This window comes from Mirounga leonina, unplaced genomic scaffold (assembly GCF_011800145.1).
Source record: "Mirounga leonina isolate KUSES-001 unplaced genomic scaffold, KU_Mleo_1.0 Mir_168, whole genome shotgun sequence".
NCBI lineage: Eukaryota > Metazoa > Chordata > Mammalia > Carnivora > Phocidae > Mirounga > Mirounga leonina.
In genome coordinates, this window is record NW_023270426.1 from 25305717 (window position 1) to 25376218 (window position 70502).

The following is a 70502-nucleotide window of genomic DNA, read 5'->3' on the forward strand; positions in this document are numbered from 1 at the left end:
CGGGTCAAGCTTGTGACTTTGTTCCTCTTGTCTCTCTTGTTTATCACAAAGTTTAGTATTCTGTAAATTAGATGAAATCTGGGGACATCTGATAAGGAAGAGGTTGGGAAGGTGCTGAGTGCATGTGATAAGCAGGGATTGGTTGAATGTTTTCATTTGTCTTTAAATATCTGTCTTGGAATGAGGTTTACATCATAAGAGCTGTTAGGAGGGACATCCGTGGCAACTGCATGCTGACTGTCAAGATAAACTCCACCTGACCATGCCTTCCTCTCCACGCCATGTGAACCCATGCAGACTGGGGGTCAGATGGACTTCCGTCATGACACAGATAGATAACATATATAGTGGTACAAAAGTTTTCACCCCACCTCAGATTGGCCCACATGGAGAATCAACTTTAGCTGTGTGTTCTCTCCAGTAAATTCTGTATCCTGCTTCACTGTTGCATGTAGGTTCAGTGATCCTAATGCACCAGTCCCCACCCCCAATACATATACCCTTGCTTTCCCATCAGATGTGGTCCTCATTCCTGCGGTTGTCTCTCTGCCTCTCTTTGTTTCTCTAAGCTGACTTAGAGTCTCTTGGATAAAAATCCAACTCAAAATGGCTTGAGCTTTTTTGCACACATAACTGAAAAGCCCAGAGGTAGACTTCAGGCATAGTTGGATCCAGGCACTTGGTCATTTGGCAATTGTCTCTCTCCAACTCTCAGGTCTGTTCTTTGTGTTAGATTTACACTCTGGTGGCTTTTCTCCCAGTGTTTTTGTTTTTGTTTTAAGATTTATTTATTTATTTTGAGAGAGAGAGAGAGCACATGCATGAACAAAGATAGGGGCAGAGGGAGAGGGAGAGAATCTCAAGCAGACTCCCCACTGAGCAAGGAGTCCAAGGTGGGGCTCGATCTCACCACCCAAAGATCATGACCTGAGCCAAAATGAAGACTCAGACGCTGAACCGACTGAGCCACCCAGGTGCCCCATCTATTTCCCAAGTGTTTTAAGCAGCTCCAGGCTTAAACCTACCAATGTGGCAAACCCCATAGAAAGCACACCTTTTCTAGTAATTTAGTGTTGATCCATCGTGGATCAACTTTTATTGAATCATGTGGCCCAGGGATTAAAGGCACAGATGGGCCAGCTCCCATCGTGTAGCCCACCCTGAGATTGTGGCTAGTCAGGTAAAGTCAGCCCTTCTTAAACCACATGGACTGAGATAGGAAAGGGGTGGTTCCCTAGGGAAAACGTGGGCAAGCTTAGCAGCAGAAGGAAGATGGGAGAGTGGGATGGCCAATCAACATGACACTGACTTAGAGGAAGGCTTCACTTCTCTCGTTCTTAGTTGTCTCTCTTGAAAAACTGGGTGTGGTGTCCAGATGGATTCTCTCCTCTTGGACATCTCGCAGCCTGGTTTCTTTTCGTGGCCTTGGACAGGTGATCTGGATTAAAGCAGCCCCCAGATCTTTCTATGTCATCACCATTCTCACCACTCCCTTCCCCATTTCTGCTGCCAGTGGAGACTCTGTGGTGCAGACAAGGCGGGGACAGAGGGAAGAGAAAGGAAGAGCAATAGAGACAGAGGAAGAGAGAGAGGCAGGAGCTCAGAGCAAACTCCCAAGGCTGTGCTGGTGCTGGGCACCTCAGCCCCCGTCCTCCTCCCTGCCCAGATCCCCCAGCCTGTGAGTGGTGTGTCATGGCTTAGCTGTGCCAGCATCCTGGCCAGGCTGGGCCCTAAGCCCCCACTGCTTTGCCAGGGTATCATTACCCCCATTCTGCAGCCCTTGTCACCGGGAGGTTCTTTCTTCTCCTGTGGCCCACACACCAAACCTGCACACTGGTGCCTCTGTGTTTGCCTCCTGCCTCGCTCCTCCGAATTGCCACTTTTTTTTTTAAAGATTTTATTTATTTATTTGAGAGAGAGAGACTGAGAGAGAGAGAGCACATGAGAGGGGGGAAGGGTTGGGAGGGTCAGAGGGAGAAGCAGACTCCCTGCCGAGCAGGGAGCCCGATGCGGGACTCGATCCCGGGACTCCAGGATCATGACCTGAGCCGAAGGCAGTCGCCTAACCAACTGAGCCACCCAGGCGCCCCGAATTGCCACTCTGGAGCCCTCTCCACTGCTGCCCAATCGGTGCGTTTGCCCCGATGGGTGCCACCCCTGCTCCAAGCCCACTTTCCGTCTTCTTGTCTCTTTCTGACTGGCTACTCTTTGACTAGAGAGAGAGAGAGCCAAGAGCCCTGCTCCACGGAGACTCCTTGTCCCCTGGGAGGGCAATGGTGGGGAAGCCAGAGGTCAGACGAGGCACAACCAGGCTTCTGGGCACATCCAGTCAACTGGTCACCCAGTGAGAAGTGAGCATTCACCCAGCAACTAGACCATGATATCCGCGGTCTTCCCCGCAGCTTCAGATTAGCTGCTCCCTTACTGGTTATCCGCTACGGAGGACCCACTTTCCCTGGGTCCCTTGTCTTCATCTAATTGTACAACTTTTGCCTGCGGTTTAGGAGACAGTGAGGGCCCTGAGTGAGATCTGCCTCCAATTCACTGCGGAAACCTTGGACAATTCTCTTGCCCTCTGGGCTCCTTGGCTGCTCCACAGTGAAGAGATTGTAAATTCTGGCACACATACCACCATTTCTAATCCAGCGCCCATGGCAGACATTGCTAATCGATAGTAGCACTCTCTTCTCAGGACACACTATAGGCAGCTGCTGCTCATCATTCAGCATTAACTCCTGACTTGAAACTTCTTTGCCATTCCGGCCTGGCTGATCTCTAAGGGCCCTTCCAACACTGACAGTCAAGGATGCTTTTGGCCTGGTTGAATCAATATCACTCCTCATTTCCCATTTCTCCCTCCAGCTCATTCTTTTGATCATCCCCATTCCCCTCTCTCTCTCCCTTCTTGCCTTATTTCTAAGTTCCTGCTGCTGAGTCCATGTAAACCCAAGATGATGTCTGGGTCTCCAAGGTTCTGTTTACTGTCACTCAATTTCAGGCGCCTTGAAAGTTACATTTTCCAAGCAGTCACACTTACACATGTTGGGCGGCTCCGTGGCATTGGCTGCGGGGAGGGAGGTAGTGATAGAGACACCAAAGACAGTCGGAGGAGGAGCGGGAGTGACGTGACCAGAGAAATATTAAGAAAGCGATAAAGGGTGGGCAGACAGAGGGGCTGGAGTTAAAGTTATGTATCAAGACCATACTGGTAGGAATGGGGAGGGGCAGTTTGAATGGAATTTATCCTGGACCCCAAAAGTCACAGTGGGAGGGAGGATCAGGTAGCATCTAAAAGAGAAGGTCAAGGGGAGCATAGAAATTAGTAGCTCAGCTGACAAACATTAAGTTGGGCCAAGGGATTCTCTGCTGGGGAGAAGCTATCAAGAACTGTGATAATGACATGGATTTTTGGTGGGTGCTTCCTGCACATAAAAGCATCCACTAGGTGTTGATCAGAAGAGTTTGGTACCAGGTGGTGAGTGCTGGCCAGCAGCCAATCAGCGGCTTAAAGCAAAGCCTCACCTAAGTGGCAGGACATGTCTGTTCCATCAGAACTGCTTAGAGCAGTTTTAGAATTTCAGGAAGTACTGCCAACTTTATCCAAAGAGCATATGAACATGCACAAGGCCAATCAGCCAGGAGCAGAGTGACCACAAGAAAACCATGTATCTGCAGGCCTGGGCTCAACTCGTTTACTCAGTAACTTGGACTTTGGCCTCAGTCTTCTCATCTATAAAATGATGGGGCTGGACTGTATATTTCCGGAGTTGCCTACTTGAATCCCAAGTAGCAAGCATCTAAGTCACAGGGTCATTGCGAATGTTAAATAAGAATGTGTGTCGGGACGCCTGGCTGGGCTCAGTTAGAGGAGCGAGCAGCTCTTGATCTCAGGGTCGTGAGTTCGAGCCCCATGTTGGGTGTAGATATTACATAATAAATAAACTTTTAAAAAAAAAAGAATGTATGTGAAGTGCCCAGCACAGCGTCGGGTTTGTAACTGATAATAAACAGTAGCTGGTAAGTTGGTGATGCTATAGCATCCTTATTATCTTGGGTGATGACACATCTAAGGGGTCCCATGAGTGACCCCCCCAATTCACTCATTCTATATATGCCGGGTGCTGGCCTGTTGACCTGTGTTACCCACTTTACTGGTGTGATTCCCCCCAGGCACACCATCTAATTCCCTTGTGACAGATAAATCTTGTCTGAACCAAAAAGCCTGCAATTCAAAATGCCTGCTTTTGGGTGGGGATCACAAATGGTGTCGGGAGAGCTGGACAGCTCCCCTGGGCCCAAGAGGAAGGGCTGATTCTTCCCAACATGGGAAAGCCTGGTGTGGGGAATTACAATGGGCTGGGTGGCAGGCAGGGAAGAGGCCCCAAGATGCTGACAAAGGATGTCTCCTTCACAGTCGTGCTGTGGGCGTCCCGGTCCAGGCTGCCAGCCTGCTCAGCACCCCAACCCTCACTAAAGGAAATGGGAAGGCAAGCAGGCGAGAGGCTGCCTCAGGAGTCAGCCTGGCTGGGGTGAGCAAGGGCCTGCCAGGCTGCAGGCCAGCAGTGGGGATGCTGGGCACCGAGACCCCAGGATGAAGCTGATGGGGCCATAACTCCCCAGATCCCCGAAGCTGGTCTCTGCCACTTTGCTGAGGCTTGACCTGAAGGTGGCAGGAATGGAATGAGCCAGGGATCATCTAATCCCCTGTGTTTGGCCCATGTCTCTGCCCCGTGCAGAAAGGATACCCAGGCTAGATGGGAAGAAAGCCCGGCCTCCCAGCAGGCCTCTACCTGCAGGATGTGAGTGGTGCCCACCTGAGCCCTGAGACCACAGTTACCTTGAAGATGCCCCTTCAGCAGGCACCATACCCTCAGGCCAAGACACAGAGGCAAAGAGGAAAAGCCGGGGAGTCACACAGCCATGAGTTCACGTCCCAGCTTTGCCATTAACTAGTGTGACCTAGGGCTAGGGCCATCTCTGTGAGCAACCTGTGTCTCAGTTTCCTCACCTACAAGTTATGGATGATAAAGATGGGCTCCTGACAGGATTAAGTGAGAATGATGCATGTGTGGTAGTTGGCCCAGGTCTGGCACTAGCAAGGGCTTGAAAAATGTTAGCTATTATTCTAATTGCTACCATTGTTCATGAGGTCCCAAGATGTACTGTTGTCGAGCAGTTACACAAATTCCAGCTGGGAAGTTCATAAGGCCCAGTGTGGGGATGGATCTTATCAAATCCAGTGTGATCTGGTTCTGGTCCTTCTGCCACCCTGAGGAAGTGGCTGGGGCCAGCCACAGAGGGGCTGGAAAATCCCTGCAGGACCCTGTGAAAATGCTTTTCCTCTGGCCACCTTATCACACAGCTGGGAAAGAGAAAGGGATCTCAGTGATGCCACTCCTGATCCCTTTGGCTTCTGTCCTGGCCAGGGTCCAGGAGGAGGCAGAGGGCTGAAGAACAGATGTCTCTGAACAGTGCTGTCCAGAGTGGCTGTCTGCCTGCTCCTGGGAAGCAGAGCAGGAAAGAGGGCCCCAAACCTGCTGGAATTTCCCTGGATTTCAGTCCTGACAGGACATCAGGGCTGGCCATGGTGGGAGCCAGCCCACCACTTCTCCAAGCAATGGCGGGGGAAATTAGGAGGGGAGCACTCGCTTATGATTTCAGACAGGGGAGGCCAGGAGGAGCCCCCACACCCTGTCTGTTAGGGCCCATCCTCCTCCTCTGTCATCTTTCTCTTCAGGAACAGACTGGGTTCCTGTGTTTACCTGAGGGGGTAGGGGGTGGCCGTGTCTGTATTTCTCTGTACACAGGTCCTTCCTTATCCCACAGGGGTGGAGGCCGGGGCTGGACTGTATATTTCCGGAGTTGCCTACTTGAATCCCAAGCTTTTATTTTTAGAAGATTTTGATTACACATGCAGGGGCTGGGAGGAGAGGCCTGGGGGCCCAGAGCCAGGGTGGGGGAAGAAGTTCAGGGGTCTGAATATAGTGACTGTGGGACCAAAGCGGAGTTAGGCACTAAGGGGAATGGGTGAGATGGTGGGGGAAATGAGGTGAGGCAGTAGGGGGATCCCACTGTCCCAACGCCCCGAGCAAGGAGCAGAGGCTTAACTGGCTGGGCTAGGGAGGGCCGTCGTGTGGAGGGGGATGGGTCAAGGGTCACCTCTATGGCATGTAGCTGGATCCCCAGGGAGGCTGAGGAGCCTGGGAAAGAGACTGAGAAAGTCGCTCCCCTCCCTCCCAGGCCTTTGGGACTGGGAGAGCAGCTTCCTGCACTGACAGCTCCTCAGGCCCCGGGGCTGGGGACTGGCTGCGGACAGCTTAACCCTTCTGGTGCTGCTATTCAGGAAGGCACACACATCTTCTTACACACATGGCCCAAATGCTGTGTCCGTGCTGTCCTGCTCAATACGCTCAGCTCCTCCCTGAGTCCTGACCCCAAAGCTCCAGACGGCCTGACCACGGCCAGAATCCAGCTGATTCTCTTCTCCCAGAGAGCACAGACAGAGGGAAAAGGGGGTGCCTCCCCTAGGGATGGTTGGCACAGCATCTTCTCCCTCACTAGTGGGTGGTGGGTGGATGCCAGACAGAACTCCGAGCTTACAGGGTTAGTAAGTCCCCATCCTGCAATGAATGGGAGGCCCCAGGGGTGAGAGGAATCGTCAAGTCAGATCTGCTGTGTCCGCCTGTTTCTGCGTGACCTTGGGTAGTCACTTAACTCCCTTGGGCTTCAGATGTGGCCCCTGAAAAACACGAGGAAATCAGACCAGAATGGTCTGAGTCCCCTGACCGAGGCAGCCCCAAGTCCCCAGACACCGGAAACTTCGGGGGCCTCCCTCTCCACCTGCTCTTTGAAGCCAGGAAGCCCTTTGCTTTCTCCAGCCCTGAATAAGCCTGCCCAGCATGGTGCCCTGCACAGACTCTCCCAACTAGCTGTGACAAGCAAGTAAATAGAGAAATGACCCACCCTTGACTTAGGGACTTTTTTCCACTGTCTCTTCTACAGCATTAGACTAGGAGTCAGAAAGACCTGGCCTGGCTTCTAGTTCTGACTCTTACTCACCAGCTGTGAGGCTTGGGGGTACAAGTCCTCCAAGCCTCAAGTTCATTGATCTGTAAAGTAGGGGCCAGAAGTAAAACATTTACCTTATGGACTTGTCAGGGTAAATCCAAAGAGCCTTTGTAAATGCTAAAGGGATACGTGAAAGCAAGAAGTACTGTTATCAGTCAGATTGTTGTTAACCCTAGACCTGGTTCAGAGGTACTATAAGGGTTGGTGGTTTTAAGTCAGAGCTATCTTGATAGTCAGGTAGGTTTCTTAACCTCTCTAAGCCTCAATTTTCCCATCTGCAAAATGGGGATTATAATAGCACCTACAGCAACGGGTTGTGCGTGTCCCTGAGAGAGTACACATAAATGGTTTGCAGTCTCCGGCACATGGCAAACTCCATAAATGGCAGCCACCACTGGGGCACCTGGCTGGCTCAGTAGAGTGTGCGACTCTTGATCTCGGGGTCGTGAGTTCGAGCCCCGCATTGGGTTTAGAGATTACTTAAAAATAAAATCTTTAAAACAAAACTAGTGGCTACTATTATTTTCACCTCCCTTCCCCATGGATTCTCCCAGCTGCCTCACCCCCAGCCTCCGGCCTGGAGGAAGTGGTCGTTTCACCCTTACCTTCCGTGCATGACTACGGAGAATGGATGGAAATATCTGGCAGAAGCTGCCTTCCTCATAGTCCTTAGAGGAGGCAGGGCAGGAGAGAGCGTTGCTGAGGAGAGGCCAGAGGATGAGGGCAGTGTGTGTGTGGAGGGGAGGAACGGGGAGGGGGGAGGGGGAGAGACTGGCCCAGCATCCCCCCCAGCACCCCAGGATTGAGGCCACTCCGCCTGCCAGGCTGGGCGGCAGTGATGTTGGGAGCTGCTTCTCAGGTTAGAGCGGAGCCGCTGTCTCTGGCTGTCTCTGCACATTACCCAACCTATCCGTCCTGCTCTCCTGCGCGCCCCGCCTGCCCCCAGCTCTGCCTGCGCTAACTAGTTAATTGGATCTTGGCTAACCTGGTTATGGGCCAAGTCAGCCCAGCTCCTCTGCCTCCAGAAGCACCAGTGGGGGCAGGGCAGAGTGGCTGTGCTTGTGTGTGTGTGTGTGTGTGTGTGTAAGCCTGTGGGCCTGTGGGTAGGAGCCTGTCCTGGAGCCTGTGTTCTAAGCCTCCCGGGATCCTCTGGGTCCCGGGAGGCTGGGTTTGGGTGCCTGAGGTAAGCCCAGGGTACCCCCACCTGCTGCGAGTGGTTGAGAGGCCGAGGGCGCGGGCACTGAGTTGCACCACCCTATTCCAAAGCCCAGCTCTGCCACTCACATAATCTGTATGGCTTTGAGGCGGCTGATATGCCTCAGCTTCCTCCTCCGTAAATTGTATTAGAAAATAATAAAACGTACCACCGAGGGGGGTTGTGAAGCTGAAGAGAAACAGAACATGCACTTCGGGTGCCCGATACTGAGCAGGCACCGTGTGAATGATGAATGATGACCGTGAGCACAGTCATCCTCATCGGATGGAGCGGGCTCCAGCCACTTCCCCCCTCCTGGTGGGAGGTGGGGGGGTGCACGGGATCTCACAGTGGGGGCGGGAGAAGCTTTCATTCACAGTTGCTTGCAGGTGTTTCCTCTGAGGCGAGACTCCAATCTCCTCAATTGTTCCTTATGCAAATGTTATGCTAATGACACATCAGAGCACCCCTGCGCCCAGCCTGGGGAAGGTGAAGGGTGGGTTGATTCCCCAGGTTTCACTTTGGCCCAGTCTGTCCTCTTCCTCCCCTAAAGAGGGGCAAATGCTGGGGCTCTGACAACACCAGTCCTCAGGGCAAAGAGAGGGGGAGAGGCAGACAGAAAGACCCTGATGGTAAGAGAAACAAAGAAAGGCCCCAATCTTGGTAGGAGACGGACAGCCTCATCATTGCCATAATCATCAACATCAAAAAGGCCTTTGGAAACGTCAGATTCTTCCCCGCCTTGTGCGGACTACTCTACAATTACTGAGGCCCAGCTTCGGGCCCTGGGGAGCTGGAGTGGGGGGTGGGGTGGTGAGCAGGAGTTAGAGGAGGGAGGGGAGAGCTAGGGTCTGCTAAGAGACAAGTGGCCATTCTCTTATTGTCCTTGAGGGCAGGGCCTCCCTCGGGCCTCCCCCAGTACCCCAGCTTCTGACAGGGAGACCGTAAGTAAGAAAGTGATCCTGAGGGGTGCCTTGGTGGCTCAGTTGGTTAAGCGACTGCCTTCGGCTCAGGTCATGATCCTGGAGTCCCGGGATCGAGTCCCGCATCAGGCTCCCTGCTCGGCAGGGAGTCTGCTTCTCGCTCTTACCCTCCCCACTCTCATGCTCTCTCTATCTCATTTTCTCTCTCAAATAAATAAATAAAATCTTTAAAAAAAAAAAAAAGAAAGAAAGAAAGAAAGTGATCCTGAGTCTGCCCCCACTGGTGGTTCTGGTCTTGTTCCGCTTTCACTTTCTTACCAGCTGTGTGGCTTCACCTCTTTGTCTGATTTCCCCAGCTCTAAGATGGCCATCCTGTTTCTCCAGGTTCTTGCAAGAACTAAATGAGATCCCATAGGCCTCAGTGACAGATGATCCTAACTGGCAAACAGAGTCATAGCCAAGGACAAGCCAGTGCCCATCCCTGCTCCGTGGCCCACATTTGGGTGGTCAAACGAAACTGGTCCCACCTTCCATCTGGCAACGGGATGTGTGATCAGTTTTCTGAACCAAGGTAAATAATAACATCAAATGATGTGTGCCCTCCCCACCTAGGTGGGTTTGAGATCGCAGTCGCCACTGAACATTTAACCTGCCCTCAGAGTTAATGTTGGACAAGACTTACAGTTGAACCCTAGTCTTCTGATGCTGTCCTCTGGATGGTATAAAAATAGAGATGCGAGGCCTTGTGCAAAGATGAAGCTGTACGCCCAGCTATGGCAGCAGGCGAGGGGTGCTGACGAAGCCAATGTGGAACCAGCCTCTTCCGGATGGGGAACGCCTGCGAACACTGCCCTTGTTTTGCTGAGATGTCCAAGCCTGGAGGCAGTTCCACCATGACCCTCCAGTCCCTGTAAAGAGGAACTCCGGCACTTGGAGTCCACTCAAGGGCAGACCCTGCCCTCAAGACATAATAGGTGCTCAATAAATACAAATTAGATGGATGGGGTGACAGCCACGAGAACGCTGCCAAATACATACCAAACTGTGCAAGCAGCAGGCCACTGTAATTAGCCCAAGGAGGATAGTTGGTTATTAATATCAGACACGTGGCGGGGTTAACAGCCACTGAGGGTGGCTATAATGAAGAGAGAGTCACCTCCTGTGCCCTCAGGGCCTTCCCTCCATGATGGCCTCCTGAAGACAGCTGACAAGGGCCATCAGCACCAAGCGCCCTCTCTGCCTCAGGATCTCCTGCTTTCATGGTGCTGGAGATGGTCTCTGTCTTGGTGCCCCCCAATGGGGGCCCCTGCCATTCCCATTCCTGCCTCCTTTCTGGAACCCCCCACAGCCCCTTATCTCTAGCTCCATTATGATGCCTATCTGTATGGAGGCCAATTAGAGTTTTTTATACCCAAGCCTTATCTCTTCTGCGGGATTCTAAACTCCCTGGGGACAGGATTTATCCTGTCCCCATTGCTGTGCCCCCAGTGGTGGAAGTCAGCACCCTCCCACCCCTCTTGTAACAAGGAGAAGGAGAAGGGGAATTAGAGAGGAGGGAGAGAAAGACACTAAGGGAGAGGGAGGACAGGCTAGCTCAAAGGGGGAGGGAAAGAGAAGCATGGACAAGGCGGCCATGTCTGCTCTCTGGATCAGGGGACACCAGCCTAGCCCGGCTTTTGGTGCGGATGGTCTTCTTGGAAAGATAAGGAGGCCAGACAAAGAGCCCCGCCCCTGGGGCGCCCGGGTGACTCAGTCAGTTAAGCCTCTACCTTCAGCTCAGGTCATGATCCCAGGGTCCTGGGATTGAGCCCCACATTGGGCTCCCTGCTCCTCGGGAAGCCTGCTTCTCCCTCTCCCACTCCCCCTGCTTGTGTTCCCTCTCTCGCTGTGTCTGTCAAATAAATAAAATCTTTAAAAGAAAAAAATAAAAGAGCCCTGTCCCCCGTCCTCCTGCCCTGTTGCTGCCAGCACCAGCTCCCACCTGGCCTGGACCTGCTCTCTCTGCCCTCTCAGTCCACATCCCCTCACTCCCCAGCTCCCCTTGGCAACCTGCCTCTGAGGAGGTGCTCCGGGGTGCCACCCAGTGGGTGGGGGCCTGGCAGGAACCATGCCAAGCCAGGGAGCACGGCCAGGAAGGAGTCCGCAAGGCAGATGCCTCCCCTCTCCTGCTGCCTTGATTAGAGAAATTGAGATGTTAATAATATTCCGAGATGCAAGGTGCTAATTAAAGTTAATTACTGTTTCCTTGTGAAGTAACCTCTCCTCGTGTTTACCAGGAGCAAGGCTGCCAGCCGCACCCCTGGCTCGTGCCGATCACTAAGCCCCCTGCTCGGTGTCCCCACGCCCTCGCAGGTGCCCTCAGCTGCCCCAGCCCAGGCCAGGCAGGCACCACGGTCTGGGGTCCCCAGGTCCTGCTTCTTGGCGTGGCACCAGAGCAGCCCTGCTGAGGAGCACGGGAACACGTGAGCAGGAGCGTCCCGTGGAGCCCAGGGACAGGACTAATGGCCTCCGTGGCTGGAGCCCTCGCCTCTGCTCCTCCCCTCCTGCAGAATCTTGCCCTCTTTCCGGCTCCTGGACCCGGAGCAATTTACTTAACCTCTTAGAATCTCAGTTTCCTTATCTGTAAATGGGGGCTGATAATTCCTACCTTGTAGAGTAGCTGTGAGGATCACATGAGACACTGCCTCGAAAAATGCTCACCACAGTCACATGGCTGGGAGTTAATAAGCTCTCAGTTAACTGTGCTTATTGTTTGTTTGTTTGTTTTTTTAAAAGATTTTATTTGGGCGCCTGGGTGGCTCAGTTGGTTAAACGACTGCCTTCGGCTCGGGTCATGATCCTGGAGTCCCGGGATCGAGTCCCGCATCGGGCTCCCTGCTCGGCAGGGAGTCTGCTTCTCCCTCTCCCACTCCCCGTTTGTGTTCCCTCTCTCGCTGTGTCTCTCTCTGTCAAATAAATAAATAAAAATCTTTAAAAAATAAAAAAAATAAAAGATTTTATTTATTTATTTGACAGAGAGACACAGCGAGAGAGGGAACACAAGCAGGGGGAGCGGGAGAGGGAGAAGCAGGGGGAGCGGGAGAGGGAGAAGCAGGGGGAGCGGGAGAGGGAGAAGCAGGGGGAGCGGGAGAGGGAGAAGCAGGCTTCCCGCTGAGCAGGGAGCCCGATGTGGGGCTCGATCCCAGGACCCTGAGATCATGACCCGAGCCGAAGGCAGACGCTTAACGACTGAGCCACCCAGGCGCCCCAACTGTGCTTATTGCTGTCTTTGTTAATAATCCTCTCCCTCCCAAATCCCTCTTCTGTGTGGTCTGGCTTCGGGACTGGGGGTGGGTCAGTTGAGTAGACGCATGTCCTCTGCACACGCTGGGACGGCAGCCCAGGGACACTGCACACACAACCCTACAGTACCCCACTCAGAGCCACACAGCCGTAACGGGGGGCCTCCCCCTGCCAGGCCCCTACACATCCCCTTCTCTTGGCTCCATCCCTGGTCTCAGCCTCACCCAGGGAAGCAGAGAGAAGAGAGAGAAGGCTGATAGGCCTCTCGGAAATAGAGTTCCGCAAAGCCCAGAGTGTGTGTGTGTGTATGTGTGTGTGTGTCTCCACTCTTGAGTTCCAGGCCGCACAGGGCTTTGGGGGAGAGGCCACCCTCTTGGGATCCAAGTCAGGTTGCCATGACAACCACTGCAGGTGTGCACCTCCGATCTCCTCCACTGCCCCCCCAACATACAGCCACTCTGGCCAATTCTGGGGGAGATGCTATCATTCTTTTTTTTTATTTTTATTTTTTAAAGATTTTATTTATTTATTTGAGAGAGAGAGAATGAGAGAGAGCAAGCACATGAGAGGGGGGAGGGTCAGAGGGAGAAGCAGACCCCCCGCCGAGCAGGGAGCCCGATGCGGGCCTCGATCCCGGGACTCCAGGATCATGACCTGAGCCGAAGGCAGTCGCCCAACCAACTGAGCCACCCAGGCGCCCCAACGCTATCATTCTGATGGGAGTCTCCCCATCCTCACCCCGGCTATGACCACTGTCCCCAGCCGGCATTCTCACGAAGCCCCTGAGCTGGGGGGAGGGCCAAGGGACCAGGTAGAGCCGTGCATCCCCAGCTTCCTGTGGGGGCTTAAAGCTCATGAGTGAATTTTGCTGTCACCTTTGGTTTGGGAGGATGGAGGCTTCTGAAGGGGCCTCCCTGGGTATAACGTGGGTAATCAAAGGGTTAAGACTTCTCTGCTGGCTCTGTGCACCCCGCCCCCACTCAGGAGTATCCCAGGCTGGTCTCTGAGGGCAGCACTGGCCAGCCCACCCTGGGGCATTTCCTGTTTATGGGCCTAGAAGAGTATGGGGAGGGGAAGTGAGGCTGGGCATCCGGGCCAGATTTGGGAGTGAGGGTGGGTCACAGGGACAGCGATGCCACCAGCAGGCCCTGGGAAACTGCCAGGCTCAGCTGTTCCTGGTGAGTTTCTGCACTCCACCCAATCCAGCCCCAGACCCAAATTCCAAGCACAGCCTTGCTGAGAGCACCCCCTGTCCTTGGCTCCCTATTCCAAGCTTGACCCCCTCCGGCCCCAAAGCCCCTGCCTCTAGCCCCTCTGGGAGTCTGGATGCCTTTCCCCAAATCCCATGCACCTTGGCTGTAGTTCCATCTCCCTCCATCCCAAGCTCCCTCCTCACACCCACCTCTTTCCCTCGGCCCCGCCCCTACCTCCCTCTCATCCCCCATCCCCCCTACTCCTTCCACCTTCCACACCTCCTTCCCCCCTCTGCTGCTCAGTCCTTGTGGCCCATATCCCTACTCACCTGTGGCCCACCCTCCCACCCTCGGGCTCCCTTTCCATGCTGTTGCTACAGGATCCCCAAGAAGATTTCCTCTCACTCATTCATTCATTTATTCAGCAAACATTTTGAGTGGTGATAAATAAGTTAAACAAGATGCTTGCCCCTGCAAGCTTTTATTCTAGTAGAAGAGACAAATTGAACACGTAAACAAATAAATGAAATGATGATAGACTGGGATAAGGTCAAGGAAAGGAACAAAGGGGGAGCTGTGACAGAGACTCCAAGGGCACCTTCTAATCCCCGACTTAGATATGGAGTCAGGAGAAGGGTCAGAGAGAGTGGGGAACAGGGGCCACCTGGAGGCAGAGATTTGGCGGAGGGAGAGTCTCCTAGCTCATCCGTAAGCAGTGAACACTGAAGCCAGGAGACCCTGCTGCTATCCACCCATTCCCACCTGCTCTAATAGATACCTTCTTCCTCCGTCAACCTCTTCAGACCTCCTCCCGGCCACTCCCAGTCGCCTCTGCCCCTGCTCCCACCCCACCAGCTTTTTCCAACTACTGGGTCTTCCTGATCATGCTGAGGAGATGAGGGGCAAGGGCACCCATCCTTGGGGGATCTAAAGGGGAAATTGAATGGGTGAGAAAAGCATGACCATGTCACAATACGGCCTCAAACTTGCACAAACTGTTAGAGCGGTAAGAAATAGAATGTGCATGTGCTGAGGGGGGTTTGGAGAGATCATGGCCAGGAAAGGGTTCATCGGGGGCAATTTTCTGTGGGTGCAGCACTTTGAGGGTTGGAGCACGTGCAGAGGGCGCTGGGCATGTGGAAGAGCTCCAAGCCACGTGGAGCTGCGAGCAGAGCACATTCACAAACACAGCTCGGGGACTTTGCCCTTCCCAGTGCTGCAGCCCCATGAAATATTTAGGTTTCTGGACATGGCTCATCCCTTATTGTCCCCCTCAGCAAGTACACTTCCCCTACATCATTTATGGCTGTCCCCTTTCCTCCTCTTGGAGTACTGCAGAGAAGGGAAGCCTGGACCCCAGACTGGAGGAGGGTCTGTCCTAACCCTGTGGCCAGGGGGCAGGATCCAAGCCTACCTTCTCACACCCCACCCCCCACCCTGTGTAGCCCTGGGAGCAGGCCAGGAGGGTGAGTCTAGGAACTGAGAGGTCATTTTCAGCCTGGAAGACTGGGGAAGCGGAGTAAGGAGGGAGTGTAGAAGATGCAGATGTGCTGGCTCCAGAAGGGAGAGGAAAGGAGTCTGGGAGCGATGAGAAAAGCTGCATTTATTGAGCACTTACAATTTATTGTGCTAAGTCGGTTACATGCACCATCGCCTTAAATCCACACTAAAATTTAGGATTTATTATCCCCGTTTCATAGCTAGAGAAGCTGATGCTCAGAGAGGTTAAGTAACTTGTCTAAGGCAGCCCAGACAGTCCAGCTCCAGAAGCCAAGCTCCTACATACTCCAAAAAGGTCTCACCTTAGTTAGGGGTGGGAAGACAGGGTGTGTGTTGTGTGTGTGTGTATGTGTGTGTGAGAGAGAGAGACAGAGAGAGAGAGAGACAGGAGAGGCATGTCAGGCAGTGTCTGTCCCATTCCCTCTTACTCCCAGAAGATGAAACTGCTCTCAATATAATTCCCTCCCCCAGCTCCCCCTTCCCCCTGATTCAGCCCCAGCCAGAATTCCTAAATACTTTACCTGTTTATTAGACAAATATTGTTGGCCAGAGATTGGGAGACCTTGAGGAAATGGGAAAAGGAAGGTGAGGAGATAGAGGGAGAGCCAGAGAGAGAGAGAGAGTGAGAGGTAGAGCAAGAGACTGACAGAGACATGGGGCGGAGCAGAAAGCAGGGGCATTTGAGAGAGTACTGGGTACAGAGGGCCCGGATGGACACTGACCCACAACCTGGACAGTCAGAGCACAGCCCATCCACTGGATGGTGAGGGAATGGATGGAAGGTCACAGAAGGAACTCCTACTCCCCTCCCCCCACCCCCCAGCTCTGTCTCCACCCACCCTTCCCCCTTCACACCCCAGCTTCTCCTTCCCCTCCCCCACTGTCTTCTCGAGAACAATTCTAATTAGACTAAGTGACTAAGAGGCGGTTTCAGCCTGAACAGCCAATTAGGCCGGGAGGAAGGGAAAGGAGCTCCCCCCAAGTCTCCCACCTCCATCCACCCCCCTCATTTTACCCAGACCCGGTATTCTGCGCCCAAGACTCCGGACTGTCACTCAAGTTTCCCTGATTCTGCTCCTCCCCCCATTGCCCACTTGTGTCCCCATTACCTGTGGCCAGACAGCCCGTGGCCCACTCTCTAGTCCCTACCTTGAGCCCCTCCATCCTCAGGCCCTGAGTCCATTCAAGCCTCCCTGGCAGGGGTTGCAAGGAAAGCATGGGGTCCTCCTTGGGAGGCTGTCTTTCTGAGTCTCTTTATTTCTGATGTTTCTCCTCTGTCTCTGCCTCTCTCTCTTCTCTTCCTCTGGCACTTATTTCTAACATCCATGGACCAGGCCTACTGGTTGCCATGGAGACGCAGTGTGCAGCTGGGTGGTGAGTGTGTGAGAGGAGCTGTGTGTGCTCTGCAGCACGGTGGGGGGGGGGGGGCTGTGCGTGAAACGTATCCATGTGCAAGAAATCTTTCTTCCAGGTCTCCCTGAAGGGAGACCCAGGCCAAGGGGGAGACTCCAAAAGGCCCCAATGATCCTAAAACACTGGGCCATATTCATCAGGGACATATCCTCTCCCTCAACCCCTGCAGGGGCAGATACTAAACTCTGTTCAGTCCAGGCTCTGGATTGGCAGATTCTGGAGGGGCCCCAACCTGCCCCTCCTGTCCAAGGAAAGGATCAGGGTGGGCAGAGAGGCCTTCCCCCCCCCCCCCCCCCCCCCGACAGAACAGCTGGAGGGCAGATTAAGCTATGCAGATGAACCTACTGATGAGGCCAGCAAGCCCCCAACACCACTCCAGGGCCTCGGAGCAGGGGAAGGTTGGCCCATCAAGCTGGATAATCCCCTCCATTTCTATTTACCTTACCCTGTATTTGTCCAGACGAGTGGGAGAAAGTAAGAGACCTAGGTTCCTGCCCTCAGGAAGCTTAACATCTTAGAGGAATCAGGCTAACTCCTTTCATGTCTCCCATCCCAGGGCTTTGGCAGCCCCACTTTCCTGAACCTGGAATGCTCTGTTCTGAGCTCTACATCTTCAGGTGTCGTCAGAGAAGCTTCCCAGGCCTCACTGAGTAAGGCAGCCCCTTCCTTTCCCCCACCTCCAGTCATCTTCCTTCATGTCCCACTGTTTGTTTCCTTCACAGCACTTTAACATAATCTATAATTATCTCATTTGTTTGTTTGTTTATTGTCTGTCTTCTCTACTGGAATGGAAGTTCCAAGAGACAGTAGGGATCATGCCTGTCTGATTCAGAGCCGCAAGGCCGGCACCTGGCACGGGGCCTACCACATTGTAGCTGTTAGGTATGTGTTCAATCAAAGAATGGACACGTTGTTTCGCTGAAGCCCCACAAGGATCTTCCGTGTCGGACAGCATTATTATCCCCATTTTATAGATGGAGAAACAAAGGCACAGTCACCTGGCCAAGGTACGGCCGACCACTAGGAAGCAGTCCAGCCAGACTTCTAAAGTAGGTCTCTGATGCCAGGTGTGAGGGAAGGAGGTGGGGACCATCTTTCCTAACCTGCAAGCAAGGGCTCCCCTTCCTGTTTGTCTGTGGGTGTGTCTCCACTCCCAACCTAGGCATCCCCAGAGAAACCTGTGCGGAGAAGCGGGGAGGACAGTTAAAACCTGAGAAGAATGTGAATGTGACCTCTTCTTTCAGAGGCTTAGAATCTCTCCGCTTGGATTCAATGGCTCCGCTTTCTTTCGCTCCTTAGGTTGCCTAGCAGGCCCTTCTAGTTCTGCACCCCCCTCCAATTTTACCCGCCCTCCTGAGCGACATCACTTTCTCCTCCTCTTACCCCAGGCCCTTGCACACACAACTGCCTTGGGCCAGATCTGTCCTTGGTAACTCAGCTCTGGCACCACCCCTTCCAGGAAGCCTTCCGGACTCTACTGGAGGAGGCACCTCCTTTAGCTCTCCAGCCTGAATTTACAGCTCAGGGCCGGGCTGAACACCTGATATGGTTATTATTTACCTGTCTGCCTTTCTCAGAGAGACAGTGTGTCATTCTTGGGGTGTCCCAGTACCCTGTGCTGGGCAGACACAAGGGAGAGGCTCAGGAATTGTTTACAGAAGGAGTGAACCAACCAGGGGCAGGATACCCACGTCTCTTGACCCCTGACATCTTTTTCAGGGCTAGGCCTTAACAGGAGCTCCTTACCCCCAGCTGTCTGGCCAAGTCAGGGGTGGGGATGAGGCGAGGTCCTATCAAGTGAGACCTCAAGGTTAGGGGCTGGTCACCCCCGTCAGGTGGGAGGGTTTGTGATTCTTTAACTGGAGGATTGGTTGGGGGCCCGTGGGTTGCTCACTGAACTGGAGAGCTGACCTGATTCAGAGGCTGCCAAAGGGGCCTCAGCCCTTCCTCGCCTCCCCGGGACCCCAGGCTCTGGAACACCAGATTCAAGACTGATCTTGGTGGCGTCTTCTTCTTACACCGCCCCCCACCCCACCCCCAGCCGTCCCTCACAGCAGATCCAACCACATGTCTCTGAATGTAGTAAGGGGACTTGGGGGGGGGGGGGTGCGGGGAGAAGGGGCGTCAGGCCCTGCGAAGCCCCGCGTATAGGAATGGATGCAGGGGCGCCTGCGACCTCCGCTGTACCCGCGGTCGATCCGGGTTTACACGGAGGCTCATCCAGGATTAGTCCCTGCGCTCGGCTAATCCCAGCCGCTGAACCGACCCCGGGGTCGAGGAGCCGGGCCTACTCGGTGCGGGCGGGGGTAGGGGGAACGCGGGCCGAGCGAAAGCACGCGGAGGGAGGAGGGGGGTGGGGGGAGGGGCGCCCCGGGAGGCGGGGCCGGGAAAACCGGCCGGTCCGGTCTCTGTTCTTCGACCTCTCCCCAGCCGGTGTTTACCCGGGAGCCGGACGGAGGTGGCCGGGGCCGCTCGGACCCGGAAGCAGGGGGAGGGGAGCGCAGTCGGAGACGAGGGTGAGACCTTTTCAGGTCCCCTAAATCGACCTCCAACCCTGGTTCCTGAGCGTGGGAGAGAGCGACCGACAGATGACTCCCGCCCCTTCTCCCTTCAGTTCCGCAGTTCATACTTGTTGCCAAACGAAAGGGGAACAGGAAAGGATACCGGCCCCCTGGGAGAAGGCAGCCGCGCAGCGTACCCTTCCCCAGCGCCCCTCATCGCCCCCCCATCCCTAGCCCGCACCTCCGCTCCGGGTGGGGCCCTGCAGGGCGGGCACAGCGCAGCGGCTGGGGGAGGGAGGCACTTTGCCATGCACGGAGTAGGTGTCTGCCCTCGCTCTGCGTCCTTTGCCCCCCCATTCCGGAGTGGCACCGATTAATCTCAATGGGCCTCGTCCCTCCTCTCTCGGCCGCGTCCCCTGGCCCCCTCCAGGGCCTCTACCCCAGACTTAGCCCCCCATCTCCCCGGGACGCAGGCCTGAGGGCCCGGAAGAAGTGAGGTGGGGTCCGGTTTTCACACTTTTATTGTAAAGCTCGGGAATAATTACACGGGTCTTCCATTGACAGCTCAGCAAACAAACCGGAAACGAACCGAACCGGAGGGGGTAGGGCGGTGCCTGCGCATGCTCGCGGCGGGGGAGGGGGCGGTCAGAGAAAGAGAAAGACAGAAAGAGACAGAAATCGTTACAAATCAACGGGATTGTGCTCGCAGCGCCGGGGGTGGGGCGGGGTGGGGGAGAGTGGCGGCGGGGCGGGGGCCCTTCCCGGGAGGAGCGAGGCGGTGGGAAGTGGCACGAACCAAGAGAAACACGACCCCAGTGTGGGCGCCCGACGAGCCCAAAACCCCCCTCCCCGAACCCCACCCCCCAACACACGAGAGAGACGCGGCCCCCCTCCCCACTCAGATAACCCGAGGAGACACAGTCTCCCTCTCCCCACGGGCAGAGACACCCGCCCGGGAACCCCATGGGCGAGACACAGTCCCCCCCTCCCAGAGAAGTCCCGCGTGGAGACGCCCCCTAAGAGACTTTCTCATGGCCAACATAAGCCTTCCCAACACCAGGAGATAGCCCACACCCAGGGAGGAAATGGCTCCAGAGGCCGGATCCCCGGGAGAGAGGTTTCCCAGAGCCTCCAGGAGAAAAGACAACTCAGAGCTGCCCAGTCTCATCCCAAAGTGCTGCAGGTCAGAGACACCCCCAGAGGAGAGATGCAGGGAGGGCCAGAAACATCCCTTCCCAGACATGCTTCAGAGATAGCCCCCTTCCCTGGGAAGAGAGATGGCCCAAGACTGACATGCCTTAAGTACTCCCAGGAACCCTGGGAGGAAAACAGGCTCCCCAGAGAGCCTGGATAGGGGGGAGACATGCTCCCATGGTCCCCAGAGGGAATACATGTCCCTCCAGAGACTCCCAAAGGGAGAGAAAGGGCCTAGGGAGCCCCCGGAGGTGAGAGATGCCCCAGAGACCCTCCCCCAGGGATGTGAGACACGCTTCAGGGACCCCAGGAGAGAAATGTCCCCATGTACCCTCCCCCTACCAAGAGACATGCTCTGAAGTAGGGAGTTGGGGACCAACTAGGTCCCCTCTAGGAAGACACTGACTGGGTCAGGCTGGGTTTGAGGGGGGGGGTCTCCTCTGGCCAAATGTCGCCTATTTGTACATAAAACTGTACGCGACACAAGGCATTGGGGAAGGGCTTCACAGACCTAGGACCAATGGGGTGGTCCCCAGTGCTGTCACCCGTCCCCTGCCCACCTTTGGTTTCACCTCTCGAGTGCCCAGGTGGTGACAGACTCAGTGCCCTGACCCCAACCAGGGGGCTGGGACGCTGCCTTCGCCTGTAGGAAGGGCTCCTCCTCTGTGCTTCTCAGCCCTCCCAGCCATCTGGGCTACCCCCTTCCTTCTGGCTTCTCCATTGTGCAAAATGCTCCTCTGCCCTTCCACTCAGTGCTCAGGGGTCTCCAAGACCAGGGCAGGGTGCCCAGGCCACCAGGGGCTTCCAGGGGAGCCCACTGACTCCAGGAATGCCTCCTTTCTGGACCACCCTCTCCACCAAGCAAATGGGCCTCATACAATCTTCTTGCCAGAACCCTGACCTCCAGGACCCAGGACAGCCCTTGAGGCCATTGCCCCACCAGCTGGGCACATCATGTTACCAACTCTACCGCTATTGCACCTGCCCTGTTTGTGCGGGGGGAAGGGGGCTCTCTCTTTATCAAGCCCCCAGCCCACTTGTGGGCCTCCCCCAGGGAAAGGAGCCTTTGGCCAACCCCCAGACCTGGTTGCTGCCACCCCAGCCCACTCTACCCTCTGCCCTCAGTAGAAGGGCTGTGTATGCTGAGGCTACCAGCCTAACAATGCTCTCCTTCCCAGCACTGTTACCCCAACCCAAGTTAGGGGCAAGGAGCAGAGAATAGGGTGATTCTTCAGGCCCCTGGCTTTCCCGAGGTGGAGTGGGGTCTCTGGGGTTACAGGAGTCCAAGACCCCAGCAGCACAGCTCCCAAAGGCACCAGACGACCCAGCAGCCTGTACCCACCCCTCCCACCCTTGGGCCGCCCCCCAAGCTTAGACTAAGTCAAGCAAGGGCCATACCCTGAGTCTCCAGCCTCCCAGCCTGGGCCCCTTGGGGAGCTGGAGAGGTATGGGCCAAGGCAGTGGGGGTTTCTGGAAGGAAGAGGGACTGAGGCTTTGAGATGGCCACAGTGGGAGATGAGGGCTCTACAGGATGCCCCTCACACCCTGGCCCCCTGAGGTGCAGAAAGGAATCCCACCTCATCATGGCTGACTGGGCTTCTCTGCCCCCCAATCTGCCCACCCCCTCCCCCAGGGGACCCCTGACCCTGGCAAAGGGAAGCCCAACTGGAAGAAGGGGGCCTGGAGCCCAGGGTGCCCTGAGGCAGCCCTTCCCACCCCCTGAGATCAAGGCAATGGTGGTTTTACAGGCTGACGGGTCAGTCATGGCAGGGGCTGGGGGGTGGGGGGCAGGGAGGGGGCAGGGTGCAGGTTCCCCCTATTAGAGGCAGCAACCAGCCACCCCTTGAGCAAACCTTCCTGCTCCCAACTCACCCAACCAGGCCAGAGGCACAGTCATCCCACCCCTGTCCAGCTGCCCCCCACAGCCTCAGGGCCCCTCTGTGATGCTCATCTGCATGTGGGGGGACCAGCCTGAGTGGGGATTTCCCCCCCCAGGGCACAGCGCAACAGTTCCAAAAAAATAGAGATTTGTATTTTTAAAAAAAATTAAATAAAAGCCCAGCTCTGCTGATAGGCGAATGTTACCCCCATCCCCACCCCCACCCACCCATTGTTTCCCTGGCCTGCACCCCCATCCCACTACGGCCCCAGGGGTATTTACAACATGGAACAGTAGAGGCCTGGGGTGGGGGGCACTGCGGCAGGGAGGAGGGGGCACAGGGCAGCCTCCCCCCCCAGAGGGGTCCCCCAAGACAACACAACATCAACAAGAAAAGTTGCAAATCAGGCAGAAATGGGGACATCATTCCAAGGTCCTTATATACAGACACTGCATGACCAGCAGGGAAGGGGGCTGCCCAGATGGGATCAGGCATGGGCATGTGGCAGGCAGGTGGGCCAGCCCAGGAGCAGTATAGGAAGACAAGGCCTCCGCCCCACTCCCACCCCCATCCCCACCCCACCTTTGGTAACAAAAGCCCTTCAGGGAGCCCCTGGTGGTCAAGAGTTTCCTCTGGAAGTTCCCAGGGAGAGGGGCTCCCCAGTTCAGCCCTGAAGCAGGGCTGGAATGGGGACATCCTGTCTCCGCCCTGGTCGGCCATGTGGGAAACAATGAGTTAAAAGTGTGTTGCCCACCCTTGACTCCACCATCTGCCCAAAGTGAGGGGGTTCTCCCTGGAAGTCGAGGGAAGGGAGCCTAGTCATTGTAGAGGAGCCCTCTTGGGCACCAGCTGGGGGGAGCCCCATAAAGGGGAAGAAAGTCTCCCAGGGGCTGGGGGATGAAGTGAGGAGAGAGGACCTGGACCCTGCTTGGGGGAATGGCCTGCGTGGTCATGAGGCCAGTACTCACCCCCACTTGGGGCCCTGGCCGGGAAGTCCACGCTGAAGGGGTCAGGAGCAGGACCCTGGAATGGGCCCAACTGGGACCCGGCCGGTGGCTGGGGAGGGGGCATGGCCACCGGCCAGAAGGGGGCTCACAGGTAGATCTCGCGCTTGGCTGTCTGGGCAGATGCCGGTGTGGCTGCAGGTGGGAAGTCCGAGGTCTGGGTCAGGGGGATTTCCTCCAAGGTGGCCGAGTCCTTGCAGGAATCATGGCTACTGTGGGAGAAGGCACTGTAGGAGGGCAGGAGGCGCACGGGGGCCGTTTTGGTGTTCCGGTCTTCCGGGGGGCTGGGGCTGCCGGCGCCCACAGGCTCCTGCCCTCCTCGGTCCTGGTAAGGCACGAAGGTGGAGAGTTTGAGGGCGCTGCTCTTGGTCCGGCGGCTGGGAGACGACTGGCCAGGCATCCAGCACGTGTCGGAGTGGCCAAACTCGCTGCACTCCTGGGTACATGTGCCCGTCATGGCCACATCAGGCAAAGGGCGCAGGTCTGCACGAGAGAATGGGGAGGACGGTCTTCAGCTCCACCCCAGGGCTTCCCCCAGGCACCTACGCCCTGCCTCAGAACAGGGGTGCACGCCCCTTTTGCCCACTGAGTTTGCGGGCATACACACCCGCAAATAGACACTCAGCCTCCTGCCATCCACCACAGGCTCTTCTCTCTCAGACAGTCTATCCTTAAATAGATGCGTTCCTCCATCCTCAGCCACCCTCCAGCTCTCCTATCAACACACCCACCAAATCTACCCTCAGACAGGTGCACAAACACACAATCCATCTACGCACTCCCTCATCTATCTCCAGACAGCCTTAAAGAAGCAAACCTATCCTTAGGGGGTGAGGAAACCCCCATCCTCACTTAAGGGCACAATATCTCTGTCAGCCACACGCGCGCGCATGCGCGCACACACACATACACACACACACACGCCTATCCTCAGATAGGCATGGACACACAAATCTACACTGGGCTTCTCCATCCTCAGATGAAGGCGGGCCAATACCTTCCTTCTGAACCCCCTCAAGCCTCACCATGCTCGCAGCTATCTTGGAACCCCACCCTACCCCAGCACAGTGACCCCCTGCTTTTAAAGCCAGGGAGAGGGGATGAGCTTCTGCGTGGGCAGTTCACATAGAAGCACACACCCACACAGTCACAAGCACACTCATGCAACCCCTCCCCACCTCACTCCAGCCCCCTATGCCAACCACCACCCCTGGCCTAGCTCTGGCTCCCTGCCCAGAACCCCCATGGGAATAGGAGTTGGCCGCCTGACATCAGTAGCTGGTGTGGTTGCTGGGCAGCGGGGGTCTCCATGGGAACGGCTGGGCCATGAGCACTTCCTGTCATAGTTGCCCCTGTCCCCCCCTTGCTTAGGGACAGTACCAGGCGGTGACCCTCCCTCAGTGACATGACTGAGCAGCACTGCCTGGGGCAGGGGCTCCCCTGATACCACCCACCCTGGCCTGGCCTCCTGCCAGTGCAAGGTGAGGAGGGGACAGCTCTGTCGTTAACCCTCAAAGCACCAAGGCTCTTCAGCTCAGGGTTGGGGGACCCAAGGTGGCATAGAGCAGAGCAGGGGCACTGGGTGGGCGGGGCTGGGTGCTGGGCCAAGTCCCACAGACCCCAGACCCCAGAGCAGCTCCCACATACCTGGCACTCCGCCTCAGGGCCTGCTCCGGCCAGCCGGCTCTGCGCGGGCACAAAAAGGACGAGACGGGCATGAGATAGAGCATGGAGGGGCAGGGTGGGGTGGAGGGCACTCTGAGACCTAGGGCCTGGGATGTTAGACAAGGGCCCTGTGCCTGAGTGGGGAGTGGAACTTTTCATCTGCTTTGCGGGGGGCGGGGGGCAGTTTGGACTGAGGGAGGGGGCAAGACCCGAGGACAGCTCCAAGCAGGAGTCTTTCAGTCCCAAGGGGAAGCTTAGTCATTCTCCCCCTCCAGAGGCTACCATGGATGCCTTCTCACACACACACACACACACACACACACGCACTACACCACACAAACATTTTGAAAGCATTCCCACACTGACCTCTGCTCTGGCCCAGACCTTCCTTCTGCCAGCACCCCTCAAACCGCCCAGACAAGCCTTTCCCCTCCCTTTCCTCAGCCAGACCCTCTCTGGCTCCCCGCCTCAGGGGATCATCAGACCCTTTTCTGAGCTCCTCATAGCTTCCAGGGTCCCCTCCCTTTTCTCAAGGCCCTCTGACCCCATTAAGGGACCCTCATGACCTCAAAGGTCCCTCGAGTTTCCCTCACCACTGCCTGAGCCCTCTGGCCACGGTTCTCCCGGTCCCTGTTCCCAGGAAGGTGGTATAATGTGGTGCTGAATGCAAGGTCTTTGGAGTGAGAGGAGCCTGGGTTTGAACCCCTCCCAGCTCTGTCACTTCCTGCGTATTACCTTGGGTAAGTGACTCAACCTCCAAGCCTCACATTCCTGCACTGTAAAGAGAACAGTCAAGTTCTCAGATCAGAGAGTAGTTGTGAGAATTAAATGAATACATAGCTGAGAGCACTCAGCACAGTGACCGCCGCTGAACACGCAAGAGCGCAATCAATGGAGGATGTTGTTGAAGTCACATCACCATTCTCAGCTTCTACCCGTGCCCGGGCTGCCCTGACCATGCTGCAGCTCCTCACCGTTCTCGGGGTGCTCCATCTCTCCTATGCTGCCATCGGGGGTGGTGCGCTCATAGTGATCCTCAGGCAGAGCCAGGGGACCGAGTCGGGGTCCCGAGGATGACTTGCTGGATGGCGTCTCAGACTCCTCCAGGCCACTGTCATAGTAACTGTGCTGGGACGGGTCCTGCAGCTCTTGGGCCTGACTGGTGGCGGAGAAGGTGACGCGGCGGTGAGGTAACTGCAGGGAGAAGGAGTGTCATCGCTGGAAGGCCAGCCTGCCCCGGGTTGGGGGGTGGGGGCCCACCACCAGAGCCACCCCCAGCCCCAGCCAGGCCCGCCCCAGAGCTCCCAGGCCCCCAGGCCTCAGCAGCAACGGAGAAGAGGTCCAGCCCCGTAGCACAGCAGAGCCCGCAAGAAAGCGCAGACCCCCGTGGAGGACTGCCCCTTAATTCTGGGACAGCTCCCCGGAGAGCCAAGGCCACACACTGCAAGTCCCACCACAGCACGGCCCCAGGTTTATTATAGCCCCCAGGCCACCACAATAAGCCTAATCCAGTACAACCACTCGTCATAGCACAGCTTCCCAGTATTGGCACAGCCTTTAATTCCAGAACAGCCCACACCAGAATAGCACAATACCAGCCAACTTCCCTAATTCCAGCATAGCCTCAATCACGAGCGAGCGTCCGATTTCTAGAACAGCTTCCTTAAAGCAGTATGAACTCCTCATTCCAAAACAGCTCACCAATACCAGTACAGTTCCCTAATTTCCAAATAGCACCCCTGAACTTCAGCTGCTCACCTGTCTCATTGCTCTTTAACTTCCCATTGCCTCCATCCAAATGAGATCCCCATGTCTTTCTGATCCTCTGTTCCTACCCCTGCTGCGTGATGCTGTAGGCAGCCTCAGGACTCCCTGCTGCGTCCCCTCCCACTCGAGCCCCTTTGTCCCCACTTCATCCCCCTCCGGAGAGGCCTGGGAGTGGAAAAAGGTGGGAGGGAAGAAGGAAAGGGAGCCCTATAACAAGGATAACAAGATAACAAACCGGGGCCCCTTGGGGGTGGGGAAGCAGAACAATGGAAACTCCCCCATCCTCCAGATCAGGAAACAGAGTATTAACTGTAGAGGGCAGGGCCCAGGAGGACCTGGGCATAGGGGGAGGGGCCTGGCATCCATCAGCAATTGGGAAGGCTGGCCTCAAAGGGAGACTCCTTCTAGGAAATAGGAAGGAGTTTCTGGGAGGCGCTGCAGCTTGGTGGAGCCAGGACTTAGAACTTGGACTGGGGGTTGGGTAGGGGCAGTAGAACTGGGACAAGCTGCTCCCAGCCAGCAGCCCTGTGTGCCTGCCACGGGTTAACGATCCTCCCAGAAACCTGGCAGCCTCAGCTTGCACTTGGCACAACCAACAGTCACCCAAACACCCACCTGGGACCGCCACTGATTTTCCTGCCATCCACAAATTAGGAGTTGCGGAGGGTGTAGACCCAGGGCCCCTGGAAGCCTGGGGTGGGGGCAGCTCAGGCCCAGGCCCTATTGCTGCTGAGTCTCCAGGCTCCCTCCAATCCTCTAAGACTTCACTGGTGCTTTGTCTTTACTCTAAAACCCTCAGTAGGACCTTATCAAGAAGGCCAGAAGAGGGGATCCTGGGTTTGCAGACCCATCCTCCTGATACCTTCCGATCCATCACAATCTTCATTCCATTCAAGGCAGCTGGGGTGGAGGAGGTTGTCAGGACGAGGAGCTCTTAAGCTGTTGGGAAGGCAGCTCAGAACTGCCTTCCCATCTTGGCTCCCACCTCATCTTCACGAATAGGCAACCCTTCTTGGGATCCATGTTGTGATCCAAAACACCAAAGGGTCTGGGTGATGACAGACGAGGTCCCTAAAACTGACCTGGGGCTGGGATGTGGTAAAGGAGCATCGTCCCCCTGGTCGAAGTGAACAGTCTCCAGTAGGGGTTTGTGAGGCACCGGGCAGTCTGTTGCTTCTCTTGCCAGTTTTCTCCAAGATGGTAGCCAGCAGCGCTCCCTCCCCCAAAAACCTACACCTGGTCATCTAAAGCTTCAGTCCTGCCTACTAAGCACGTCACTTGGGCCCTTTTTCCTGTGTTGTGTTTTTTTTTTTTTTTCCCCTGTAAAATGGAGGGTTGGGGCATACTCAACCCTAAACATTCCCTATAATTCTATCACTATCAGATCTTAAAATGCCTAGATCCAAAATCTCTCTGATGTCTCCTTCTCCTTCTCTGACTTCTGAACTTTTCCTGAAGTTCTAGACCTTTGCTGGTTATTTCCTATTGGCTGTCCCTACTGGCCCTTCAGATTCAACAAGTCTGAAACCAAATTCTTCTTTTTCTTCAATCAGCTTCTGCATGGGCAATGATATCGTCACTATGCCATCACCCAGACACAGAAGGATGTCTACCTGGGAATCCTCCTGCCCAACTCCTGCTCATCACGAAGAGCTGGCTCAAGTTTGACATTTTCCTTCCAGGAGCCCACTCCCATGTCCTATGCATGTTTTCCCCACACTGCATTCCTCATAGAAAGGGAGGGGGCACTATGGTCAAATAAATTTGGAAAACCCGGAGTTATACAAAGTTTAACAGGTCTCCCCCCTTTCTTGCAGGCTTCGCAGAGCCTTTAAGAGGCTAATGTGATGGTGCACCTCTTACTCCCCAAACTGACTTAATCAGGCGACCCCTCTTATAAAGCATTATAGATAACAGCAGACTCTGGAAATCACATTTCCTGATGCTTTGTGTTTGAATTCTGACTCCACCACTAACCAGTTTTCACTTCTGGAAAATGAGCATTATAATGACTTATGTCACAAAGAGTTATGAGCATCGAATGAGCTAATTCACATAAAGTGCTGAGTATGGTCCATTGCACCTTGTGTAAGGAGTAGAAAAAAAAAAAAAGAAGCACCTAGTAGCAGAAGGAATAGTGGAACCAGCTGGGAAAAGCTTCACTATGGCACTTCCCACGCCACGTTTAAGATGCTCAATTGCCTCATCTTTTCACTCGCGTACCTCGTAGGAATATGACCATTTCCCCTCAGGGTCTAGTACCCTGCTGATCACACAGTAGGAACTTGGCCTATGTGTTTTGATGATGACAATGGTGTTGTGGTTTGGTTGTGTCTGAATGTTGGGAGGAGGTGTTCAATGTGGCTCCATGGATGTGTTGGGTTGCAGCTGAGTAAGGGATAATCCCTCAGACCCTGGGAAAGAAAAAGAGATGAAGAGGCTAAAGGGATAGAAGAGCAACGTGGCGGCAGCAAGGATGGGAACAAAGGAGAAAGAATGGTTGGTCAGGAGTTGCTGGCGGTCCCCCTAGAGATGCTTATTTGTCCAGGAGAAATGAGAAGCAACTAGATTTCACTTGCCCACGCCCCACTCCTCCAAAGCCCCCAGGAGTGTTTACTTTGGGGGTACCCCCAGGGCACTGGGGAGTTTGTGGATGGAATCAGAGTAGAGAGCTGGCGCCTTGGACCTCCCGGGAGTGTCTCAAGCCTCTTCAGTCGCCATGGAGACATGCTGCCTCTGGCCTCAGAGACTCCCCTATGACCTGAGGCCCCTCACCCAGGCTTTAGGCCCAGTGCCCCTCAGGCACAGCCAGAGACAGGGCAGACCCAGGAGAGCAAGAAGTGAGAGACGGAGAGAGAGAGAGTGAATGAGAGCCAGCAGCCCAGGACGGCCAGTGCAAGGAGCTGAAGGAGGGAAGGGAGGAGGGGCAGGACTAGGGTCCCTCAGCCTCAGTCAGAAGGGAGCACCCTAAGTGTAGGGATCCAGAGCAGGCCAATCCAAAGAACTTGAGGATTCCCTCCCCCTCCCTGGGCCCTCCCTCCCAGTAGCCCAGGCTGGTGATCATGGTGGGGACACGCAGGGCAGGGCCCAGTAATTGCTGGGCATTGAGGGTTGTTGGGATGAAGGAGCTGGGAAAGGGACTTGGGAAGATCTTGCCCCAAGGGAAGGTGGCTGGTACAATCCAGGGCTTCTCTGCCTTCACCTGAGGTGGGCGGGCTGCATTTCACCCTCACCAGGTGCTCTGGCCCAAGCTCTGTCAGGGGCTGCTCAATGTGAACAGATTGGAAGGGTCAAGTCCCAGCCAGTGGACAAAGGGCAGGACCTGGGTGCCTCTCACTTGAGTGCACCTGCCCTTTCTTGGTGAAGGATGTCATTCCTAGGGAGAAGGCCTCACAAACACAGAGTGAGAGGACGTGTTGCCAGATGTGGGGGCAGATGGGATGATGGTAAATGAAGATAGGGTTGGGGTATAGGGCAGGTCTAGGAAGTAGGAAGGGGCAAAGAGAAGGGATGGGGAAATTGGGTAGGGACCGAAGGACAAAGGGCCGTTTCCAGTCTCTCTCACTCCTTCTCTCAGTTCCGGGAAAATAAGAAACCAAAACTCCAAAAATAGAGAACTTTATTGTCAGGGTAAGTGCTTGGGACTGGGGAAGGGGAGCCAGAGCCCAGCCCCGGGAGCCTGGGGTGGGGAAGAGGCTAACACAGCACACACAGAAGGCACGCATAGGGAGGCCCCCCTCCCTGACAGAGTCCCCACCCGGTTACCCAATAGGACCCTAGGTCTCCCTGTTTCCCTTCTAGGGAAGCACCAGCGGGTGGTCTCAGCTAGAGAGCCAGGTTTGGAGTAGACTTCTTCTTCCCTTCCCTTCCCCCTTTCTGCCTCCACCCCTTCTGCTCACCTGCCCACCAGCCCCCACCGGCAAGACCCAGCAGCTGGTCTGGTGTCTCGGGAACTGACCGTCCCAGGCCTCTCCCAGTGGGGAGGGGGCAGGGAGGAGGATGCCACAGAGCACACCCTCCCTCAGTTTTCACTCAGCCTAACCCTCTGTGCCTGGGCAAGGCAGAAGGGTCATCACCCAGGCCCCGGCCTCCCCAGATCTTTGGTCCCACCTCCCACCCCTGGCTTGGGTTGGCCCCTATGGGCTGGTGAGCCCACAGGTCTGATGCAACTGCTCTGTCACTCCCATACCTCGGTCCAGATGGCCCCACGGTAGGGGTGGGGTAGGGGCCGGGGTGTGCTGAGCCGCAAGGGCTGGCCTACCTGCTTGCTGGGGTATTTGGGGGGGTTGGTGCGGTAGCTGTAGTCGGAGTACTGCTCAGAGCCCGTGGACGTGGTGTCACCAGTGCCCACAAATGTGTTTGCGGGTGGCAGGTCCTGCACCACCTGGTGCTTCTTGGAGGCCGAGGGTGACTGGGGCTGCAGCTGGATGGAAGGCAGTGGGGAGTTGGAGCGGTAGTGGCGGCCCAGGTCGGGGCTGCCCGGGGGGTAGTTGAGCGGCAGGTGGATGCGGGGGCTGTCTCCGGGCGCGTCGCTCATCAGGTTGAACTTGAGGGATTTCTGCAGCCCGGCCTCGTCCTCGTCTTCCACTGGCTTCACAGGCTTCGGGGACTTGCTCTTCTTGCCCTTGCCCTTGTTTCCCTTGGAGGCTTTGCCGCTGGGCTTGGGGGCGTACAGGTCCTTGGTCTCCTTCTTACCGGCCTGGTAGCCACTCTTGGCCTCCCGCTGCCGGCAGTAGCGCACAAGCACCGCCAGGGCAATGAGCAAGGCCACGGCCACCACCCCGGCCACCACCCCAAAGAGGATGTTGCCCCGCTGCTTGGAGCGCTCGTACTCCGGATCCCCAGCGATGTCGATGTCCAGTGGTGTGTCCAGGCTGTGGCCCAGCAGGGTCTCCAGAAGCGTGCGGTTGGCCAGGGTCTCATTGACATAAAGGTGGACCAAGGCCGTGCCATAGCGCGGGGGCTTGCCCCGGTCACTGACTTTCACCACCAGGCGGTGCAGCCCGTGGTGGCGCCGCTCAATCTCCTTCTCAAGTGTGATGGCTCCTGAGTGCGACCCAATCTGGAAGAGTCCGTAAGGGTTGCCACCAGCGATGCTGTAGGTCAACTCAGCATTGACACCGGAGTCGATGTCCTCAGCTGTCACCTGGCTGACCGTCTCACCAAGACGTGTCTGGGGGGTCAACAGCTGGTGGGAGGTGTTGGAAGGGGCGGTGATAAAGGGCGCGTTGTCATTCTCATCCAGCACATTGATGGTGACGCCGACGTAAGCTGAGCGAGGCGGGACGCCACCGTCCACCGCCTTCAGCTGGAAGGTATAGGTGCTTTGATGCTCCCGATCAAAGCTCAGGCTGGAGAGGATGGTGCCCGTACCATTTTGGATAACAAAGTCACCATTGTCCTGCTCCACTGTGAGCTGCACCCGGGCATTGTCCCCTTTGTCCCCATCAATGACAGTCACCATGCCCACTGGACTCAGTGCCGGCATGTTCTCCATCACTGAGAAGTTGTAGCCACTCAGCATAAACTTGGGGTCATTGTCATTGCAGTCCAGCACATTGACAAGGACGGTGGCTGTGCCCTGCAGGCTGGGGCTGCCCCGGTCAGCTGCCACCACCTTTAACTCATAGCTGTCCCGTTGTTCCCGATCAAGGGATGTCTTCACCCGGATCTCTCCAGTGTCAGGCGAGATGCTGAAGAGGCCCTTGGCGGCTGGCTCAGGATCCAGAGAGTAAACCAGCTCCGCATTAGAGCCCGAGTCGGCATCGCTGGCGGTGACTTCGGCGACCACTTCACCCGGCTTGTTGTTCTCTGGGAAGGCGACCTCAGTGATGCTCTGGGTGAAGACAGGGGCGTTGTCATTGACGTCCACCACCTGAACCTTGAGCGAGTTGGTGCTGGAGAGCGGGGGGTTGCCAGAGTCCACAGCCACAATCTCTATGGTGTAGTCTTTGACCTTCTCGTAGTCGAGTGGAGTGGTGGTCTGCAGGAAGTATTTCTTTTTGCTGTCACTTCCCGTCTCACTGGCCTGGCGTAGCTGGAAGGGCACGTCATTTGCCACCACACAGGTGACAGCTGCATTCTCTCCCTCATCTCGGTCAGATACCTGCACCAGGGCCACGGCTGTCTCCTCTGCCACGTCCTCCGAGATATTAGCCATCCCGTCTTGATGGGTCACCAACCCTATGCCCCGGATCTCTATGGTGGGGGCATTGTCGTTCATGTCCTTCACGGTCACCACCACTTGGGCACGGGCACTCTTGGGGTTGATGCCTCGGTCCTTGGCGAGCACCGAGAAGCGCAGGGTACTTAGGTCCTCACGATCCACAGGGCCCTGCACAGTGATAAGTCCAGTGTTCCTGTCCAGTCGCAGAAGACGCCTCACCACCTCGGGCGCCTGGTGGAATGTGTAGTCGATCTCCGCGTTGGCACCTTGGTCCGAGTCATTGGCCTTCACCTACCAGGCAGGGGAGGAAAACAAGGAAAACAGGGATGGGTTAGTCCCGGGATAGCACATCAGGGGACACGTGAGCTGCCTTTGCCACGAGCACGGCAGACAGAACTCATCTCATGCGGCACCCTTTCCAGAAGCAGCACAGAGACCGCCCTTTTCCCAACCCCAACAAGCGGCAGATAGTACTGATCTCTCCCCGAGCAGCACAGACGCAGCCTGCAGATCCTCCCCTGTGTTACAAGCAACTAGTAGAGGTGGGACGGGGCACAGTTTGACTCTGCTTACCATTCCCGTACTACTGCCCAAACACGGGGATGAGGATCCAACTAGCAACGGAGGCAGCCTTTCCGCCCAGTTAAAGTGGCCTTCAGCCCTTCCGAAGGGCTGCAAAGGTGTGAGGAGTAGAAGTGGCATGTCTGCATGACATGTGTGCGTTATAATATGCATGCGTGCATATACATGTGTTCTGAGACTGGGAGTATGTGTAAATGCGTGAGAAGGTAGGTGTTTGTGCACGTGTGTGTTTGTGCAGGAGTGGAGACCCACAGGCCCACCTGGAGGCCACAGGTGGGGGGATTTCTTTTGAAAGCAGCCAGGTAGGGGGCACCTGGGTGGCTCAGTTGGTTAAGCAACTGCCTTCGGCTCAGGTCATGATCCTGGAGTCCCGGAATCGAGTCCCGCATCGGGCTCCCTGCTCGGCAGGGAGCCTGCTTCTCCCTCTGACCCTCCCCCCTCTCATGTGCTCTCTCTCTCATTCTCTCTCTCTCAAATAAATAAATAAAATCTTTGGAAAAAAAAAAAAAGAAAGCAGCCAGGTAGGGATAGGGGTCAGAAGGAGCCTACCGGGCCACTGCTTCCTCAAACCGGGGAAACCTGTTTCAGCAGCTTCTTCTCTCCTGGCTGGCGCTGGCTAGGCACCAACTTGAGGAATCTGGGCGGCTGAGCCTGCGGCCGAGAGGGAGGGGCTGGTGCAGGCCACAGAGCCTGCTCGCAGCGGGCTGGGATCCCAGCACCAAACAATGAACTGTCTGTCCCTTTGCAGTGGGCACGCCCTCCCACGCCAACGCCGACGCACACTCAGCCCAAGTCTACACAAACATGGGTGGTGATGGGGCAGCAGGAACCTGGTGGGAATGGCCACGAGGTACCGCTGGTCAGGGAGAAACAGAGGGTTGGAATTCTGTCACAGTCAGGCAGAATGTGCCGGCAGTAGGGGTGGGTGTATGGGGGGAAACGGGGAGCACAGGACAGCTATAACTTGGCAGAATCTCTGAGGAGCACCGCAGAAGAGTCCTGGGTTCAAATCCCAGCTCTACCACTTCCCAACTATGTGACCTTAGGCCAATTACTCAATCACCCCAAGCCTCAGTCTACAAATGTATAAAATGGGATAATAATAGAACCTATTTCACAGGGCTGTGGTGAGAATTAAATAATACTTGTAAAAATGCCTAACACTGCCTGGTACGTGGCAGGTGCTCCCTAAATAGCATTTATACCTCTTTGCATCTGCCCATCCACCTGTCCATCTCAGCGCGAAATCAGTGCTAACACAGTGCTGGGCACTGCATCTAGTGGTGTCTCAAACCACTGCTAGTCTTCTCCCCTTCCTGTCGGGCACCAGGACCTTTTCGACAGCGGAGACACCTGGGCAGGGCATCCCAGCTATCCCCGGCCCTGTTCACCCCTGTGAGAGCCAAACTCTGTTTCTTCTCATCACTCGCCCTGCCCCCAATCTATCTCTCTGTCACCTACCTTTTTGTTAGGATTCCCACTTCTCCCTGTCTCTAGACTGGTCACCCGGCTTCTTATCTACCTCTCCTGCCCTCTTACCTCCCTTTGTCTCTGTGACTCTTCACTTCTGTCCCTGTTGCCCTCCCAGCCTTGCTCAGCAATTTCTGCCCCTTTCCCATCCTCTCTTTTCTGCCCCTTCTCGAGCCCCGTCTCTGCCCCACTCTCCTGCTTCGGCCCACTGGAAGGGGTATGGCTATTACATACACAGGCTTTGAAGCCAGACTGGTGGACATAGCCAGAGTGGGATGTGAACACATCAGCTGCGTGACATCAGGCAGGTTTCCAAATCTCTGTGGGCTCAGTTTCCCATCAGTGAAATGGGGATAATGCTTACCTTGTACTGTGAGGATTCCATGACATAATATACATAATGTGTTCAGAACAGTGCCTGGCACCCAGGCTGTTATTATTCACCATCTCCGACTGTCTGTCTCCCTTTTCTTCCTCAGACCCTCTTCTACACGTTCAAGTCCACCAGCCTCTAAAAAAAAAGGCTAAAACTCCTCCCCATGCCCCGCTTCAGTTTAAGGACACAGAAGGAAGGGTTTCCCAGGACCATAACGGTGTGCAGGGCAGGCCGAGCCCTCCTCAGCTCCCTCACTTCAAAGACAGACAGCTCCAGCCCAGGGGGAAGGAGAAAGGAGCTGGGGCTGGCAGGAGGCCAGGGCTGAGATGACAGCGGGAGATACGCCCACCTGTCTGCGGGGACGCTTTCTTTGCTCCCTCCCTGGCCCTGGCCCCACCAAGCTGCCCAGCCCCTGGGGCGGTTCCCATGGAGTGGGGTGCTGAGAACTTCAGCAGAGGCAACCGACCCCACACTGTGCCAAGCACCCCATACTCATGAGCACCCTGTGCCTAGGGAAGGAAGCTGGTGTGCAGACAGACATCTGAATGCAGTTTTCTAGAACTCTGCGGACTCACTTGGTGAAAATAATCTCATCTGACTGTGAGGGAGAGGCAAAGAAAGGCTCTGTCCTCTAGCTTCGGGAAAATCTCATCTGGCTAAATAAAGGGCGCTGGTTGGGAAGATATTCTCATCTCTGGAGAGACTGCTCTTGCTCCAACTTGGCTCGCCTGGCTAGGGAGGAGGGTATCACTTGACTTGGGAGGGGGTTTCACTTCTCCGAAGTTTCTCCAACTTGAGTGTGATTCGGGGAGGGGGGACTGCTGTTCCTGTGCTATGTCACTCCTACGAAGTAGCCTTTTTTCTTTTTTTTAAGATTTTATTTATTTATTTGAAAGTGAGCGAGAGAGAGCGTATGAGCACGGGTGGGGAGGGTGGGCAGAGGGAGAGGGAGAAGCAGGCTCCCCGCCGAGCAGGGAGCCCGACGCGGGGCTCGGTCCCAGGACCCTGGGATCACGACCTGAGCCGAAGGCAGCTGCTTAACCCGCTGAGCCACCCGGGCGCCCCTGCACTAAGCAGCTTGATAGAGGAAAGTAATATCACCTGCTGGGATAGGAAGGTCTCGCCGGTTGGGGGCTGGGGAGAAGAGCTCTTGCCACAGTATCCTGGCAGTTAACCCCTAAGTGAAGGGCACTCTCACCAGGTGGGGCTGAGCGCCCGTTTCTAAAGGTGGGAACCCTGACAGTTAGATGGAGGGACCTCTCACCTGGATGACCGAGTGGCCGATGGGGCTATTCTCGGACAGTTCAGCCTCGTAGGAGGGCCGCTCGAACTTGGGGGCGTTGTCATTGGTGTCAAGGACAGTGACTCGCAGCAGGGCACTGCTGGCACGTGGGGGGCTGCCACCGTCCTGCACCTTGATGGTGAGGTCATAGGAATCCCAGCGCTCCCGGTCCAGGTTGCCCATCACGATGAGCTGTGGCTGCTTCCCCTCCTGGTCCTCCGCCACCTGAAGCCCAAACAGCTCCTGGGCCTCGGGCCCGGCCTGCAGCTCATAGGATGCCACACCGTTGGGGCCAGCGTCGCGGTCAGAAGCCACCGGGATGGGGAAGAGTGAGCCGATGTTGGTGTTCTCGGGGATGGGTAGCGTGATGACGGGCGAGGCGAAGTTGGGCGTGTTGTCATTGATGTCCTGTACCTCTATCTGGCCCTCTAACAGCCGGGGACTGCCGTTCTGCACCAGGTCTGTAATAGACACCTCAAACTCCAGGATGCAAGGCTCACCAGGGAGCTGGTTCTGGCATTCACGGAGCCCCTCGCGGTCAATAGACGTCTCAGTGGTGAAGATGTCTCCCGTCTTGCCGTCCACCCGCAGGTAGGGGGCGCCTACCTCTAGTTTGTACAGGTGGCCCACATCTGGAAAGCCATAGTCAGCTGCGAGGCTCCCAATGAGGGTGTTGGGTGGCTGTTCCTCCAGCACCTTGTACACCACCCGAGTGGCATGGCCTGGGGATGCCGCCAGCAGAAGCAGCACTGCCAGCAGCAAGGGGGGCAGCAGCACCCGCTGCCCCCCGGGGCCTGGGCTGGGCCTCAGGGGCCCCATCCTGGCAGGCTCTCGAATCAGGAGGGCTGCAAGGAGAAGAGGCAAAACAGGAGGTCAGCTGGGAAAAGGAACCTGGCCCTGAGGGTTGCCCAAGCCAGGCCCTGACTCTCCCCCTGCCATCTATACGCTATCCCATGAAGAGAGCTCAGCCCCAGCCCAGAACCCCGATGCCAGACCCCAGAACCCTGAGTTTCACCCACAGCTGGGAGGAGCAGCAGTGTCTGCCCCAGCTGGAGGAGCCGGTAAGGGCCTGGAACAGGTCTAGAGCAGCTCCCGCCCATGGAACGCCCTAACCCTCCTAACAGTCCCTCCTCCCTGCTCTCTCTTCTGTGCTTTGCCCAACACCTCCTTCTCACCAGCACCCTGCCTTAGTCACCCATGGTGATTACCTCGATACTGAGATACGGAGAGACAGCAAGTGGAAGGGTAAGCCCTGAAGCAGCCCCCACATACATGGTAGGAAGGAGACACAGGCACCCCTTATGTTCCCTGGACCCCAAACTGAGGGCCACTGGCCACTCAGGATGGCTGGAGGGAGCGGGAAGACGTCTCGTTTCTCTTCCTTCTGAGATGCCAGTCAGCGTATGCGTATGAGATACGACACGTCAAGTCCCTCTTTTCTGACAGTAATCACCCAGAGTGCCCAATGCCCCCATCCCCATGAAGGGCCAGCTTAAACGAGGCACCCATCAAGGCTTGAAAACAGCTAGAGCTGAAGAGTAGGAGTTAGCCACCCACCTCCCCCCAGACACATACTGCCCCCGGCTCGGTTCCCAGGCCTCCTCCTCCCTTCCTCCCGATGTTTCCACTGGGAGGAGGGGAGACACTGACAGGTGTGTGGCAGAAGAGTGTAGAGGTCAAGATTGGGGTCAGGACTGTGGTCAGGGCTGACTAGCCCTGGAATTGGCATTGGGAGCTGCCCTGGCCTGTCCTTAGCAACTGCGAGCCCAGCAGGTCTAACTGGGACAGAGCTGCCAATGCCACCATCAGCCTGTTCCTGACCACTCCCCTCCAAGCTCGGCTCCCAGTCTCTCAGTAAACATCCGGCTCCTATTTGACCCCTCTCCCCACAAACGTCTGGCCCCTATTTCATACCTGGCCCCTCCCCCTTTGACGGGTCCAGTCCCATCTCTGACCTGCTTCTCCGTGCCCACCCCCAAATCCTTCCAATTGGAGTGCTGTATGCCATAGCCAACTACAAGCTGCACACTCATCACCCCAATAACCCACTTCCACCCATCTCCCCCTCACCAGCTTTGAGGCTATGCATTTGCAGACCCCAGCCAGACCTGCTACTGTCCCAGTCTTGACCCCTTCCTTCTCTCCAACAAAACCATGGCCAGCCCCTCTATTCAAATCCAAAGTCAGGCCCTGCATTTTCAGCAGAGGGCTCAGGCTCACTCTCCTTTCCCCATCTCCTCACTTGCATCTGAAATACCTGCCCCCCCCCAACCTGGAAATCCTACCCATCCTTGTCATAGACCACACCTACCCCACTGAAGGCAGGCTCTGGTCCCCCAGGAAGCCTTCCCAGGCCTCTCCAGCCCACGGTGACCTCTCCTTTCTCCAACTCACAGCCACTATTGTCTGCCCCAATCCCAAGGCAATGAATCACTGAGCTGCCCGGACCCCGCCCACCTGCCTGTGTCGTTCAGCCCCAGTACTGCGCATCTATTCCTGTGTTCTCTGGCTCCCCGGCCAAATGCCAGACTTCCTCAAGGTAGGGCCAGACTCCCTACACTCGTTCCCCTGCCCCGACCCACGCATGTTCACAGAGCTGGGCACCACGCATTCAACAACTGTTTACTGTGCATTTACAACGTGCGAGGCTCTATCCTGGGCACTGGGACACAGCAGCATATAAGATAGACTCAATCTGCTATCGTGGAGCTCACAACAGCTCAAACTCAATGACCGTTTGTCATTTTTGTTTGGTTGTAATCATTTGGCACATGTAAGGAATCAGGGTGGAGAAGACATCAGACAGTCTGAGGAGAACCCCAACTATCCATTTCCTGGGTGCTGAGCAGGAGAAAAATGGTTTAGGGCCTCAGTTTCCTTATCTGTAAAATGGGAATAACACCACCTATTTCCTAGGGAGTTTGAGATCATGTGGGCTAAATGCCTAGCACACACATGAAGTACTCAACAAATGCTCCCTTACAGCACTTACAATTGTAGTTATGTGGCTGTTATATGAGAAATCATTTGTCAATTGTCTTTCCTACAAGACTGAGCAGAGAAGAGAGCCTCTGCTTTGTTTGCTCCTACATCCTCAGGACCCTGCCCTGGACTTGGCACAGTAGGCACTCAGTAAGAGCTCCTGAAGGACTACTTTAGCTCCCAGGTTTAGCCTATCCTGGCACTTTCTGGGTGGTCACTGCTTATTTTCTTGCCTAATTCCCTTACTCCATCAAGAACCTATTGGTGTCAAATTTAATCCTTCTCTGTTTAGGTCCATAGTAGACTCTCGGCAAATGCTCAGCGAATGTAGATTCCTTACACAAGTCAAACACTTCACTTCCTTCACGTAGCACTCCCAAACCGCAACTCCTCCCTGGTCACTCCTTGGCAGTAAAGTGCTCAACGTATATGAGGTTATTATCAGATTAGTGTGTGTGCTTGTTCCTAGTTGCAATCTTAATCTCTTTAAAGGAAGGAGGAATTTATCTAATGCTCCGTATGGATCCACCCTCTAGCCACTTCCCATCTACCTGCATGGACCTGGCACAAGGCTCATCTTACTTTCAAGCTCCAACCCAAACACCCCCAGAGGACTGTCTCCAGAGAACCTCATTCCCTTCTAGGTACCTTAGCCTGCCTTCCCCCCATGGCACACACACAGTGGATCATTCTGCACACCAATTCCACGCATAAGTCTTGACAGGGTGGGGGTTGTATGGGAATTACCCTAAACCTGACACAGAGGAGAAATAAGACAGTGACTGCTTGCCTCACTCACTCTCCAGAACAGGGATTCCTAACCTTTTTAGATCACAGCCCCCTTCATGAATTTTATGAAACTATGGGGCAGATTTTTCCAAGAAAAATGAATGCTCACAAATTTTGGCTATAAATTCAGAGGTCTGTGGTCTGACAGAGTCAGGGTGACTTTGATTTGTAGCAGCTCGAAGAGCTACAGATTAAGCCCGTCCTTCCCCCTCTCAGGGTCAAAACCCAGGGCTCTGACCCCTCAGGCCTCCCAGGCAGCATAGACACTGGAAGCCCCCCCCCATACATATTCTTTTTCTGTCTCACTCATTCACCCTGTCACCCTTAGAAGATCCCTGACCTCCAGCCAGCAGAGAAATCAGGAAAGGTATTATGGTATACAACCTCAGAGTTGGAAAGGGAACCACAGAGAAATATCCAAGGCCAGGAAGGTATGGGGAAAAGGGTGTTTCTGGGAGGTAGGAATTTAGGGGAACATGGGTTTGGAGGGGTGGCTACCCAGAGTGAAGGCAAGAGTTGAAGATGGTTTAAGGCCCATGAAGCACCTGGAACATTCCTTTAAAATGAGTATCATCTGCCCCCCCCCACCCGGAATTCTGATTCTGGGGGAGGGACCTGGAGAAACCCCCAGGCAGTAGGGTGGAGGAAACAGGATGCACTATGAGGGAAAGACTACCTCGGAGACGTACTAGGTCCCTGGAGTTGAGAAAGAAGTGCAAATTCTGTCACCTTTGCCATCATCCATCATTATCACTGCAGTCGTCGTCATCATCCCAGCTAACACTCCCTGAGGTCTTACTGCGTTTACATACATTATCCCATCTAATCCTCCCCACCCTCCCAGACGGGTACTTTATTATCCCACTGCCTCCCATCGTACAGATGATCAAACTGAGGCTAAGAAAGAACCACGAACTGTCTCAGGTCATAGAAGTAGTAAGCAGAGTCAAGATTTGAGAAATAAGAATGCCTCTTCACATCCCAGAGTCTGGGGAAAAGGCTGGATGGGGGGCGGGGTGGGGGAGGAAAATCCACAGAAGTCTCAGAGGCTAGAATATGTTGGCTGAGTAGCCCCCCCCAACCCCACCCCATCCCTGGGCTGCCAAACTTGCCTGGCAAGGAAAGAAAGAGAGAGGGCTTAGGGTTCAAGGCCTGAACGACCCCAAGCCTCCCAGCCTGAAGCTGTCCCCTCCCCTCACCCAGAGGCCCTGGGGATGCAGGGACAGAGTCAGAGGGGCCAGGAGCAGCAGTGAGGCAGCCCTTCCTCACCCCTGCCCCCACCATCCCTGAACTTTGCCCAGCTATGGTTGGTTATGGAGAGTCATTAGTCCCAGGTGGCATCCTGAAGCCATTAGCTCCTTATCTGCCCTTGCTGCCTTCCTGGCAAGGGTGTCCCCACCTCTGCCCAGTGACATAGACACCCAGGACCCTGAGAAGCAGAGCTGCAGGGCGAACCGTGACTCATTCTTCTCAGGCCTGAGGAGAGCAGTGAGGTATGAGGGGGCAGAGTCCAGGGAAGCCCAAGGAAACCGCCATCTGTGTCAACACGTTGGGGGGGGGGCGGGGAGGATAGCAGTGAGGGTTCACCTGGATCCTTCATTCCCAGCCCACCTCAGGGACCAGGGTCCACTTTCTGCTGAATGCTAAAACACCCGGAGGCAGCCATCCGTGTCCCATTGACCAAGTCAGCTCTGACCCCCCAGCCTTACCCCGGCACTCTTATGCGGCAGCCACTGCCACCGTGGGCACAAAAACCAAGGGACAAAGCCAACCTCTGGGAGAGGAGGGTAGGCCTTAGCAGGGCTGTGTGGGGTGGAGCTGTTCAGAGGCTTCCCACAGTGAGCAAGTGCACAGCCCTTGGCTCCTCTCCCCTCTCCCCTCTCTCTCACAACCCTCTATTAGCCTCGGCAGGGCTTCCAGGCACCTGCATTCTGGAGTCAGAATGTTGGGGTTCAAACCCTTGCTCCACCACTTCCTTGCCATGTGGCCTTGGCCGGGTGACTTCACCTCTCTGAACCTATTTCCATATCGTGAAATGGAAATAACCAATTCTGGCTCTTGGAAGTTATTTGGGAGATGAGATCCGTGGCATTCAGACCTATTATATTGTGAAGGACCAGTATACGTATAAAATAACTGAACAGAGCATTTTATTTCCAGCACCAGGCACACAGTAGGTGCTCCTCGGTTCAGTAAACAAACTAACCCATCCCCTGCTAGTTGGGAAGACCTAGGAAGACAAGGTTGGCGTGGATCTCACCACTATACTGCATCCTCACCACCCACTACGGGCCCTGGCAGATACAGCTAGCAGGTGCTCAATACATTGTGGAAAGAATCTCACTCTGCAGCACCAGCTATCCTTGCTCATGGTCGGGGAGGGGGTGGGGGGCTACCATATCAGAAGGGCCTCCTCCATCTCCTACCCCCACCCCTAGGCCCTCTCCCATGCTTCCACCCCTCTCCTCCCATCTCTCTCTAGCCCAGATCCCCTGACCAAGTAGCCCCAGCAGCAGCCCCTCGGCCAGGAAGATGCCAGACCAGCAAGACACCCTCTTTCAGCTGAAGTCCTTCTGGGAAGTGGCTTGGGGCAGAGAGGGGAAACTAAAAGCTGCCAGAACTGAAACCAGATCTGCTCCCCTACTACATTACCCCTGCCTGTCTCTGGAGGCCCCTCTCACTCCTCTTCCCTGATTCCGTTCCACGCCCCGGTCTAGTTGTAATTACAGATTTCAATCCTCCCAGACCTCCCCATCAAGCAAGTAGCCCCCACCTCTAGGCTGTCACAAACACCTTCTGAGCGCCCTCTTTCCTGGCAGCTACCGAAGGTTGGCTCAGAGCGGGTAATGGAAGGCTCCCTCCGTCTTCCGGCACGATGTCCTGGACTCCGTCGCCGCCCCGGCAGTCCCCTGTCTGCACCGCTGTGGTCAGCGGGTGCTCCCCGCACACACCCAGAGCGCGGGCGTCTCCTCCCAGAGGACGTGTGTGTGGCGGCGGGGACGGCTGTTCCTCCACCATCCTCGGACTCGGGCGCCCCCACCCCCACCCCAGCGACACAGGGCCTCCGGGAGCTCAAGGCGAGGCGGGGGCGCGGTGAGAACGTGCCTCGGCCAGTGGGCCCCTTGCGCCCCCTGCTCCAAGGGCCGCCACGGGGAATCCCTCCTCCTCTGCATCTCGGCCCTCTGCCTCGGGTCCCCAGCAAGCGGGCGTCGGCGGGAGCCGAGCAGCGGGCGCCGGGAGGGGGCGGGGAGGGAGCCGGAGCCGGAATCACAAAGCGTGGCGAGCCAGGCCGGGTGGGGACATTCTCCTGAAACGGACCCTCTCACGGCTAGCGGAAAGGGGTCTTTGCCCCGCGCTCAATCCTCAAAGACCTCAACGCTACACCGAATATTTCCAGCTAGAAGAAACAGTCGCCAATCACTGCTGGGGAAACTGAGGCCAGAAGTCTGGGCTCCCGAGGGTAGCTGAGTCCATCTCGCCTACCAGTTCTGCTCCTGCGCGTGCCGCGATCTCCCCTCGGGCCCCAGGGCCTTGCCCGCGCACCCGACTCTGGCCTGCAGCCGGCACCCGGCGGACAGGGCGTCCAGGTGTGAGAGGGACACAGGTGTGAGGGACCCAGGTGTGCTGGGGACCCAGGTGGCTCGCAGAACGCAGCTAAATGGCCCGAAGGGGGTCGCAAACACCGCCCCAGGCTTGCACCCTCTGCAAAGGGACCTAGGGCCTTGAAGCCCAGGCCTGCCAGTCCAGCCTGTTCCGGGAATACCCGGCCGGCCCGGCCTCGGAGTGGGGGTGGGGGAGACGCAGGCGGGGAAGCCGGTCCGGCCAGCCCCGAGGGTTCCCGCGGTGCTGAGAGTCACAATAACAATGTCGTGATTAAGAGGAAGGGACGCTAGGGGCTCGCCCGACCGCCCCTCGGCTTCCCCGGACGGAATCTGGCCTCCGAGGGAGAGAGACTGAGTGTGCGTGTTTGTGTGTATAGGCTGCAGGTGTAACGTGACACTGTTGGTGCAAGGTGTGCGTGACACCCCGTGTTAAGATGTGTGAAGCAGTGGATTCTGTGTTTGCGCCCGTGAGGCGCCGCTGTAGGTTCTACTTCTGTGTTAGGGTGTGTGCAGTCAAGGCGTGTGCTGAGACACTGGGGTTGTGTTTGTGTGGGTGCAGTCGAGGGGGGCAAGCGAGACCTGTGCCGTGCATCTGTGCTCTGGCCAAGGAGTGGGTAACACAATTTATGTTAGGGTGTGTTCCTTAAAGGAATATGTACGGGCGAGGTTAGGTTTGGAGTGTTCATTTGCGAACCGCGGCCGCGACACTCGTCCATGAGGGCACGGGATTGTGTTTGTGTGCTCATGTCGCCGAATGTCACACCCGGTTGTGTTCTGTTGCTGTTATGGCCACGGGTTGTGTGTCGGTGCTGCTGAGCGTGCAGACGCTGAAGCGGATTGTGAGCTAGTGACGGTACCCCAGTGGGCGCTGGTGTGCGGGTGGTATGTGTGTGTGCACATATGTACGGATGTATGTATGCGTGTACATATGTCCGTGGTCTGGCCCTCCGGGGGCCCGCGGGGAGCTGGAAGCGCCTGAGTGATCCGAGCTGGTCGCCCAACAAGTGTGTGTGTGTACATTGTGTGTGAGGGTCCTTGGCTGCTTCGTCCTCGGGGAGCCCCCCACCCCAAACTGGGGGCTGCGCGCTTCCCCCGACCACCTCCATTCGGCGCGCTCCTAGAGTCCCCTTATTCCCCGCGGCTGCAAACACGCAGGGGTGCGGGACGCCGAGGCAGAGACCCGGTTCAGCACCCCCTCTCCTCGCTCCGCTTCTCGCCGCGGACTTTGGAGGCCGGGATGCCTCGACCTCAACCCCCGGTCCGAGCTCCCAGCCACCCCCACCTCCGCCCCGGCGCGCTGAGCACCGCCTGGGCCCCCGTGGCCTCGCTCGGCTGAGCGCCCCCCCCTCAGCTCCGCCGGCTATGGCCGCTCCCGACCGGGAGCCGCCGCCGCTGCCTCCACCGCCACCGGATCCTTACCCGCCTCGGGGCAGCGCCGGCCGCCGGCCCTGCTGTCCATGAGCCGCCACCGGCCCCGGCCCGGGCTGCGGCTCGGCACGGCTCGGGCTGGCGCTGCGGTTCAGGCTCCGGCTCCGGCTGGCTCTGCGCACAGCAGCCCCGGCGGCTTCGCGTCCGCGCCGCGCTCCCGCTCCCCGAGTGTGTGAGGCGGCGGCGGCGGCAGCGGCGGCGGCGGCGGCGGCGGAGCCAGCAGCGAGCGGAGCGCACAGCCCGGCCCGCCCCCTCCCTCCCCCCTCCCTCCTGGCCCGCCTGCCCTCCTCCCTCCCGCCTTCCCGCCCTCCCCCCACCCTCGCGGCCGGGAGGTGGAGCTCGGGACCGCTCTGGTCCCTCTGGGAGGGTCCCCGAGCACCGCTCCCCGAAGCCACGACCCCCCTTCGCTATCTCCTCACTCCCCGGGACCCGGATACCCGGGCCGTCCCCCTCCCTGGGTCTTCACCTTGCACTTATCCCCCCCGAGCCTCCATCTGGGACCCTCCTGAATGCCGTTCCTAACCTCACTCAAACACCTGTCCTCTACCCTGCCTCTTGGGAAGTCGGGCAGGGGAAATGTCTTCCCCTGTGCCTTCTTCCCTGGAGGGCATCTGCTTCTCCGCATCCACCTTCTTCCCGCGCGGACCTCCAGATCACCCCGTGTGGCCCTCCCTTCCCACTGCGCTCCGGGGAGGTCCCCCCCTCCCCCTCCGGCCGAAGCCGCAGAGCGGTCAGCCTCGGTGGCCGCAGCAAGCCGTGGGGGTGGGGCTGTGGAGGGGACCTTGGGAGCAGGAGGGTAATGGGACTCGGGGGCTCCTCTAGAATGAGGATGGGGGAAATCTACAAGAGTGAGAATGAGGTGACACGCCAGAGCTCGGGCTTTTCGAGGGTCCCCCTGTCACCTGCCCTCAGGGCGGGATGGAGCTGCGGCCCCACATATTTACCAGTGACATACACACATTCACAGACTCATACGGGTCCCTGCCCCACGAGGCCGCGCAGTGTCACGGCCTGTGTCACACGCCCTCACAGTGCCACACGCTCCCTGTCACACTCACACTCACCGAGTCACACACGGTGTCACACGCAGTGTCTTACACACTCCGATTCTCAGTTTCTCCAGCTCAGCTCTGGCTCTCTGGCGCCATCTGGAGGCCTCTGAGCAGCTTGGGAACTCCCTTTCCTGCGCTCAGGGTTTGGTGCCCCAGGCTCCAAAGTGCCCCACTTCCATATGACCCCCTGCTTTTTACCACATATAGGCCTAGCCAGGGTGTTCTAGGACGGAAGAATGAGGAAGGCTATCCCTGGCAAGGCCTGGCACTGGGTTTGGAAAGGCCTATTACGGGATGACTGGTTGCCGGGCCTCTATTTGTCATAGCCTCTGTCTCTTTCCTGTCCTCCCCCATTTTCCCATCCCTACCACTCTTTCATTCCCTCTTTCCTTTTTCTCCCCTACCCCCCACCTCTCTCTGGAACACTCTTCAGGGTAAGGTGGGATCTCTGGCCAGCTACGGGGGCAAGCAAGCACTGCCCAAGATCTCTTACGGAGCAGCCCCCCTCAGCCAGCCTCCCTTTCTGACCTGGGCCTTGTTCTAGTCGCTACTCCCAGCCCTCAACCCCAGGAGCCCAGGTGGGAGGCTCTGGATGGGAGATGGGGTGCGCTAGTGAAAGGAGGATCCGTCTTGTAAGCGGCTTCTCGATCTCTGTCCCCTGCAAAACTCACACTCTCCCCATCACTGAGCACAGCTCCAAGGAAGAAATCAGTGGCCCAGAGAGAAGAAATCTTCCACAGAGGAGCGGCCCCATCCTCCCTGCCCCCAGCATGTGCCCACTGCCCACTGCAGCAAACCCTCCCCAGTCGGCTTGCTTGGAGCCATTCAAAGGCTCCTCTGTTCTCATTCCTTGCTCAGGGCTGAACAAGATAGGCAGCCGCAGAGCTGGGCAGGAAATGCTAATTTCCCAGATGTTCTCCTCCATCCTCCCTGCTCCACCACCATCAAACCCAAATCCTGCACCAAGTGGTAGGAGCAGAACTGGGCCAGAGCAACACAGGGTGTGTCTACTCTTCTCCCTGCTCCCCATCTCCTCCTACCCCAGCTGCCAGGCTGGGCTCTGGGTGGGGGGTGGGCCTGAGCCTGGGGCAATGAAGATATGGGAATGGTACCGGCTCCCCCAGAAAGGAGGGCAGGCAAAGGGCAGGGACTAAGAGGAGGCATCTGAAGAGGAGAGAAGCCAGGCTCCTGGCCTCATACCAAACTGGGACCTGGTTGGCAAGTAGAGCACTGAGCACTGGGGGGCTCCCGAAACTGATGGTGCCTGAGATTCCAGCTGAGACTGTTGCCGGGGATTGGAGCCTGGGGGATGCTACGTGTGGAAGTGGTTGATATTCTTGTGGCTTTAGGTTCTTGCTGTGATATGTGTGTACCTGGGATGGGCTACGGCTAAGAGGACTGGGGTGCTGTAGGGCCGGGCGCTGTAACAGAAAGGGGGTTGTTTCTGATGGCAGCTCACAGACTGTGGCAATGCTACGAACCTGGTGTGCATAGGCTATAGTCAGAACAACCACCAGATTACTGAAGAGTCTGTCGCCGGGCCATGTGTGTGTGTACATGTGTGTGTTCACGTGTGCATTTTGAGGGGAGAGCTGTAACTGGAATGCCACTGGGTCTGGAGCTCTAGGTGTAAGGCTGGCACCCCGAGAATGGCCATAGCAAAGAAGCAGTTCTCCGAAAATATGACGTAGGTAGAGCTGTAGCTGGAGCCATTGCCTGGGTCCTAGGAGATGAGAGGCTGTTGCTAGGAGCCTGTACCTGGGAGGAAGTCCGTTACCTGGGATCAGAGCAAAGCCACTGTTGTGTATACGATTGTAGCCGGGACGCTATTGGTCCCGGAGCTATAGCTGTGATGACAGCGTACCAGGGATTGGCTATAGCTAAGATGCTGTTGCCCAGAAGGGTGGCTGTGCTGTTACTGTGTGCAGGAGTCTAGCTGGGAGGCTGTTACGCCCGCAGCCATAGCTCTGAAGCTCAAGTGTAGCCGGGAGGCCATTTCCTAGTAATATAGCTGGACCACTGTTGTGTGGGGGCTGTAGCCCAGACTCTGTTGCCTAGGAGATGAGAAGCTGTTCCCTGGGATGCTGTTCTGGGAGGCAGCATGCAACCTGAGATGGGACTGATCTGCTGTTGGAGCTGATCTACTGTTGTGCTTGGGATGGTTCTGAGTGTCTGTTGCTGCGCTGGCGGATGGCTGGGTAGGGGAAGGCAAGCGAGTTCTGCCTTGAGGTCTGGGAGATGCCAGGAGCCCGAGGCTGGGCGGGGGCTGCCGCTCTGGGGAGGCTTCAGCAGCTGCTCTGCTGTGGAGCTGGGAAGCCTGTTTGCATTACTGTTTTAACTCTTTTTTTAACCTTGTTTTTCTCTCGGCTGCACTTTCGCTCACTCATTAATTTTGGTATTTTTCTCACGGTGCCTCAGCCCCTGTCACGGCTGCCATGGCAACAGGAGGCAGTGTGCAGAGCGCCAAAATATCTGATCAAAAAATAACCAAAATAAGCAAACACCAAACCGGCTGTGCTAGGGGCTATGGCCAAGAGAGAGCCCGTGGCGCAGGTCCAGGAAACTCGAGGCTCCCAAGGGACCCCTTTCACTCCCCCCCTCTTCTCCAGGGAAGCTTTGCTGAAACTCCTGATAACCTGGGAGGCCCCTTCCCAAGAGACCCCCAACAACATGTTCTCCCAGGACTCTGAGACTTCCAGTGGTCTCTCCCCAATAGGCAGCTTTGCCTGAGGTGGGAGCATGGGGAGAGGGTGAAGGCTGGGGCTCTCTTCCCAGGAGCTGACAGTCAAGCCCCTAAGAAGTTCCCTGCTTGCCCTGGCCACACACATGTACACCCACTGACCCACCCTTCTCCTGGCCCCTCCTGCCTTAGGCTTCATCCACCTCTCTGCACCCAACCCCTACTCGGCCACCTCTACTTTCTTCTCTTCATACCCCAGCATCCTGACTGGATGGATGGAGGGAGGGAGCTGCAGCTTTCAGGCCTGCTGCCCAACACCTCAGTGGAGGTGCTAGGGAGGGATTCCACAAAAGTATCTGACACTCCTAGGCCTCTGGCCACCTCTAGGTCCAGCTGCCTAAAGGTGATTCCTGAGCAGCCCTGAACACCCACACCAGTTCCATTTCTACTCCTCTCTCCTGCCTTCTGGTTTCCTGGGGGCCTACTTCTCTCAAGTGAACATGTCCCCAGAGAGAGGTAAAATGATAGGGCCTCATGTGAAATAGGAGGGGGCAGAGGTCTTGGTATTACCCGTCTCCCTTCCTTCTTCACCCACTCATTTCCTCTCTGAGGGGGCCTTCTAGATGTCAGCAGCACTGAGAACCGGAGGACCAAGGAGCTCCTCGACTCTGCCTCAATCACATCGTGCAGTTATATCTCTGGCTGCTCTTCTTGATGTCCTCTCCCCCAACAGTGAAAGTTTGGTTTTTCAACAGGTCTGTGTCCCCACCTGGGAATAGCTAGAACTCACCTCTTGCTCCTTACTTTCAATTCCTACTCCCTTCCACCCCCTCCTCCTCCACTCCCAGCAGTACTGGCCTTGCCCTCCCAGCAGAGCCATCCTGGGCCTGTCTCCATAGAAACTGGGTAGTCTGTGCAGTGTGGGAAGGGGAGGGGAGACCGAAGCAGGGAGGAGGGACCAGACCCAGGGCCAGCCCTGTCCAAAGGGAGAGTGGGACCCTGATTTGGGAAAGAGAGAACGGAGGTAGCAAAAGCTTGGTAGGTTCTGTCCCCAACACAGCTTGCTCTGCTGCCTCCTGAAAAGGGGACACCCAACTGTGTTCTCCCCTGGCAAGGGAAGGGAGATTCCTCTCTCCCCAATCCCCTAGAATCCTTCTTTAATGGGAACTGCCTGATCCAGGATGCAACTCTTTCCCAGAGCCACCACTCTGTAAGACAGGGACCATAGGATACCTTCCCTCCTTTAAGAGCTCCACACTAGCTCAAGCTTAGTGGCTCCAACCTCTGGAGGCTGGGCAGCCCCGGGACCCGTGGCCGCTGCTGACCCCATGGCGTGCAGCTCTCAAAGGCCCCATTCATCTCTGGGGGCTGAAGGCGCCATTGTCTGGGGCTGGGGGGGGGAGTGGGGCAGTGGGGGGTCTCGACTCAGAAGGAAGGAATGTGTCTGGAGAAGTTGCCCCCAGGGCTCCAGTCTCCAGATCGCCACCAGATCTCCAACGGGACCCCTTCACGACCCCGAGCCCTTTCCCCCATTAGCTCCCAGCAGCCTTCACGCTTTTCCTCAGAGCGGGGGAACTGCCCCACCCCTCCTGCTCGCTTCCAGAGAACCTTTTCTGGGGCTGGGAGCTGTCCAGCACCTCGGGTCCTGACAGACTGCAGACTCGCCTTGATGGGACAGGAGGGTGCTCAGGACTCTGGGGGCTTGGGAGCTCTCCTCCACCCAGGCCAAGACCACAAACCACACCTGGCCTGGGTGGGCTTGGGTGAAGCTCTGGACATGGGGATCCATCAGTGCTGAGAACTGACCTGAGGAGCAGCTTGACCCCTGCCCTATCTTAGCAGAATTGAAGGGTTAAGTGCCACCAGGCGACTTCCCTGGAATTCTGTCTCCAACCCCGGCAGAAGAAACAACCATGAGAGGTCAGGCCCTGCCTCTCCCTGCCCCCAGTCTCTCCCCATGCCTCTGTTTCGGTTTTCCTCCCGCTCTCTCCCTCCTCCTCTCTTTCCCTCCCTGCTGGGTTGGGGGCTGCTGAATTATCATTTCTCAGCTCTGCTAATGAGCTCCCTGCTGCGGGGAGGGATCATAATTCTGGGAGATGATTAAGTTTCAAATTGTTTTTCTTTGTGTTGTGTAGATGAGGCTTTAATATGGTCCCTCCCCAGACAGGGGGCCTGGCCCTGCCCCAGCCACCTGCCCCCATCCCTCCTTTGCTAGCCCTCTTCTCTCTTATAGGCCAGGTCTGGGACCATGTCCTTTGGGGTCCCCACTAAACTTTTGGCCCAGCTGGGGTGCATGGACCTACCCCTGACTTAAAGAGGAATACATATGATGTAGTGGTGAGGAACACTGGTTTTGAAGTCAGACAAGTTAGAATTCAAATCCTAACTCTGTTGTTTACTACCTGTGTGACCTTGGATGAGTTACTTCAACAATCTGAGCCTCAGTTTCTTCATCTACTAATGGGGGATAATTTAATAATTGATTCATAGAGTGCTTGTGTGGATTTAAGATGATGCATATAAGTGCTTTGCAGAGTGCTTGGCTCATGGTAAAACTTAGTAAATGTTAGTGGTTATTAATATACACATAACCCATCCTGTGTGATCCTGCCTTCTCCATCTTCCCTAATTTTGTTCTCCAGTTCAGTAAATGTATATCTAATGCCTAGTATTTTCCAGGCCACTGTGCAATAGAGATGAAGTTATCCAGGAGTGAGGAGGTTGGTTTGCTTGCTTATCTTCCCTAAAACACCCCTTCATTCACCTCCATCCCTCCTTTCAATTTAAGTTCACTCTCATTATACCCTCCCACCTACTTCTAGCTCTTCCTTCATTATTCCCACTCCATTCTTCCTTCTTTCACTGCAGTCTTATCACCTCACCTTGATTCTTATCCTCCTAACACATACTCATCTTTCACCTTCTACATGATTCTTAACTCCATTTGGGGCCATCATAGGGAATAAAGGGGTTGAATTTTCAAATGAGGAGAGAGAATCCTGAGTTATACTCATGTGTGTGTGTGTTTGTGTGTATGTGTCTAAGGGTCACACATCACATACGAGTTCACATTCAGCAGTCGGTCTATAGCAGATTTCTGAACTGTCATATTTGAAGATTTTATTTATTTATTTGTCAGAGAGAGAGAGAGAGCACACAAGCAGGGGGAGTGGCAGGCAGAGGGAGAAGCAGGTTTCTCGCTGAGCAAGGAGCCCGATGCAGGACTCAATCCAGGACCCCGGGCCATGACCTGAGCCGAAGGCAAGCACTTAACCTACTGAGCCACCCAGGCATCCCTGAACTGTCATATTTGAACTGTGTGCTTATTTGCTTGTCTATCCCCTGTGTGTAAGCTATACGATGCTTACAACAGAAGTCTATTTCTTTGCCTACCTATCTTTCTGCTCTGAATGGGAAAGCCTGCTGTTTGTCAGTAAGAGAAGCTGATTTATGATAATGAATTTTTGTCTCTGCTCACCTGGCTTCCTCCCTTTCACCATACTGGCTTTTTTGCCCAGGGTTTCCAAGATGTCATTTCCCAGTTCTTTGAGGGCTTGGTTCAGTGCAAAAACAGAAACTACTGTATGTATTTTTTTTTAAAGATTATCTATTTATTTGAGAGAGAGAGAGAGGGAAAGCACAGAGGAAGAGTGAGAGGGAGAAGCAGATACCAGTTGAGCAGAGAGCCCGACGCAGGGCTTGATCCCAGGACCCTGAGATCATGACCTGAGCCAAAGGCAGACACTTAACTGACTGAGCCACCCAGGCGCCCCTACTCTATGTATTTTAAACTGAAAGGAAGTTAATATAGAAAATTCAGTGCTTACAAAAACAATGTAAACAGTTGTGGAATAGACTCGTAGTAACTGTACCAAGGAGAGCTATGTATGTACCATGATCAGGAAGATGGAGCTCAACATGTCACCACTGAAACAACTGAACTAAAGAACACATTGCCAGAGATTTGCCATCTAGGAATTAGAAGAGACAGAGAGTTGGAATGGCTGTTACAGGAGAACCCCATGTCTACAGGATCCTGCTTGCCAGCAGAAAGCCCAAAATAGCAGAAAGGAGGCCTCTTCCTCCTTTTTGTCTTCCAGTTACACAAGTGACTGTGAGAGAGTCAGGGAAATGTATTCTAGCTTTCTAGTCTCTGTAACACAGTAGAAGAAAGTAGGAATACAGGATGCATGCCAGTTGACCATATTCAAACTAAACTGGACTCTGCCCTTTAGGCGTTCACAAACTAGAGGAGATAACACAGGGATCAATGCAAATTGAAAGGATGAGCCAGAAAGTGTCTGTGACAGACCAAACTTCAGCCACATGAGCTCTGGGACCTTAGTAGTCTTAAACTGATTCCAGGTCTAATTTAGCTCAGGCTCTGCTAATCACTGGAGGAGCAAAGCTGAGGACAGTGTACTAAGGAGAGGGGAAAAGAAGAGACCATGATCCATTGTCCAAGACAGTTCTCACTGCCAGCAAGGAGCTGTACATGGTAATCTAGGGCCCTGAGTGCAGTCCCAAGAAAGGAGGGCCTACATTCAGTGGCAGCTCCCCCGCCCCTGCACTGACTGGTTTTGGTTTATGGGGCCTTACTGGGCTCACCTGTCACCTGATTCAAGACCATCATTCTAAAATGAGCCCCCAGGATCACTGCTGGAAGAAGAAAAGCATGGAGGAAAAAGACTAAAGTGGGCCCATCTGTTGAGCAGCTGTGCCTGCGCCCAGGAGGGTTTTGCTGGGCAACTCTGAGGAACTGGCACCTTCCAGCTAACTATATCTGCTTTTTACTGCAATTCCAGATGTTTTGGCATCTCTCCTCTTCTATGACTCCAGGAATCAAGAATCGGGTCCAGGTTCTGGGACAAGGAAATAATGGCAGCTTCCAAGATCCCCAATCAATCTCAAGTCCATAATGCCTTTAGTTTATATCTACTGAGTGAGTATGAAGGTCTAAGGATAAGGACTAGACTGGCATCTCCTTATGGGCTTAAAGTGGAAGGTAGCACATGCTGGTGGTAAAAGTGTGGCCTCAGGAGTCCTGTCCTGGATTAGCCATTTCCTAGTTGTATGACCTTAGGCCAATGATCTAATCTCTCTGAGATTGTTCCCCTTCTGTAAAATAGGAATAATATGTACTTATCTCACAAGATGGTTGGATAATTAATTGAAATAATAATACATAAATATGTATAAAGTGCTTAGCCCAGTGCCTGGCATATAGTAAGTTTCAAATAAATGGTAGCTGGTAGTATTTTTGTTATTACTGTCAATATCATATGTTCTCAGCAACAAACATCTTCCATCTTAATTACCAGGAAACATATAGAAGAGGAGGTTCTTGGTGTGCCTGGCTGGCTTAGTCAGCGGAGGATGTGACTCTTGGTCTCAGGGTCATGATTTCGAGCCCCATGCTCGGTGTAGAGATTACTTGAATAAATAAGTAAAATCTTTAAAAAAAAAAAAAAGAAGAAAAGAAAAGAAGAAGAAGAGGTTCCTTATGTAAACCTTGCTCCAGAAATATGAGCTCTTAGTCACATTCTGGAAAAGTGGGGAATCAGATAGGCCAGGATGCCCCACAAGCCTGTTCCCTCCAGCTGAGCAGTCTGTCACCTTCAATCCTAGTGGTGTCCCTGTGTGGTTCCATTGAGCATCTTAACACAGCCCAGGAGGAGGGGAATATGGTGTCACTTGGACAGGTGAGGAAGAGAGAGACTGGTGATATTCAGAGGCCCAAGATCAAAGCAGTTTGGAACATCTGCTCCGAACTTTTGTGCCCCTTTCCCTACTCTGCTCTCCTTTCTCCAAACCCTCCAGGTTCGTTTCAGTTTTATTGAGCATCTACTGTGTACCAGGCACTATGCTAGGTACTGCTGGTACAGTAAAAAACAGAGAGAAAGGCAATCCCTAACCAACTGGAACTCTCAGTTAAATGGGGTCACAAACTATACAAATGTAATTACACAAATAATCACTTAATTATAGTTGTAATAGGTACATCCAAGGAAAATGTCAGAGAGTAATGAGAGTGGATAATGGGGGAAATTAACCTCCCTTGTTAGTCTGGGGGAAGAGGGAGCAAGAAAAGAAGGCCAGATCAGACCTGAGGATTAAGAGTCTGCCAGTCAAGGATGGGGAAGTGCCCTGGGCAAAGTGACTTCCTGCCAAAATGTTAGATGATAACTTTATGGTGTGTTGTCTTGACCAGAGGCATTTGATTCTTAACTGGGGACTCCCAAAGGGATAAATAATTAATGGTGGGATTTTTGAGAAGCATGTGACCAGCTGATAGGGTCAGGAGGCCTTCTCCACAGCATTCAAACCAAACCATGTGGCCAGGAGGCCTATCTCTGGGTAATAAGTGTGTGTGAGTGTGTGTGTGTGTGTGTGTAGGAGTGTAAATGCATGTTTGTGATTGTAAATGTCAGTGCAGGTGTCTATGGATAAATGCAGAGCTGTAACTAATAATTTTGAGATCTGGGCCAAGCAGCAGAAATATATCTTTAAATCCCGGTATGCTCCAGCTCATAGTGGAATTGGGGGAGAGCAGAGAAGGAAGACTGTTTCCCCACGTGCACACAGGAGCCCCAACAGTTGGGTTCCCTGCCCATGACTTTGGACATCCCAGATCCTTCATCTCTGCCAAGTGTCAAGGGCAAAATAGACAGCCCTGCTAGGAAAACATTGGTGTTAAAGGTGGGGAAGGAGGAGAGGCTTTAAATTTCCACAGGCTGTTAGAAAGTCGGTATTTAAAATGTTAGCACTCTCTATATTTTTGTTCCTGGGCTCCTGGTGAGCTTACCTTTATTGAGACTTTGAATGTACATATGCATATATATGTGTGTGAACGTTGATTGATGTGTTTATGTGTGTATATGTGTATTAGGTGTGTGGGTTTTTTTTTTTTAAGATTTTATTTATTTATTTGAGAGAGAGAGAATGAGAGAGAGCAAGCACATGAGAGGGGGGAGGGTCAGAGGGAGAAGCAGACTCCCTGCTGAGCAGGGAGCCCGATGCGGGACTCGATCCCGGGACTCCAGGATCATGACCTGAGCCGAAGGCAGTCGCTTAACCAACTGAGCCACCCAGGCGCCCTGGTTTTTTTTTTTAAGTTTTTTTTTTTTATTTGAGAGAGAGGGGGAGAGCACAAGCAGGGGGAGCGGCAGGCAGAGGGAGAGGGAGAAGCGGGCCCCTCGCTGAGCAAGGGAGCCAGACATGGGGCTCTATCCCACGACCCGGGGATCATGACCTGAGCTGAAGACAGAGGCCCAACCAACTGAGCCACCCAGGCGCCCCCAGGTGTGTGTTTACAAATAGGTGTTTGGGGACTGCAATGTAAATTGTGATAATTAGGAGTCCCTGTGTGTTTGGGGCCAGCAGACATGTTCCTGCACTCCTTCTCTCCCACTATGCCTGTCTCCACTGATCTCATGAGGAAGAGAGGCTGGGATTATCTGCTGGTCAGGGCTGAGCACCTTCATATTAACAACAGTCTGAAAATGTACTGACTGCAACAAGGCAGACAGAAATAATATGCTCGCATTCACCTCCACTCCATAAAGCAAGTGGAACCTGGGCCCATTGCAGTGAATGAGCTTCAATAATTCATCCCAGCTGCCAATGTGATATTGATATAAAGCTAATTTAACACTGGGAGAACCAGGGGAGGTAAGGAGCAATTATGCCTTCACCTGCAGCACCCTCTGCTAGCTCTCTGGTGCCACGGTGGAGAGCAGAATCCCAGAGTGGGAAAAGGGTCGGAGAAGTCACTTGCCCCCTTCTCTCTTTTCAGACAGTTGACTATCTGAAGCTGTTAGGATGGTGTTCTGTTTTCTTCTCGATGATATTTTTTTTTAAGGTTTATTTGTCAGAGAGAGAGAGCGCACAAGCAGGGGGAGTGGCAGGCAGAGGAAGAAGCAGGTTCCCAGCTGAGCAAGGAGCCCAATGTGGGGGGCTCGATCCCAGGACCCTGGGATTATGACCTGAGCTGAAGGCAGACGCTTAACCAACTGAGCCACCCAGGCGCCCCGCCCCTGATATTCTTGAATAGAGACTTTCTCATCTCCATCTCAGGATTCAAACCTGCCAACAGGGAAGGAGATGTTTCTTAGATCAGACCAATGTCTCTTCTCTATCTCCTTCCAAGGAACCAAAACCACTGGCACTTTCAATGGGGTATAACAGAAAAATGAGATTGAGGTTTTTGCCAGAGAGAGAGGGAATCTATGGTTAATCTCTCTCTCTTTTTTTTTTTTTTTAAGTAGGCTCCGTGCCCAGTGTGGAGGCCAACACGGGACTTCAACTCACTACCCTGCAATCAAGTATGGTTAATATCTTAAATGATATCTTACAACCCACTTGATTTTCTTTCTCAAAAGTAAAACTCACTCATTTTATGGCCCCAAAACATTTGAGTTCCTATCTTTCTTTTTATTCAATAAATGCTTAGTAAGCACCTACTAGCACTAGGTGAACCAAACAGTCTGGAATCTTGCCTTCATGGGTTGACAGTTTAGTGGCAGAGAGAGGCATTAAACAAATACACAAATAAGTATGTAATTGCAAATTGTTCCTATTGCTACTTATTTTTATTAATGCATTAATTCAACCATCAAGTCGATGAGCGAGAATAACTGTAAGGAACAGTTTCGGAATGGGAAGACTTCTCTGGGTCCTAAAGAATGAATCGCCTGGGGAAGAATGTGGAAAGACTAGATCAGGGGGAGGAAAAGACATGGGTTTGATGTTTTGCTTCTTGCTGCAAGCACATGATTAAACTTTACTGGGGCTGGTGGGAGAAAAGAAATTGGAAAAGAAAGATCTGAATTCAGATTCTGCCTTTGCCACTTTATAGTTGGGTTGCCTTGGGCAAGTTCTCTCCTTCAAGTCTCAGTTATCTCATCTATAAAATGGAGATGATAATGTCCCCCACTTTATAGAACTATTGTGAAAAATTAAGTTAAATAATGTTCGAAAGTGCTTATCAGTGCTTGGCATATGGTGTCAATAAATTACTATTATTGCTATTTTGATAATCCTCAGATGCTCCAAGTTCATTATTACCCCCAGGCTCTGGCACAAATTTGTTCCCTCTGCCTGGATCACACTCCATTCCCTTTACTCACTTATATGCATCTTCCAAATAATAGCTGAAATGTATTCCTGGAAGAACTTTCCTGACCCCTATACCACTGGCTCTCAAACTTTAGTGCATATAAGAATCACTCTGTGTGTGTGTGTGTGTGTGTGCACGTGCATGCTTATTACAAAGATTCCCAGTTTTGACAAACTACCATGGTGATATAAGATGATAACATCAGGAGAAACCAAAACTGAATGAAAGATATACAGGAACTCTCTCTACTATCTTTGCAACTTTTCTACCAATCTAAGATTATTCCGAAGTAAAAAGTTTATTTTAAAAAAGCAGATTCCTATGCAAATCAAAATAACAATGAGATATCACCTCACACTCTAAAACCAACCAACAAACAGAAAATAACAAGCGCTGACAAGTATAAGGAGAAATTGGAACCCTTGTGTACTGTTGGTGGGAATGTAAAATGGCCACTTTGGTAAATAGTATGGTGGTTTCTCCAAAAATTAAAAATAGAATTACCATGTGATCCAGCAATTCCACTTCTGGGTATATACCCAGAAGAATTGAAAACAGGGTCTCAGAGATCATTGTACACCCATGTTCATAGCAGCACTATTCACAACAGCCAAAAAAGTAGAAGCAAATGTTCATTGATGGATGAATGACTAAACAAAACATGGTCTATACACATGATGGAATATTATTCAACCTTAAAAAGGAAGGAAATTCTGATGCATGCTACAACATGGATGAACCTAAGTGAAATAAGTCAGTCACAGAACAAAGAATACTGTATGCTATTATATATATAAGGTACCTAGAGTAGTTGAATTTATACAGACTGAAAATAGAAGGGTGGATGCCAGGGGTCGTGGGGAGGGGAAAATAGGGAGATTTTGCTTAGTTTTGCAAGATGAAAAAATTCTAAAGATTAGTTGCACAACAGTGTGAATTTACTTAACACTATGGAACTGCAAACCTAAAAATGATTAAGATGATAAATTTTATATGTGTTTACCATAATGAAAAGAAATTTAAAGGGGTGCCTGGCTGGCACAGTCAGTGGAGCATCTGACTCTTGACCTCATGGTTGTAAGTTCAAGCCCCACAGTGGATATAGAGATTACTTAAAAATATAAAATCTTAAAAAAAATTTAAAAGCAGATTTCTGGGCTTCAACTTCAGAGCTTTTGACTCAGTGAAAAAATGGAAAAGCTGATCCTAAAATGCATATGGAATCACAAGAGACCCTGAATAGCAAAACAATCTCAAAAAAGAACAAAGTTGGACCGCTCACATTTCCTGATTTCAAAACTTACTACAAAGCTACAGTAATCAAAATAGTGTGACACTGGCATAAAGATAGACATATAGATCAATGAAATGGAATTAGGAATCCAGAAATAAACTCATACATCAATGGTCAACTGATTTCAACAAGACTGACACGACCACCCAATGGGAAAAGAACAGTCTCTTCAACAAATAATACTAGAACAACTGGAAATCCACACAACAAAATGAACAAACAAAACAAAACAGAAAAACAAAAAGCAAAAAATGAAGTTGGATCCCTACCTCACATTATATACAAAAATTAACTTCATTTGAACGGAAGGCCTAAATATCAGAGCTAAAACTGTAAAACTCTTAGGAGAAAACTTAAGGGCAAGTCTTTATGACCTTGGGTTTGGCAATGGCTTCCTGAGTATAACATCAAAAGCACAAGCAACAAAAGAAAAAATGGATAAATTGGACTTACCAAAATTTAAAACTTTTGTGCATCAAAGGACACCATCAAAAAAAAGAAGACATTTTTCTCTTTCTTTCCTTCTTTCTTTCCTCCCAAATCATATATTCAATAAAGTTCTCATATACAGAATATATGAAGAACTGTTACAACTCAATGACAAAAAGACAACCCAACCTAAAAATGGGCCAAGAACTTGCATAGACATTTCTCCAAAGAACATATATAAATGGCCAATAAGTACATGAAAAGATGCTAAGCGTTATTAGTCATTAGGGAAATGCAAATCAGAACTACAGTGAGATACCACTTCACACCCACTGGAATGTCCATAATAAAAAATAATATTGGCTGGCTGGCTCAGATGATAAAGCATGCGACTTGTGATCTTAGGGTTGTAAGTTTGAGCCCCATGATGGGTGTAGAGATTATGTAAAAATAAAATCTTTAAATAATAATAATAATAATAGGAAAATAACAAGTGTTGGCAAGGATGTAGCAACACTGGAGTCCTCATACAATCTTAGTCAGCATGTAAAATGGTGTAGCTGCTGTGGAAAACAGTTTGGTGGTTTCTTAAAAAGTTAAACATGGAATTACCATATGACCCAGCAATTCCACTCCTAGGTATATATCCAAGATAATTGAGAACTAGTACTCAAACAAATGCTTGTACAAGAATGCTCGCAGTAACAATACTCACATTAGCCAAAAGATAGAAACAACACAAATCTCTACTGATGGATAAATGGATAAACAAAATGTGGTATATCCATATAATGGAATATTATTCATCAATAAGAAGAGATGAAGTACTGATATATGCTACAACAGGAATGAACCTCAAAAACATTATGCTGGGCGCCTGGGTGGCTCAGTTGGTTAAACGACTGCCTTCGGCTCAGGTCATGATCCTGGAGTCCCTGGATAGAGTCCCGCATCAGGCTCCCTGCTCGGCAGGGAGTCTGCTTCTCCCTCTGACCCTCCCCCCTTTCATGCTCTCTCTCTCTCTCGGTCTCTCTCTCTCAAATAAATAAATAAAATCTTTAAAAAAAAATTTTAAAAAACATTATGCTAAGTGAAAGAAGGAAGACACAAAAGGTCATGCAATATGATTTCATTTGTATGAAATGTCCAAGATAGGTAAATCCATAGAGACAGAAAGCAGATTAGTGGTTACCGGGAGAAGTTGGGAGGGGGAATGGGGTGTGACTGCTTGATGCGCATAGGGTTTCTTTGGGGGATTATGAAAATGTTTTGGAATTAGATAGAAGTAATGACAGCACAACATTGGGAATGTACTAAATGTCAATGAAGCATATACTTTTAGATGGCTAATTGCATTTTGCTTCAATTTTTTAAAAAAGCATATTCCTGGCCCCACCTTCAGAACTTTTGACTCAGTACATCTGGCATGAGGCCTAGGAATCTGAATTTTGTACAAGTACCTCAGGTTCCTCTGATGCAGGTGGGCCCAGCTACCATATTTTGAGAAACTTTACTAAATTATGTTAAACTTCTTTGATCCTCTCCCATAGATCCCTGAGTCTCTCCTTTTGTAACATACCTCATAATTGTAATTATCTTGTACCTCTTTCCCCATGTCTCCCTCATTTACCACAAGATCCCCAGCATTCGAAAAGCACCTGGACATTGAATGTCCTCAGCAGATAGAGGGTGAATTGAATTACTCAATTGGATTAGCTGGAAGGGGTGAGGGTAAAGGGGGAAAATCCTAAGGTGTCTCTAGCCCAGGAACCCAGAGTCTGTGTGGTGAGTCCAATGTTTGAACTCCCTTCTCTCCGGGACATCTACTGCATGACAAAGTGTATCAGCACACTCTGGTTTGGAAAGGCCTTCCCCAGTACCGCATACTGGGCTCTTCATGGGAGGTACATGAAGGGAGCTCCTGGCCAAGCTTGGGACCAAATCCCTGTTCTGAGACCTATGGACATAGCATTCAGAGGTACACACCCCAGTTAGTATCTTCTGGCTGGAAGACCGTGGCCAGGTTTTCTTGGCTTCCTGGTTAATCCCAGTGCCTTTTGGCTGGGTGACAGCTCTTATTCTTGGCTGCTTCCACGGTTCCTTAGAGCGCACAGTCAGCAGAATGGTTTCCCTCACTGTCACTGAGCTGGGCCTGGGCCATCCTGCTGTGTCCTATGCTGACTTCTGAGGCCACATCCACACTGCAGTAAGCATGATGTAGCCACGAGGGTGTAGGTGAGATGTCTCAGGGACTGGCTGGAGCCTGATGCCTAGGCCTCCCACATGGGGCCTGGACAGATGCAATTGTCTCCTCACCGCTCTTACCCCTTTCATCCACGTCCCAGAGTCCTCCTCCCCTTTGTGTCTTTGAGCAGGAGAGTCAAGTTTTCTGACTCTGCACTAAGTTTATGACTGTCAATCATATCATCGTATCTTCTTACCACAGGTGGGAGTTCCAGAAAACAGCATGTATGGATGAAGGGTTAAGGGAATATGCAGTTCCCAGGGTGAGCTTAGAAACAAACCATGGAGTCCTAGATATGCAGCCATACCCTGCCCCATGAGGAGAGTCCCAGGTAGCATGTGCAGAGAAGCTTGGACTGGATGGGATATACATCAGGAAGGAATGTGTATTCAGTATGTGCTTCACAAAGGGATGGTGCCGTGTGATAAATCTCATACTTGGAGCAATCCCTCCATTCCACTCTGGACTGGAGATAAAGCCTTGGGCCTTAGCAACAATAGGTCTTATGGGGCTTGGTCTGTGGTAATCATGGTTTCTTACATTCAGATGGTCCCATTCAGTGATCTGTGGGTCTCCTAATACCTAGAGACATCCTCAAATAGAACAGATAGCCCTGTAAGGGGATGAATTCTCTGCACCTGTCAGGGAAGTCTGCAGGGATTAGGAGACAGGATAAGAGGACCTCAAGATCCTTTCCATATCTGGACCTATGTTCTAGGTTTAAATGGATACTGTTCCAAGGTGTCAGACATTCTGAACCACTCATTTCTAGTCTTTTCTTCTGCCTCATGGAAAAGAGGGTACCCCCTTTCTGCCAAGCTTCCTATCCTGGGAAGCTTGAAGGAGCAGCTGGACAAGGGGTGGGGGTGAGATAGGATGAGGATGAAAAAGGCCTAGAAGTGTGTTCTGGTTCTGATCTACTTGAGCAAACCTCTTAACTACTCTCGGCCTCAGTTTCCTCATTTGCAAAATGTATCCAAAAAAGAAGTCATCCCCATTTTATCGACGAGGGATCTGAGACTCAGAGATGCTAACTTGCTCAAGAATTCATAGACTCAGGATTCAAACTCAGGTAGTCTTGACTCTGAAGTTGAAGCTCTTCCTAACTAAGAATTACTACTGGGGTGGGGATGTGCAGGATGAGTCGTGGAAGGAGGAGAAACTGTAAGGTATTTCATGCGGACCTCCACTGTTAAATGTTTCCTGGTTTCCAAATTGTTAAACCGAGAGTAAGTGTTTTAGCTTGAAGGGAACGCGGTATTGTGGGTGGGCAGGAAGGAGAAGGGATGGAGACTCAATGTGATTTGACTGTCTCATGCTGTTTCTTTAAGGGGTTTACAGCCTCGGGCAGGCCCCAAGCAGGGGAACAGTCACGTTAGCACATGCCTAGGGCGCCTGTCCCCCAAGGCAGCAGGCCTTTTCTGCAGGGTGCCACTGACTCTCCCCACCCCCACCCCCCGCAAGCCAAGGTTTGGAGGAAGGAGGATGGGGTGCAGCAGTTGCCACAGTTTAGGCTTGTCCAGAGCTTCGGAGCAAGATTTCCCCCAAAACCTATATTAAATAAAGAAAAGGAAATTCAGCTGATGGGAACATGAATCAATGAAAACTCCCATATGAGTGCAAAGATTTATGTCAAAAACAAAACATCAACATCTGGGGGCTGCCGAGTCTCCTCTTGGCTGCTCGCTCGGAATGGATTCTCAGTGTCGCTTTCCGCCTCTTTCTGGCCCTGGGAGAGGACAGAAAGAAATAAAGAATGAAGCCCATTTAAGAAATAGTCATTTTTTAATCAAGAAGGAACGATGTCGCGCGCCCCCCTCCCCCCACCCGAGGCTGGAGGGAATGTGATCTGGGCGGCGGGGCTGCGGCGCTCGGTCCCCGGGATCGCGGGCACACTGAGCCCCCTGCCGGACGCGGAGGGGCGCCCCTCGCTCCCCGCCCCCCGCGCCTCTGCCGAGTCCATCACCTCCGGATTTCACCGCCGCAGGCAGCGCGAGCGCGCACACGCCGCGGCCCTCCGCACTGCGGCCGCGCTCGACTTCTCCGTGCCCACCGCGTAGGTGCGGGCCCGGCCCGGCCCGGGGCCGGGCGGGGGAGGCGACTCAGAAGCTGCCACCCCCAGCCGCGCGGCCCGATGCTCCTGTGGCCACAGCCAGTCTGCGTGGGTTTCCGGGGAGGAGGATCGCGCACACGCGTCTGGTGAAAGAGGAACCTAGGCCTGAGGAACCTGCGGCTCGGATCAAAGGCCGCACGCAGCTCTTAGACGGGGCCAGGCGGGCAATATGAGGGCGGGCCCTGGATCCTGAGGTTTGGGTTCAGATCCCAGCTCTGCCAAGCCAACTGTTTGGCCTTGAGCAATTTAACTTCTCTGGGTCAGGGTTTCATTATCTGTAAAATGGGAATGATAGTACCAGCTTCCTAGGGGACTTGTGAAAAGTAAATGAGAAAACATGTGTAAAGTACTTAGCATAGCCCTTCTATGTGTAACATTGAATGTTCACTATTATCATTAGGATAAAGGCTCACATTCTCATCAGAGTCTGCAAGGCTCTGTCTGCATAACCCGTGCTGCTAGCTCTGTGGCCTGCCTTCATCACTGAGCTCTGGCTGCATTCACCCTGTCTGGCTGCATTTAACCACCCAACAGCCTAGTTCCCTTCAGCCTCAGGACCTTTGCACATACTGTTTCATCTGTTTGGAAGGCTCTTTCCCACCCTCCACTCCAAACCAGCCTAACCTTTCTTTGAGCCTGAATTTACTTGTCACATCATCCAGGACACTCTCCCTGATTTTCCCCTCCCCCTAGATGTAGCCTCTGTTTTATGTTCTCATAGCAGCCTGGGCTTCTCCTTGCTAGCAGTGCTCCTAGTTGAAATGTATCATCAGTTTTGTTATGTTTAATGTCTACCAGCCTCTGAAGAGCTTGCTCCGTGAGGCCAGAAGTCCATCTATTGCATTCATCTGGCATCCCCCAGCCCCAGAACAGTGACTGGCCTGGGTCCTCTATTTGTTGTGAGCGACCCACATGGTGAGACCCTGAGGCCAGAGGGAATCTTGAGTCTTCTGTACTGTTTCACCTGCTCCTTCCAACAGTGGCATTCAAACAGGGGCACATTCTGCTCTAGAGTCAAAGCTCTTACCTCTTTGGCCACCCTGGCTCAAAGCAAACAGCTCTGAAGTTACCCTCCCTGCCTATGCCGCCCTGCTGCTGTGGGCGAGAGCAACTGGCCACATTGCTGTCCGTAGGAATCCTGCCACCCAGAAGGAGAGAGGCAGGTGGGAGCAAGGGGCTGAGGGGCAGGTGAAAGCTGTACACTCTGCTCCACACGTTGAGCTTAATGAGGAATGTTCACAAGGGCGGCAAAGGAGACCTGCAACAGCTCAGCTAAAAACAGGAGTTCCTCTGGCTTCTGCCCTGCCAAATCCCCAGCACTGGAGGGAGGCCCCTGCCTAAGCCAGCCTCAGCACCCTGAGGGTGCTGTTCTCACCTTTCACACCCACCTCAAAGCTCCACTGGTCCTGCTACATCTCCTCTCACTACCCCTGGGGCTTTTTTTTTTTTAAAGGTTGGATTCTCACCCTTCATTTGCTCTCTTAATGGCAGCCCTGCCTGCTCTCCTGGATTCCAAGAGTCAGCCAGCAAAGGGTTTGGAGGCTTAAAGGGGAACTGTTCTTCAGGGTTTTCTCGGCCGAGGCCTGGCTGAAGTGATGTGGGGGTTCCTTCAAAGATTCAATGAGACCACCCTTCTTTGTTCCGGTCCCCTCCACCCTCCAGCGCTCAGAAATCTGCATCTTCCAGCAGTATCTGATGAATTCTGACAGATGGATCTGAGGTCACAGCAGGACATCTAATGGAAAAGTCTAGCAGATGATGTCAGGTTGGAACTCAGGAAAAAGAACAAGGGTAAGGCTAATAATTGTTGCAATTTATTGAGTTCTTTCTGTGTGCCAGGTGCTGTACTAACTAAGCACTTTACATGTGATTGCTCAGTGAATCCTCGCATCAACCCTGTCAGGAAGGTACCAGTACTATCCCCATTTCACAGATGAGGAATTTAGGCTCAAAAAATTCAAGTCACTTTCCCAAGTTCACTCAGCTAGAAAGTGGTGGGAGATTTGAATCTAGGCCGTTAGGACTCTGGAATTCAAACTCTTAACCACTCCACTCTCCTTTAGGAGTCAACAACAGAAGAGAGTTCAAGAAGAGGTCAATGGATAGAGAACTGAAACATGGGCAATGCTTAGACTCCGGGTCAGGAGGAGGAAGAGGCAATGGCAGACACAGACTGATCAGGAAGTAAACAAACACGGGAGATGAAGTACAAGGGAAGCTGGAGAGGAGACAGATTCAAAGGCCTGATGCAAAAGATGGTGACTTTTTATGGGTCCTGGGGACTAGGTAGGTGTGGGAGTATTTAGCACCTTTGGGGTATCTGTGCAGATCATGAGAAAACCAGAAAAAAAGCTAGAGAGAGGAGACTCACTTGATTGAGTCCTAAGTCCACAGTCCCGGTCTTTCCTGGGTTCTGGCTGCAGCCAAACAATTGTCCCCCCACTCCACCATATCCTGATAAAACTCTTCCAAAAAGGCAGCTTCTGTGAATTTCTAATATTTGCACTAAAAGTCAAAACTAATGTGGGGGAGGGCAGAGAAGGGAGTTGAGCCAACCCTGAGTTCACGGTTTCTTTCCTGAATGGCTTGGGGAAATGATACAATTGACAGAAATAAGGAAGTGGGATGATGGGGTGGTTTTGTATGTGGAATCAGGAGTGGACAGTCAACTGAGTCAAGTGCTCTGGGCCAAGGAGATTGATTGAGCAAACGCCCACTGGTGGTTAATGAGCTGGTCTTTGATGACCGCACTGGCAGCTGTATCAGAAGAACAGTGATGGAAGCTGGGAGACAAAGCTGAAGAGCAAAGGAGTCTTGAAGTCATGGGACAGTACGTGCACTACTTAATTAAGAAATCTGGCAGTAGAGAGAATGAAACAGAATGGTAGCTGAAAAGGGCAGGAGGATCAAATAAAGGATTTTCCCCCTAAGATAAGAAAGGCTCTTGTATATTTCATAGGCAGAAAGAATATAACTGGTAGAGAGACATGTGCTTTGGCATGAGGGTCAGGATAATTATAGAGACAAGGTTCTAGAAGAGACAGGAAGAGAATGGGACTAAGAGCAAACACAGTTTGGCCTTAGAACAAAGGGAAGAGACAGACCTCTCCATTGAGGTTGTCATTTCCTCTAACTCATATTCATGCCTTACATTTATTTGTATAGTGTGCAACTAAACATCCACAGCAATACTCACAGCAGCTCTCAGGTTAGAACCTTCTTCATTGTCACCATTTATTGACCATGTATGTGCCAGGCAATGTATATACTGTTATCTCACAAGGAGGCTACAATTGTCATTCCCATCTTCTAGATGAGGAAAGTGAGGGAAAATATTTTATAATTTGTTCTAAGCCCTTTAGTACTGTTTGACTTTTTCCTAGAATAGGGACTCTTTTTTTTTTTAAACATATTCTTTTTTTTTTTTAAGATTTTATTTATTTATTTGAGAGAGAGAATGAGAGAGAGCATGAGAGGGAAGAGGGTCAGAGGGAGAAGCAGACTCCCCGCTGAGCAGGGAGCCCAATGCGGGACTCGATCCAGGGACTCCAGGATCATGACCTGAACCGAAGGCAGTCGCTTAACCAACTGAGCCACCCAGGCGCCCAAGAATAGGGACTCTTTTAACCAATCATTACTTAAATGAGGGGTAAAATCCACTGAGCCTGGTCTGCTCCTTGTTCTTGGCAGGCAGGCTCTTCCTTAGGTACAAATTGTTTGACCACCTAGCCAACGTCATGTCCACATCCTACCAGGTAGCAGGCTTCCTATGACATGTTCTTTTTTTTTTTTTAAGATTTATTTATTTATTATTTTGGGGGGAAGGGCAGGGAGGGGCAGAGGGAGAGAATCTCCAGCAGAGTCCCTGCTGAGTGTGGAGCCCGACTCAGGACTCTATCCCACAACCCTGAGGTCATGACCTGAGCCCAAATCAAGAGTCAGACACCCAACTGACTGAGCCACCCAGGTGCTCCTAATGTGTTCTTTTAAAAACAAAACAAAAACAAAAACAAAACTTGTACAAAGGAGCTTGCATTTTTTTATAATGAAAATTTCCACTAAAAGGGGTGCTGGGTGGCTCAGTCAGTAGAGAATGCCACTCTTTTTTTTTTTTTTTTAGGCTTTTATTTATTTATTTGGGAGAGAGAGAGAGAACAAGCAAGGGGAGTGGCAGGCAGAGGGAGAAACAGGCTCCCCGCTGAGCAAGAAACCTGATGTGGGGGGCGATGTGGGGGGTTCGATCCCAGGACCCTGGGATCATGACCTGAGCCGAAGGCAGACACTTAACCGACTGAACCACCCAGGTGTCCTGAGCATGCGACTCTTGATCTCAGGGTTGTGAGTTCAAGCCCCACGTTGAGTGTAGAGAATACTTAAAAATAAAATCTTAAAAAAAAATTCCCATTAATAAAAAGCAAAAAGAACTCATATCAGTGCTAAGGTGATGACTCGGTCTTCTCGGTGACAGAAGTGAGGTTGGTCACTGGATAGAAGGGTCTAGATGAAAATGAAGATTTGACCCCCTGCAATCTGTCCCCCACACAGCAGCCAATATCCCTCTAGCCTGATCATGCCCCTGCTTCCTTCTTTGGTGTCACATGCCCTCAGGACAGAGTCCAGACATCTTGGGGGACTTACAAGACTTTACAATCTGGCCCTGTTTTTCTCTCCAGTCTAAAGGACTATCACTATCCCATACCATCCCCTCTACTACTCCCCCCCCAGCCCCCCACCCTACTCCCCATCCAGCTAGAGCCACACTGATCTTTTTTTTTTTTAAGATTATTTATTTATTTAACAGAGAGAGAGAGAGAGAGAGGGAGAGCACAAACAGGGGGAGTGGTAGGCAGAAGGAGAAGCAGTGTCCCCGCCCAGCAGGGAGGGAGCCCGATGTGGGACTCGATCCCAGGACCCTGGGATTATGACCGGAGCCAAAGGCAGCCGCCCAACTGACTAAGCCACCCAGGGGTCCCAGCCACACTGATCTTAAGTTGTGCTCTCTTTGCCTCTCTGGGACTTTGCACCAGCTCTTTTCCCTGCCTGAACTGGCTTCCCCTTCCCTTCTTCATCTGGCTAGTTCCCAAACCTCATCATTCAGGTTCATCAGTTAAGCTGTTGCTGTCTCCAGGAAGTCTTCCTGACTTCCAAACCTAGATGTTCTCATAGCACCCTGTACTTTCCCCACTAAGCCACACTTCCTAGTATTTGTGCAAACCTTACACTGATTGTGGGCTGACTGTATGAACTGTCTTAGCCAACAGAATATAGGTGCAGGTTCCAGGCCTAAGGCTTAAGCCTGGCAGCTTGCACTTTTGTACACTGAGAGGCTCTGAGCCACCATTTAAGTCCAGCTGCTCAGCTAGCGAGGCCCTGAGACTACATGGAGAAGGAAAGAGGCTCAGCCATTCCAGTATCCTAGTTGAGCCTTCACAGGACGCCAGCCACAGCTGCCATCTGACTGCCACCTCATGAGACCTGAAGTGAGACCAGGAGAATTACCCAGCTGAGGCCAGTCAATTCACAGAACTCTGAGAGATAACAAAATAATTGTTTTAAGCCACTAAATTTCAGAGCGTTTGTTATGCTGCACTAACTAAAACACCATGCTGTATTTTGTCTACTGAGTGTGTCTGCCCTGCTAGATTATTTTCTCGGTGAGGACAGGGACCACACCCTTTTTCTTTTTTTTTTTTTTTAAGATTTTATTTATTCATTTGAGAGAGAGAGCATGAGCAGGGGGAGAGGCAGAGGGAGAGAGAGAGAGAGAGATAAGCAGACTCCCCAGTGAGCAGGGAGCCCGACGGGGGGCTCGATCCCAAAATCCTGGGATCATGACCTGAGCCGAAGGCAGACGCTTAACCAACTGAGCCACCCAGGTGCCCTGAACACATCCATTTTTTAAAAAATTGTAATATACTCAGGACATTCTCCACAGAATAAGCACTAATATATTTGATTAATGTAAATTAAGAGTCTCTACAAAAACAAAGACAATAAAAAATGTCTAGAACACTCACTGCGAGGAGTATACAGTGTCGTCAACAAAAGGTGAAGAACTGGGTATCTGGGCAGTAGTAGCTTCCTTTTTTTTTCTTTTTTAAAGATTTTATTTATTTATTTGTCAGAGAGAGAGAGAGAGAGAGAGCACAAGCAAGGGGAGCATCAGGCAGAGGGAAGAGCAGGCTCCCCATTGAGCAAGGAGCCCGAGGCTGATCCCAGGATTCTTGGGATCATGACCTGAGTTGAAGGCAGACACTTAACCGACTGAGCCACCCAGGCAGCCCTGGGCAGTAGGTTCCTAATGTTAAG

General features: G+C 53.3%; 1 protein-coding gene across 2 annotated transcripts; it reads right to left on the bottom strand.

Annotated features, from left to right (window-relative positions):
* Positions 1 to 22382: 22382 nt before the first annotated feature.
* On the bottom strand, positions 22383 to 45447 carry PCDH1 (protocadherin 1). 2 transcript variants are annotated; one of them, XM_035014342.1, is made up of 6 exons: positions 45254 to 45447; positions 36444 to 37306; positions 30847 to 33042; positions 25793 to 26012; positions 24801 to 24839; positions 23560 to 23636 (listed from the first exon to the last, which is right to left on the bottom strand). In XM_035014342.1, the coding sequence occupies exons 1-5, from the start codon at positions 45291 to 45293 to the stop codon at positions 24814 to 24816; spliced, it is 3345 nt and encodes a 1114-aa protein (XP_034870233.1). In that variant the 5' UTR covers positions 45294 to 45447; the 3' UTR covers positions 23560 to 23636; positions 24801 to 24813. The 2 variants fall into 2 exon arrangements, with proteins under 2 accessions (XP_034870232.1, XP_034870233.1); XM_035014341.1 differs by lacking the exon at positions 24801 to 24839 and having other exon boundaries at positions 22383 to 23636.
* Between the last annotated feature and the right edge of the window lie 25055 nt (positions 45448 to 70502).

Bases quoted from the DNA above. Each gene is read 5' to 3' on its own strand.
- PCDH1 (XM_035014341.1), bottom strand. From the start codon at position 45,293: ATGGACAGCAGGGCCGGCGGCCGGCGCTGCCCCGAGGCGG. The intron at 37,307-45,253 runs GTAAGGATCCGG...TTCTCCTTGCAG, and splicing joins CCGGCGCTGCCCCGAGGCGG to CCCTCCTGATTCGAGAGCCT. The intron at 26,013-30,846 runs GTAGGCCAGCCC...TTCTCCCTGCAG, and splicing joins CCAAATACCCCAGCAAGCAG to TTACCTCACCGCCGCGTCAC.